The sequence below is a fragment of the Antennarius striatus genome, chromosome 13 (assembly GCF_040054535.1).
Source record: "Antennarius striatus isolate MH-2024 chromosome 13, ASM4005453v1, whole genome shotgun sequence".
NCBI lineage: Eukaryota > Metazoa > Chordata > Actinopteri > Lophiiformes > Antennariidae > Antennarius > Antennarius striatus.
In genome coordinates, this window is record NC_090788.1 from 6,601,100 (window position 1) to 6,672,426 (window position 71,327).

The window sequence follows — 71,327 nt, forward strand, 5'->3', positions numbered from 1 at the left end:
ACAGGTCCTTGTTGGTTTTTGGATGCCAAAATAACCCCACAGGATGATGAAATCCTGCAAATCTTTGAAGTGGCATAAGTCAACTTTTTCTTTAACCTGTTGGTCTATGAGAATGACCTGTTCCGCTAATGTAGTTAGGCACAATGCTATCACCTCACAGTGTGTATCGATGGTGTATACACTCAGCAGAGGAACCTGCAGGGATCTGCAGTAGCTACTATAACGCAGGACAATGCAGTTTGAGCAGTTTAATGCTTGTGCTGCAGAATGCAGCTCCGTGTCATTGTGAATAATAAGTATATACCTCACACAAGTGTTATTTCCTTTTTCTTTATGGTTGTGCCTTCTGCTATCATGGATCCAGACACCCCAAATGTTAATAGGGCTCCATCATCTTCAGCAGAATATATTTTGGTTTGCAATTACCTGCTGACAGCACCCTTTTTACCCCACCATGACCAATTATAAACTCTGAGTTCAAGCACTATGTTTCCAGTGCAAACAGTTCATTATCGACTGCACCACTTTTTTTTTGCAGCCATATACGGCTGCATACATTCGCTGACTTCATCAATGTAAAACCACAGACCATAGCAGTGTCAGTGGCTTTGACTTCAACATTACTGATGGCTAATAATGTTCATGATATAATGTGTGGAATTTGCTTTAAAGAGGTCTCAACATTCCTGAACATACACGAATGAATGGGCCAGTGGTTTCTGACACAGAGCTGATGAACTGAAAATTAATTTTTCACTTTCATTTACACAAGAGGGCAGTAACAGAATGAAAGCTGATATGATGAACACACAGCAACGGGTGTGAACGGCAGAAATGTAATTACCAAAATGTGCTGCACCGTTAAATATCCCTGTTAAATGCAAAAGACCCCTACATGTGTGATTTGTAGTCAAAGCTCTTTTCCCGGGTTAGTGGATTTACTGACGTTAATAAACCGCTGTCCACACATACATCTTTTCTAAAGCTACCTGGAAGAAATGCAGATCTGGAAACTAGCAGTAAATAACATGCACGCACAGAATCGCAGTTGGTGAATCACATAAAACCGAAATATAAAATGTGATGCATTAAACATTTAAGAGAAGACAAGTAGCAAAATTCTGCAATTCACTTCGCATTTTTTTTAAATTTTTTGCTCTTCTAGCCACACGCACTGAAGAGTGTCCAGCACCCATAAACTTAAATAGATTTACAAAGACCATTAGCATGCAAGAATTTTATATACCAAGCCCACAGAGGTGTGTGTGGTATCGGCAAAATGTCCCAGCAATACAAAGTCAGGCATCGATTACTGAACTGCTGCAGTGCTTTGAATCACTTTGAATGTACAGCTTGATTAAGCAGTAGACACAGTCAGGGTTCATCATATTAAACATTTGTGGGATTCTTTTACTTCCCAGGGGGAAAATTGTTAATTATATTTTATCTATACTTTTTTCTGTAGAATAACCACCACAGCTGCTTGCATGATGGACTTGAGGAGGTACCCTCTTGATGAACAGAACTGCACCCTGGAAATCGAAAGCTGTGAGTGATGCAAACAAGCCTGCCTCTATATATGTGTGTGTGTGTGTGTGTGTGTGTGTGTGTGTGTGTGTGTGTGTGTGTGTGTGTGTGTGTGTGTGTGTGTGTGTGTGTGTGTGTGTGTGTGTGTGTGTGTGTGTGTGTGTGTGTTTTAGCATTGTTACCTTAAAGTTGAATGAAGTTATGGGAAAGAGTAGTGGAAGCTAGACTAAGGGCAGAAGTGAACATTTGTGAGCAGCAGTATGGTTTCATGCCAACAAAGAGTACTGCAGATGCAGTATTTGCTTTGAGGATGTTGATAGAGAAGTACAGAGAAGGCCAGAGGGAGCTGCATTGTGTTTTTGTAGATCTGGAGAAAGCTTATGACAGGGTGAACAGAGAGGAACTGTGGTATTGTATGAGGAAGTCTGGAGTGGCAGGAAGTATGTTAGAGCGGTGCAGGACATGTATGAGGACTGTAAGACAGTGGTGAGGTGTGCTGTAGGTGTGACAGAGGAGTTCAAGATGGAGGTGGGACTGCATCAGGGATCAGCTCTGAGCCCCTTCTTGTTTGCTATGGTGATGGACAGGCTGACAGACGAGGTTAGACAGGAATCTCCATGGACTATAATGTTTGCAGATGACATTGTGATCTGCAGTGAGAGCAGGGAACAGGTGGAGGAGAAGCTAGAGAGGTGGAGGTTTGTCCTGGAAAGGAGAGGAATGAAGGTTAGCTGCAGTAAGACAGAGTACATGTGTGTGAATGAGAGGGACCCAAGTGGAAGAGTGAGGTTACAGGGAGAAGAGATCAAGAAGGTGGAGGATTTTAAGTACTTAGGGTCAACAGTCCAGAGCAATGGAGAGTGTGGAAAAGAGGTGAAGAAGCGTGTACAGGCAGGATGGAACGGGTGGAGGAAAGTGTCAGGTGTGATGTGTGATAGAAGAGTTTCAGCTAAAATGAAAGGAAAGGTGTACAAAACTGTGGTGAGACCAGCGATGTTGTTTGGTCTAGAGACAGTGTCACTGAGGAAAAGACAGGAGACAGAGCTGGAGGTAGCAGAGATGAAGATGCTGAGGTTCTCTCTGGGAGTGACCAGGAAGGATAGGATCAGGAATGAGTACATCAGAGGGACAGCACATGTTAGAGGTGTTGGAGATAAAGTCAGAGAGGCCAGACTGAGATGGTTTGGACATGTCCAGAGGAGAGATAGTGAATATATTGGTAGAAGGATGCTGAGTTTTGAACTGCCAGGCAGGAGGCCTAGAGGAAGACCAAAGAGGAGGTTTATGGATGCAGTGAAAGAGGACATGAAGGTAGTTGGTGTGAGAGAAGATGATGCAGAAGACAGGGTTAGATGGAGGACACTGATTTGCTGTGGTGACTCCTGAAGGGAAAAGCCGAAAGGAGAAGAGACCTTGAACTTACTATGCAAGAATGCTGTCAGTATCGCAGATCATTGCACATTACTCCTCACAAATCACACATAATGAAGTGACTTTATTTGGCAAATACGTACAATTAATTTAGAGGAGTTATGAGTGAAATATTGGTTGATGTGTCATTTTTTGGATGTTTTTCCTCAGCAGTTTATTGATGCCTGGAGAAATAGAGGAGAAATCACAGAGCTTGTTGATCCACATTGAATACTGTTACCTCAGCTAATGGATGGACTGGGCCACCAGCATTGAAGGCAAAACAACATTAATATTAGGGACCTCAGTTGACCCTCAATTCAACTTTTAAACTTGTAGTTACACTAGTGTTTTAAAATGCCTGTTTATTATAGTTTAGCAATAGTGCTGGACCAGCAGTACTCAGTTTAACCCACGGTGACACCGGTGTCACACGCGCAATGTCCATCTCTTCGTTATAAAGCTTTACGTCTGACTCGTTAAGTCCCTAAGCGACGTATACTCAACATCCTGGTATCATGACCATGTGAGTGTCATGTTTCTGTAACAGAAAGTGATCTCTCCAAAATAGTGATAAAATAAAAATGAAATAATAATAAAACTAAGTTTTATTGTACTGAAAAAAAAAACCCCTTCAGAAATGTATTCTATATGGTCCACATATGGTTTGTGGTATAACCCACATAATTTTCCTGTAAGGATAAATGGGTGTGGGTTCTCTAGGGTTAAGGACATTACGACTAACTACTATGTGATGAAGAGGTAATAATGACATACTAGTTTAGCTCCTCATTCAGTGGTTATCAGGAATGATTCATGAATAAAGTTGTCAGGATTCAGATAAATAAATAGTTGGTTCTATAAGAAACAATCTACAACAGCCAAATTCCTTATTTTATTATTACATTTGTGTTTGAAGAACAGTTGGACACATATCTTTCAAGCATATCTTTATGCTAAGACAGTTGTCCCCTGGTTGCTTGTGGAATCCTTTTTCCCACTGAGCTCAGCCAAACTGAGCTCAACCTGTTAATGGAACACGGTATCGTTCTTTGCATCAGCATGTGTATCTTTGATATTTAGGGATGGTATGCTCATACATATAGCATAAAAGATACATAATTTACATAATGATATAATTATTCTACATCTTTTTTTTAAGGTTCTTCTTTTAAATTAATCAATATTCAGGAGAAAAAATGTGCTAGTTGTGTAATTAAAAATTGTATTTGCTAGATCATTTTCATTGACCGTTTCATTTATCAAACCAGCTGCTCAATACGACATACAGTATATTTGTGGTTCTTGTTCAGGATAAAAGTCTAGAGTGTTTATCCTCAGGGACATCAGTAAGCAATGAAATATGGATGTGCTATGAATTAAAAAGTTACAAGAATATTTGTTGTTTACACTCAGGGAAAGCTGTGCGCCAGCGAGAGTCACGCGCGTTAACCATCAGTTTGATTGATCAGGCAGGTAGTTGCCTCAATCTCTTGGACAATGTCACATTTGCTACCTTATAACCTCAGAGGGAGATTTAATGGTAATGAATCCTGGTCCCTCTGTGAGTTTAATGCCATCAAGGTCTGGGTGTGGGGTAGTAGAATGTGAAAAGTAGTTACGCTTCCCGGACTGAGAAATTGTTTAGAAGTGAATGCATACTGGTCCTTTGACATAAATCCACTGCTGTGGTCGTTTTCAATTGCATTGCCAGATGAGAATGTTCTGGGTATGTCAAATCAAATGGCACATGCAACTTTATATTCATGCAGGTAGCGATGCATGCAGTGATATATCCTCAGAGGCTTTAGGTGCTTTGTTTCCAGTTTTTGCATGAACAGATTTTAAGCATCAAGTTAAATAGGGTCAAAATGTGTCTCTCCTACCAAAGTCTCCAAAATTAGGTCAGTTTTCACTTTCAAAGCAGGTGAAACATATAATTATTATTTTTGAAAAGCATTGGTGTACTTTTAAAAATTCGAAAAAATTTTCAAAAACATTGAAAATGTCACTCTAATTAGTGGATTCTATGAAACTTCTGCCCAAAAGAACATGTTGTTCATATCTATAGGACATACAATGCATCATGCTATATCTTTCTATATCTCGAAAATCTCTTGTAAGTCAAACAACATTTCCCCATCTAAAATAATTAAAATCATTCCAGTATTGAAAAAAGACAAAAAACTTTACTTATCAGTTGTAGACATGCATAGTTGTCTGTTGATGATCAATTACAGTATATATAAGTTACATAAACAATGATGAAATATGAAAAGATGCGCAAGTCCTTGTGCTCCCTATGTTTTTACTCTGCAAAGGAGAACACACACATAAACATAAATACATTTATAGTTAACTAAAAAAAAAACAAGTAAAATGTGTCCAAAATAAATAAAACATACAGTTGTCGTTCATTGTCACATTTACTCTCCTCTTTTCTTTTCCTTTAATTTGCCCTCACCTTAACACAGACGGATATACCACAGATGACATCGTGTTCTTCTGGCAAGGAGGTGACAACGCCGTGACGGGTGTAGACAAACTAGAGTTACCTCAGTTTTCCATTGTAGACATCCGCCTGGTGTCCAGAGAGGTCAGGTTTACTACAGGTAAGACCGGATAAATGTGCTTCCTATATACAGCAGGCTGTATTGCTTCTTCTTTGTAGATGATGATGCCTGTGTTGTACTGTCTGTTTTGTACTGCCTGTTGTACTGCCTGTTTACCGTGGGTCAGAGAGGACTGCAATTTCATCTGTGCTGTACGTAGTGTATATATGGCACACTTGACAATAAAGCTGACTTTGACTTTGACTTTGAATAATGAAAAAATAATAAAAATCAACGCATTTAAAAAAGTTATACTTGATATCCAATGCATGTGACCAGTCATTCCACCAAGAAGAGGTTTAACGTTCACATAAAATCCTGCTTACAACTCAAGTAGTCTTATTGCTAATTTTTTATTATATTGATTTTTCATAAATTTGAGGTTATGGCAAAATCACTTACCTTTATAGTTGAAATCTAGATGAGAAATCATTACAATTTTTAAGACTATATTAAATCTGAAGCTGCTGCAGACACGCTAGCTTACCTTAGCATCCAGACTGGAATCAATTGGAAATAACTACAGTGAAATATTTCAGTTACACGAATCTAACCTCTTAAAAAAAGATGAAGGAGAAATTTAAATGTAATCTTCATGTTTGACTTTAATGAAATGTGTGAAATGTGTTGCTACCATTAATCTAGAGAGTGCTTGGTTGATCTAAGGCATTTGTCTCAGGCTTGATGAAGTATGTATGCTAAGGTATTGATTCATTAAAAGATTTAGAGGAACCTGGAGATGATGAGGTCATTCATCATTGAGTGTTCCCCGTAGCAAATTGCCTTTTAAATTAAAAGCATCATGCATCTAAAGCTTTTATTTGGGTGAAATATTGGAAATAAATCTACAGATTTAATTGGATATTGCTAAATTTATACCAAATTGTATTTTATATTTTAATATCAGGTTGCCTTAAAGTTTATTTTGTTGTGTTTGTTGTGGTTGTTTAAAATGAAAGTGCTGTCAAAAGAGCCATTAATGTCACAGCACAATATAAGCTGAAATTATTCTAAAATGTGCAATGGAATGGCTTAGAGGCACCACCTTGCAGCCACATAGTGTATGAACTCTGTCTTCTTTCAGTCTAAAGGCATGAGTTGCAATTATGCACCTCTAAAATGTCCTTTTGGTAATGTTTAGAGGACAGAGAAAGTGCAAAAGAGAAGCAGAGCAGCTCTCTGTGACAATTCTCTGAGGGATGCTGGAGCTGCCTGCTGAGATAGGGGGTTGCAGAAAAATCTGCCGTGTTTGCGACTTTCTGCCATGTTTAATTGGAATCGAACTTGTCCCTGGACAGGAATCCATCGCTTTGGGGAAATTAAGTGCTCCATCTGAACAAATGGAGAAATGACTACCCTGTGCATTGTCAAACTGCAGACTTTGGAACTCTTAACTTGTGCCAATGCTTTCTCCCTTTCGCTCCTTTTTCAGTGATGGGTTTTCACTCTGTCCTGCTCTTTCCCAAACTAATAGTCCCTCCTTTCCTCTTATAGGTTCATATCCAAGGCTTTCGCTGAGTTTCAGGATTAAGAGGAACATTGGATATTTCATCCTGCAGACATATATGCCCTCTATCCTGATCACCATCCTCTCTTGGGTCTCCTTCTGGATCAATTATGATGCCTCTGCAGCTCGGGTGGCCCTGGGTAAGACACAGCCAGCGCTGCATTAATGATCTTCTACCTGTCTCCCTTAAGATCCAGTGATTATCACAGGATTAAAAGCACATTCAAAGCTGTGAACTGTCTGCATTTACAGACACAAAAAACTACAGTAATACTTTATTTTTATCCCATTACTGGGCCTTCATCTAAACTTTAGACTTGCTTCATATTTCTGCCAAGGTTAAAATGCCTACCTTTCGTCAAATGCCTAAAAAGCTGTAAAAAATGCTGGAAAATTAGATTGTCTTCTATTCTTTCCTGAGTTACATTTACTAATCCAAATATTTTGGGCAAGTCGTATCAGTATGATGTTTACTGAGGACTAATCACATAATTCATGGGTTTTATACTTGAGAATTTCAGCTAGTTGCTTGCTATTATGTTTTAAAGACAGACAGATTCTCCTTAAATTTAAGACATTTGTACAGTAAATGTTGAATGCTTTCCTTTCCCATATGCATTATTAGTAACGTTAAATTGAATCCAATCTTTTCTTCTGATAGTAATTTCTATGTGTGTGCTCCTGTGCTCAGGTGTGACCACGGTGCTCACCATGACCACGATTAACACCCACCTTAGGGAGACTCTCCCAAAGATCCCGTATGTGAAAGCCATCGATGTCTACCTCATGGGCTGTTTTGTGTTTGTGTTCCTGGCCCTGCTTGAATATGCCTTTGTAAATTACGTGTTCTTTGGCCGGGGCCCTGCGCAACAGAAGAAAATCAACGAGAGGCTGAACAAAGTCAACAACGAGCGCACAAGATACGAAGAGAAGCGTCTGAGGGAACAGGTTTGCATCCTCATCCGTTGCCTCTTTTTTCATTTACATCTCTGTCAGACAGAGTTCACACATAAAATAGTTATGATCTGCATAAAAGTACACATAAGTAGCATTTCTTGATGTAGTTTTTCCGGTGTTCATTCACCAACCATCATCCATTGCTTCTCCTTCAAACACCGACTGCTCTTTATTGAGCGAAGTCGTTTCCATCGAGATAGCGATCATTGAGCTCAACAGTGTTGTTAACATTCTCATTATTGTTTAGGATGTCATCTCTGTTAATGCTGTGGGCTTCATTCATTCTCCGTCCACTACCTTGTATTTTATTTATTATAAAATATGTTATATTACTTATATTATATTTTCTAGCTGAAGTGAGACAAAAAAAAAGACTTTAACAATTCGAAGCTGGTGGTCAGACTGAATGAAGCACCACCCTGTTTTTTGTGTGTGAAGTACTAAATACTTACTCAAAGTTGTTCCTGTTAAATCTATGTCTTAACACATTGTGTGACTTTTGAGAAAATATGCTTATTTGCCAGGATTTTATAGCCGTTTTAATGTTCTCTTCATTTTTCTTTCACATTGCAAGGACTCCATTTCCGTGCCGTATCAAACCAACACCTTCAGGTCATTTACACAGCGAAGAAATCTGTATCTCGAGGAACAAAGAAAAGTTGGGGTACATGTATTTAGAAATCATATCAGCCTTCACAATAAAGTCAAATGATTGAGGCTGTTTTTTGAAGTGAAAAACCAGTTCTATGTAAAAGAAACTTTTTGTTAACTATGTATGTTGCATGCAAGAAATTACGTTCCATATCATCCCTACATTTTGCTTTAGCTTGGGGGTTAATTTGATTAGATTATCAGGGGTATTTGGGGCTACTACTCCACATTCCAGCCCTCATTGATATCCAGTGTCTTTCTCCTCTCCTGCAGGTGGATGCATATGGAAACATCCTCCTCACCACACTGGAGATGAACAACGAAGTGATGCCTTCAGATGTGGGAAGCAGCGTCAGTGACTCTCGGAATTCAGTCATGTCCTATGAAAGCTCCGGGGTCCAATTCAGGAAGCCCATGGCCCCCCGAGATGGCTTCAGCCACCACTCGCTGGACCGGAGCGCCATGCGGAGCCGGGCTAACTGTCGGCTACGGCGACGCTCCTCCAAGCTCAAGTTGAAAATCCCAAACCTGTCAGATGTTAGCACCATTGACAAGTGGTCCCGGGTCATTTTTCCCATCACCTTTGGATTTTTCAACCTAATCTACTGGTTGTACTATGTGAATTGATGTGCACCCCACTAGGAATAATGGGCCATATTTTGAGAGCACATTGAATTGGCTTTGATACAGTTCCTAAATATGTATACACATATACAAGTTGAACATATGTATATGCATATTTCTATATATTATATTTATATATACACATGTGAAATCTGAAGGACCTTTCTGCTGTACAAAGTATTAATAGGATGACTTGAATGTTTAAGAATAATTGTGAGAAAAGAATTTCAAGGCTTTGAGTTTCTTTTTTCCTCCTGAAAGAAACAAATGAACGAACAAACAAACACAAGATCCCACCAGGGGCTTTTGGAACTAAAGACTGCATGATATTTTTGCTAAAAAAAAAACAAGAAAAAAGAGAAAGTGAAAGCTCTTGAGAGAGAAAAGATGTCTCAGAGTCCCATTGACTTTTTATTGATACTTACTGTCAAAAATCCTCTACTGCAGCTCATGAAATCATTGGTGGCTCGTCTGTTCAGGCATCAGCTGAGTGAGATCCTTGACACCCGCCGTCACCCAAAAAAAAAAAAAAAAAGCCCCACCTCCCACACTCCTTACCCTACAGCCCCCTCCCATTGCCCGTGGATAACGATCACGGAAATCTCTACTATGTACAGTATCCTTGTTTGGATTGTGTGTTGTTCCTTGGGTTTTTTGAGGTGATATTGTTCTCTTTATCGGACATCAGCTCTGGCCTCATGGTCTCCATTAGAGGGCCACATGGATGAGAGTCAACGCAAACTTGTGTTTCTTTCTCTTCTCATGTTATTTTTAGAAACACATCCTTGGGTAGGGGGGTGGGGGTCTTTTTCATTATGGTTGAAAACAAGTGCTGATTACTGTAGATATGATTTTTGTTCATGAAAAATACTGTGATTTCAAAGAGTGTCAGAACATGTTCTAGAGCTAGGGCATTATGAGTCAAAGAGTCAGAGGTATGCATTACTCAGTCTGATCGTGCGGAAAAAAAAGCATTCTCTACATTTTATCATGCAGATGATCATGAAAGTATACCTGTACTGTTTATTTTCTGCTGTTTATTGATTCATATGCTTTTTAGAGTCCATTGACGCCATACCACGCTTTATGTTTGCTTCAAGGAAATGGGGGATTGCTTTTGTGATTATTCCACAGTAAAGATGTGATGACATGTTTATTCAAAAGAAGTCAAAATATCCACACACAGTTTGACCAGTTGTCATTTAGTACTCGGTATTTTTTTTGTTTGTTGAGAGTTTATTCAGTGTTACAGTTACAGGCAAAAATATTTGATTGGGTTGGTAGCATGCAGAAGATGTTGTAGTAGGGAATCAAAACTTCACTTTTAAACTCACTCAGTGCCATTACAAAAAAAAAAATATATATATACAAGAAAAAACAGGATCGGGCACATCAGATCAGTCAGGAATAAGGCCTTGATTCTTTGGGGAGATTCTATGAGAAATAGCCATGAAGTGAAATGAAGACCAAAAGGCCTGTAATCCATATACAAAAACACTCACACACACTTCATTTACAGTGCTCAGGTTAATTTACAAAGGACAGAAATATTTCTCTTTTTTTTTTTTTTGTTCATGGGATTGAAAATTTGTGTCTGTATTGGTTGAGGAATCCAAGTCAGTCTCCAAATAAGAGTTCACTAAATGAAGACATAGAAGATGATGGATCAGCAACATAGACAGCAGATGCTTTAGGGAAGAGCAAACAAAAACTTAAAACAACCTCCCATGGCTATTTAATGTCATCTGAATTATAGATCATCATCTTCCCCAATGTCATCTTCATTTCAGTCTCCAAAACTTGAACAAAACCAAAACCACTATGAGCTCCTGTAGCATAAACAAAAACGAGGGTCTCATCAGAATCAGCACATGAAGTTCCCTGACAAAAATCACATGGAAAAGGAAGATAAAATTATTATACATGAACGAAGAGGAAAACTGAAGGGCTACAGAGTCATCAGTTGATCATCTTAAAAGAAATCTCCACTCCCGTCTGAAAAGCAGGGCGTAGTATGAACAGGGGAAAAAATTAAATAGGAACGATTTGTTGCTTTCATAGTGAAGTTTGTACAGTGACGTGGCCCAAGCTGTGATCCGAGTCCAGTGGTTGTTTATGTTAAAATTTTATGCATCATTGTCAGTGCCCTGCAGTAGCAAAAGAAAGAGAAGAGGATCTTCTTTTAATTATGAAATAATTCATAAAAATATAGGGCAAGTATCTAAAGTGGAAGGTTCATGTTTCTGCCTGCCGCTGAACAATCTGTTGTTTGTCTCTCAGCTAACTGTGAGGTCCAAAGGATTACCTGACCAAAACATAGTGATGACTCTTAAATGTGAAGAAGAAAGTGACTTTTGTTTTTATTTAGGAGATACATGACTACAAGTCAACAAGTGCCACTATGAACTGAAGTAGCAGCAACTATGAGAAAATGGGGTAAAAATATCTTTCTGAGTTGTGTTATATTTGTAGTACACTGTAGGTGACTGGCTAGAGTGATGGTTGAAAGGGTTTTTTTGTGTTTTAGTTCACAATTGCAAAGCTCAACAAAAGTTTATACTGAAATTCAAACTTGAATAGAGTAACACCAGTGTCTCAACGTTTAGCTTGTCTGGTACCATTACTCCACGTAGCTACCATCACACACATATGAAGCTTCTGCACTCACAATGGTCAGCTAATAAACAAAATCTTTTCTAACTACACATTTTACAAAATCTGTACCCACAATGCAACTCAACTGCAGTCAGTTTTAGCAGTTATCGATCAACGTGGACAGAAGCATCAGAGGCAGGAGTATTCAGGCACTTCTGAGGTTGTGATTACCGATTCAATTTTCAGGTTATTTCACCCTTTATCATTCTGTAGAAATAAAGCAAGTGGTTATAATAAGTACATAATGAAGAGAAGTTCATTTGGTACATTTAACAGAGGGGTTTCACATTGTTTCACACTTGACTGTACACTAACAGCTTGTCAAATTGTGAAAAGACGGTATGATGGATTTTTCTAGTCAGACAGTGAGGCTAGAGGATGCTATTCTGTCAAGTGCAAGAAGAGCACATAATTGATACAATGTGGAACTTAAGTCAGCCATAAGTGTTGTATTAACCAAATTAATGGAACATATTTGACCAGAAATAGGCCTAATCCATTTACTCTGTAGTTTCCAATGTAATGCACTTACATTTTGTAATGCAAAACTGACTCAGTCAACAAATTCTCATTCAGGTTGGCATATTCCCAGAAATGCATACAAAGATGCCTCTTCAGGTATTCATTCTCTTCAGACAGTCGATGCATAACTTCAGCTGACTCCAAACACATACAGGGAGAAACATCAGCAGCCCTTGCATGCTTGTAGGTAATATCACTCATTTCACTCAAAATACGTATCACTCGCTTTCTAACATGAAATCAGCACATTCATCCTAAAAGCTGTGAGGACCTTCTGTTCTTTTACTGTAGGACATTTTACTTAAATGAAGCAGAAAATACATTTCTTTTGACACATATGTTTAGGGAGCAGAGGAGGAGAAAAAAAGTGTTGAACTGATTTCAATGTGAATTTTCTTGCCTCTAGTGTATATGTGTAATTACATGTGAATTGTACTGTAAATATGATATCTTTCACTTAATAGTTCTTAATGCATGAACAAAAACATGGCAGTTCGTAATACCAGCTAGCCTCACTGCTAATGGCATGGACAGCTTCTCTAGCATTGGCTTACTTCTGCAAACGAAACCTAAAAAAAAGGAAACACAAGAAATACATGGTGCAAACAAAATAATGGAGAAATCAACAGAAAGTCCTCCTACAGTGAAGGAGTCTGATCCTGTGCTGGTTCACCTGTTTCCTTAAGAACAAGGCTAATACAAATGCAGTTCAAGGTTCATGGAAATTGCAGCATGCCTTGGTCCCGTGAATGGTGAAATTCTCTTAATGTGTATTCCCCATGTATCATATCAAATGTCAACAGTTTAGCCTCCAAATTTGTCTCATCTATCATCTATCAATCTGCTAGACAAAGGGCACAATCATCTTGCCATCATATAGATGCTAGAGGACCAGGATAACCTTCTGTTTCTGCACAAGTAAATTGTAGCCATGCATTAGTGTATTTGAACTCATGGATACATTTTTTGTTGACCCCGTCTTCATGTTAGGGTATTTTCAATCTAAAATTACAGTGTATCCCAGCATTACCACATGAACACAAAACTGCTTGTCGAGATACGAATCTAATAAAAGATTGAACTACAAGCATGCAAGATAATTTCACCCACCTGAACAAAGCAGACAGACTCCTCACTGTTGGAACAACTTCTGCTGGCACTTTCATTATTTTGTATGTACCCTGTCGGTTTTGTTTTGCATGACCTGAGATTTGAAAGGTTTATTTTCATATACTTTTATTCCCACTGCCATTGAATTCATCTCCACAGCCAAGAAAAGAAAGATCTAGTGTTTACATGCTTAAATTGCACTTGTTTTACAGCCAGCTCTATAAATCTTGTGAAACAAACTGTTCATAAAACTAGAGGAAAAAAAATGTAAACATAGAATGTACATGGCGTGGTTTGTGCCAATCATGATTATGTACTTCTGTGTAATGTATTTACTGTAAATCACGCAATTTGGAATAGATGCACCAGGTGCATGCTGTAGTTTTATCAGGTTCAGCATTAGCATTAGCATCAATCGCCCTTCAACTACAACGGATGTAAAGGATGCTCACCAGTAGTATCTGAACGTAAGCCATGTGATTGCACACTGAGTGGGTTTTCCCTGTACTTTCTCTTTAATAAGTTGCCTCTGGTTATGGTCTGTTGTTTGTATGATGATACTCGCAAGAGGCTGATTCCCAGTTACCCATCAGTATACCTCCCTCCTTGGAGGAGCATACCAGGGAGATTACATTTAACCAGAAGGTATTCAAAAAAAAAAAAAAAAAGACTTTCCCACAATTTGCAAAATTTGGCAACAGACAGAAAGAAACCCACAAATAGCCCATTTTTTTTCAGTATTTTATTAATTCCTGTGTTCATTTCTGATTTATTGTATTTGTTGCATTTGTTATGGATTGTTATTCTTACTGTTGTTGTTGTTTTATCATAAGAAGGAAATGTAATTCATCTGGTATACTGGCACTGGAAGAAAAATGCATTTGGTTTTTGTACTGTAATTGTTTTGTTCACATTGGGCGCTTATTTGATTCAATTGTTTAATAAGGTGTTTGATTTCATTTGGAGTATCAGTACCCATGGAATCAACATTTGTGTAGTATGAAGTTGTATTTTTTTTGTCAGTGCAAATTAATGTTATAGTGTCAATCAGCTTTTTTAGGTGTTTGAACAAAATGTGTTTTTTTTACAAATACAAGGTGTTCAAGTATGTGGTATAAAAAGGGTTAACATTCAAACAGACTTTTTACAAATAAAGGCTTATACAGTAAAGAAAGCTAACGTCTTTTCATTTGCCCTTTGAGGACTAATATGCAACATTGTTTCATTTATTTTATTAATTTATTATCAGATGTTAGTCCCCAAAAGGTAAATAGCATATACTGCTGCAAAATAAGAGGACAAAATCAGGTATTTACCATTGCTATTCTAGGTTGTTGTCAGAGCTGTCACCTCTAAGTTGGTGTCTTGCTTTTGATATGGACTGTTTGATATGAAGACAGTCTGCAAACAAAATTTAAGAAAACTCGAGTATCTCCTTTTAATTTGATTTAAAAACTTTCCGCGTTTATGAGAATATACCTCCTTTCATACCCTATTTCCTGAATAAAGACGCAAAGTGACTCCAGCTGACAAGTGTAATATTTGGCCCTTTTTGAATTCAGGAATCTTTTTTTCACTGTTGGCAAATGCAAATAAAATAAAAATTACAGTACAGTACAGGCTGGATGCGGCAGGTTTCTGGCATGTCTGGGGCAATTTCACTTCTGCATCTATAAAGATCTACGTAATTAATTTGTTTTGTCACAAGGACGAATGAAGTTCAGTCTCTTTGCTGAGACTTGATGTCCTCTGGTCACAGACATGATATATGTCTATACAGAGTTGTACTGTACTTTTGTATTTTTCTCTTTTTGTCCCACCTATGGCCTTGAACTACATCATATGTTTTGGTGGTGAAGGTGAAGAGAACATCCTCTAATTATGGCTGCACCAGCAACACACAGAAGAGTAATGATCCAATGAAGCATTCGAAATATTACGTTCCACACACACCTCTAAGCAGTAGGAAACAATAAGTTGCTGTCCAAATCAGCCCATTCATTTTAATAGATTAATAGCAGAAGTGGTTCCCAGGGCACTCATCCTCCTATTTGAGTTCCTTAAGAAGCAACAACCTGATATTAAGAGCGCTGAATGGTCTCAAAAGTTACAAAAAAATGTGTTCCCAAATCGCCAAAATGTAAAACCCAGGACAGGAATCTGCCCTCACTTCAGATTGTGCTGATTCTGTTTTCAATACATGGAAAAAATATTTTTATCAATATCATCTCATTTTAAATCTGTTTACATCAGCAATGGAACAATCATCTTCCACACACTCTGCTCTATGGATGGCTGACATGTTCGCTCGACGTCTGTGTATGTCCATTGTGGGGCCCCAGTGGGCAAGACATAAAGGTTAGGTCCATTTGAAGTCAATATTGTCTGTAGGTGCGAATGTAAGTGTGTCTGTTACCAGGCATACTAGGAATATGTCCATGTCTTCACCTCGTGCCTGCTGGGATGGATTCCAGACCCCGGTGAACCCTCAACAGGATAAGCAGTTTACAGAATAGATGGATGGTTAGACTTGACATGTCAAGTTGAATACATACTAGTGTGGATGGTGAATCATACACCAACGTCTTTGAACAGTCATCAGTTCCAGTCTCCATTAATGATTTTTGAGTGGCGACATCCCCAGTCACTAATGGTTCACTGTCTTCATGCGCAGGACCTGGGGTTTCCTGTGAATGTTGCACATGCATACAAATGATATGTATGTGGTGGGGTTTGCCACATTTATGATTTACAGAATAAGAAGGTATATTTTATAAATCATTTGCATTTGCATTAGGTGTTGGATGTGGTTACACATAGCCATCCTATTTTACAACAGTGCAAAGTTCATAGGCATTTACTATTACCTATGAATACAAATTAATGCACAGTCCAAGTCAGGCAAAATCACCATGGATGTCTCAAATGGCCATGCATTCATTTAAGAACAATCATTATTGACTTTGGTGCATGGTTTACTTGCAAGTGTACCAATCAGGGCGGCCTCTTTGTTTATTAAGTCTTAGCATTGATAACCTGAGGCTACTTTGCGTACTACTTGATCTTTTAGCTGAGCAGAGTTATCTTCCCTGACAGCTAATAACCATTTGTATCTGACACAGTAGGAGGAACACAGGTGTTAATAATGACATCAATGGTGGCTCTGTTCTCTATGGGCGTCCTAGTCGGTTATGACAGTGGAACAGTGAGCCAACATCCATAAAAACAGGGCCCTGAAACTCATGCATTTGACTAGAACATTAATAATTTTATCAATTACCCCAATTCTTTTCCCACTGTGATGTGAAAAATGTCCACACAGTAAAACTTAGCAGAAGAATCGAAACGAAATGTGGACATTATTCAACTGTATTACTGTAATGCCAGAATGTGAATATCTGCAATCTGGGAGAATTGACATATTATAACAGCATGGATGCCAGAACTACTGCTCTGCTTTTTGAAACATGGTAGTGCTCTAGTATTTGTCGGCCTTTGGTATTGCTGGTTGGAGCTTTGTTGAGAAACACTCTTAGAAACAACTTTGCACTTTATGTTTCTTTGGGCCTCAACAACTGACCTGACCTGACTGCATTGTCTAGCAATGCCAGAATCAATGCAGCATTGGTGCAAATTCAGACTGCAAGTGTGAAGTAGAGAATCAGTATTTGTATTTCACTTTTGACATTTATATTGGATTTATGTCGTAACTGAAGTATGCAATTTAATTAAAGACTGACAAATATGCATACCTTTATGCGGTAAAGAAAAAAAGATAAATGTTCAACAGACTTTAATAACAGTCTAAGCCATTTCCATTTTGTATATTTCCCTTATATTAAACAAAAAATATAAAATGATACCATAAACCACAGCGTTGGATCTGTCTTTAAACTACTCCCCTCTTCACAGTTGAGGCCTTTGACTTACTGATGATGAACAACTGCCAAATTTTAATCATTCATTACAACAACTAGAAACACATTCCACATGTTAAAAACACAAACAGGCTTTAGGCTGCTCTCTGTCTTTCTTCTGCCTTGACAAAGCACTCAAATATTCTAAAACATATTAATATTGAGCATATCATATTAATTGAACCGCAGTAGGCAATGAATTTCCCAGTTTGTGATCATTAAAGTATACAGTGTGCCCTCGCAAATTTGCACGAGGCGCACTATATACTTCACCTCATCGTGGATTTTTGGTAGGCAGTCACGTGATACTGGACACGCATTCTATTGGCTGATGGCATCTGGAAGTGCGCTCCCGTCTGTGAGTCTTGGACTTACGTGAGATACAAAAGTGCTTTAAACAGTCGATAAGAGTGTGGGAAAAGGTAATACAGATAGAAGGTGGTTTAATATCAGTATAGGGAGGGTCATAAACATTTAAATTACCATAAATAATAAGATAGTTTGTCGCTTTATTGCAGCATTTGTTCCTCGCGTGTGGTTCCTGGAACGCATTAGCCAAGAGTAACAAGGACGCACTGTATATCCATCTACCTTCCTTGGCAACTCACCAGCCAAGTTTAAGAAAGTAAGATTTAAGTTTTTGGGAGAGGAGACTTACAAAGATCCATGGCATTACAGTAAGGTACTGAAACTTCACCTTTAAACAGTGGACCATCATGGGAAGTAGAAAGAAAGGTAACTAAACTAACATAAAACCAGAAACCAACTAAAATTCTCAAAGGAAATACACACAACAACCTGCTCGGGCATTTAACACCCTTCAGAGGCATTGATCAGGCAGTCTTTGTTGAGTAATATAAGCCATTATTTTAATTACAATCCCACCAAAACATGAATTTGGGATAACCCTTATCCATCTATATATGGTTACGTTTTTATCTGTTTTATTTCTCCCTCACTGTGTCACAATTATAGAATATACAACACAATTATCCATGTCAAGCATTTTTACTTTGTAAAATTTTCAGTTGTGTTTTTGTTATTAGAATTGTCTGTCTTGGTTCTCCGGCTTCCTCCCACCGCCAGAAACAAGTAATTCGGGCATATTGATTGGTTCCGTTGGTCTGAGTTTGAATGAGTGGTGAGTGGTTGTCTTTTATGTGACTCCGCAATGCATCAGTGGCACGTCGCAAGGCTCCAGCAACCCCTGTGACCCCAGCGGAAATAGTGGTTGTACACAAGATGATTACAATTGTCTTGTGTACAAGAAAATGGATGGATGGATTATTGGCATTGTGATTATTGTCCACACTATTAGAAGAAGGTGAAGGAGTACACTTTAACGATCCACATAGGGAAATTATTATGTTTTTCACTCGTGGTTAATGTGTTAGTTAACCCATTAACCGTATGTTTTTGTACAGGCCCCTGAAACAAGCAAGCACACACACAAGGGGCCTGTAGGCATGCAGTAAATACCAGGAGACTGAGTGACGGGCAACCCCATCTTTTGAGCGCCCCAAACGAGCAGCTTGTGGAGGGGACGGTGCCTTGCTCAAGAGCACCTCAAGAGTGCTCGGTAGGTGACCTGGCACCTCCCATTGTCAGCTCACACTCCAAGAGTGAATGGTTGGGAACGGGAATCAAACTCAAATTTTAGTTAGTTTAGTTTTTACATTGTTTAAAAACTTAATCAGTACTGCACAGTTATTTGTTTCGTTAAACATAGGCAGACTATGGATACCAAACAACTTCTGCTATAACCAATCAAGCTTCACAGATAAAAAGAAAAGATGGGTTCACTACATTGGGCACAAGTTACAGATATCTCTACATTTAATTTAATATAAAATGCAAAACATGGTAAACTTTTTTGTGTTATAAAAATGTTCAGACATTCCCTGTGCAGTACAATAATTTACTACTTATTTCGAACATTTTAATGATTCTACCTCATAGTGTGCTGTGACAAAAAAGAGAAATGTTTGCTTTATCTTCTTTGCTGGGTCGGCCCAACTTCAAACAGGAAAACAGCCACGTAGCTGCTTTTACATAGCACCTTTCACCTGTGTGGCTCTTGTTTTTCCATGCGTCCACTTTTTTCTGCTCCATATCAGTTCTTTTTAAGACAGCAGTTTTATTTTAAATAATGCAGGGGCAAGGGAAGGCAGCAGCATGATAGTTAAAGGTAATAGACTCAAGAATTCAATCAATTTAATCATATTAAGCAATAAAGACTGCACATTTATTGCAATAAAATCTAGTTTATGATGTAGCATTATACCTGACACATCATTTAGTCATTCACAACACCTGAGAAAGTAGACAGTGCTCTTAGAGAACCGCAGGACGTCCATTCATTTCAATGAAGAAGAGGACATTAGATTATTATCAATTCTTTCACTCCATAAAAAAGTAAATTTTGCACAACTTTCAAAACCTGCAAATCATCTGATTTGACACTAGAATAGTATTTTTCAGAAGAATCAGAAGAAAATTTAAATTGTTTAAATTGTTTGATAAGTCTTAGCATCTCAGTTACCAGGAGATCTGGTATCTGTTCCAAAGATGATATATTTCATTAATATACTAAGCTAGCTGTAAAAAAGAAGCACTATTATGCAGAAGTGAAGTGATAACCCTACTAGTTTGCTGTAAGAAGGTTCCAGTGCCTTTATAATGTCTGCATGTTCTACTTATGTCTGCATGTCCTAAAAACATGCAACAAAACATACACGAAGAAAAACATTCAAATACAGCCCAAACTTTTAATGCATTGTACATCTAGTGTGCAAACTGATTGATTTAATTGATTGATCTAAGTCAAGTCAATTGTTGTTGTTTTCTTCTTTTTTCATATGATGCATATAATGTCATTTTCATTTTTAGAAATTTTGGAATTGTTAAAGCAAAATGCAGATCATACGTTTTTGGATATTCATGTGTCCACTGTTAAATTAGACGTTATAAAAAAATTTTTAACATATTTTTATTGACATGGGAAGGAAACAACAGCACATTTAGTGATACAAAATTGAAGGCAATAAACGATAAGTGATGGCTTTATGTCAATCACTCCCATGGGCACAACACATGTTTTGAAATGTTATTGGAAACTCTCTATTGTCAAACAGTTGATGAATTACTCCTCTTAACCTTTAGAGAGACCTCTTATTACCAGAATCTACTCATATTAACAAGAATGATTTAAGGGCTGAGGTCAAATATTGATTCAAAAGAATGAGAGAAGGATGACAGATAACAGGGGACCTTCATGCCTTGACATAATCAATGCTTCTAATATGCAAGAATGTCATTAAAAGCTGAGGTAGAACAGCTTGTTTGGAATATGAGATAGCATCAATAGAGAGCCATTAATGGATCCGGTGCTTAATCACTCGGCCCATCTGACAGACGATTCCATATCGAAGTTTTAAACTTGGTCTGATCGCAGTGCATTAGGGAACCCTGCTCGGATTGGTTAAACTGATACTAGAAGGAAGTTGAGATGAAGTCAATTAACCTGTATTTACTGTAAGTGGTTGATGGTTTTGGCCTATATGATCAAAAGCAATACTTTGTTTACAATAAAAAAAAACACCACTGTTAAATCAAACCACACTCGGATGCATTTTTTATGACTTATTTTCATCTTTTTGTCAAAAAAAGTGAGCTCTTCGTTACCTTTTACAGTAGGTGATGCTCTCAAAATCAGTTTGATTAATTGCTGAGTTCAAAATGATTACATGTAAACTCTTGTGTTGTTGTGTTATGTATTTATCATGTTTATTCTCCTCTCCGGCTTGTGCAATGATCCTCTCCTGACGCGTCAGCCTTCAGATACAAGTCAGATTTAATGCACACGTTTGTCTCACCTAATTGATTTCTTTTAATTTACTCTCGGCTGCCTCTACCAAGCTCTTCGACAGTTGATTATGCTGCTGAGAGAGTTCACCTTGAGAGGAGCTGAGGTACATAAATAATATGTGCTGCATGCAAGGATGTTCAGAGAACAACCTGTATTAAATCAAATTCAAATTATACCCATTGCAGCTCATCAAAAGTACTGTGCATAACACTTACTGAACAAGAATGCGTTCAAATTCTGCTGTTAGGTTTCCGAAATTATGTTTAGCATGAATAAAATGTTAAGTGTTCCATCTCTGCAGGTTTTGGTGTTGGTGAATTTGCCTACATTTTCATCTTCCTTTCATCCGATTCGCTCCCTCTGCTTTGGAGTGCATAAGTCTGTCGAGAAGATGGATAAAGAGCCAGGGAAGTAGCTTTGCAAAGTGTGCCTTCCATTTCTGTGTTCTATTGTCAGCACTCTATATAAAAACATAAAATATTGAAAGGGTCCATTAACATGGGTCAGAAATTGATGGCTGTTCCTCTGTGGGGGGGAAATGAAAGTGGTCAGAAGGCAAGGAACGCTTCAATGGCATGGCTTTGAATGTTTGCTTATGGTTTTGGTGATGTACTGTATGTGTTTTTAATTAAATCTTAACATATTTTAACCAATGAACTATAGTTACTTTCATTTTTTCTATAACATTTGGGATTCCTCAACACTATTTTTCATCAGTAAAAATACTTACATTTCAGTACTTGGCAATGTAGAATACAGATAAAAATACTTAATAATTCCAAAACGTACTTTATTTTTCTGAGGTTTTACTTGTTTCTAATGAAGGATGACTGCAGATTTAAATGCTCATCAATCCACCATGCAGATTAACCAATTGTATTGCAGGATGTTTATTAGCCTCAGAACTAAGCTTATATGGCAGATGCAATGCACAAAGAAGAGGAGTTATTCTGTATGGATACCACAACATTAGGCTGTCAAAATGAAAAGTTTGAAATGCTGCGCCGTGGGTAGCTCAGTTGATTTTTCTTGGACTTGTACTGCCTTGCGATAGCTAACACTCTAGTGCTCTGAGAGGATGAAGGAATCCAAAGTTATCCTCCACCTATAACAATGATCATAGGAGCAATTTACTAAGAGATAGCTTTTCTTTTTATCTACAATGGGTCTTGACTTTCTCCCACTTTGCCGGTGGTTGCAGCGAAGTTGACTGTATCAGTTAGTATGTTGCTACCATTAGAAAGCTCATTGAAATTGGTTCTGTGCTGGTTCTTCAGGGATTTTAATCAAATTGCTTGTATAAATGGAGCCCTTTGGAAAAAAATTTCTGTCACCACAACCCGTTTCACACTTCTGGTGTTGCCCCTTGTCTGCCTTCCTGCTCAAAAAAACAGAATAATTTTACTTTGATGTGATGCCATATCAGCATACGGTATCAGAGAAAATTTATGAGAACATAAGCATAGTAAAGGACAGATAACCAATGCATTCCCTAGTAAAATCAATCATGATTGGAAGCTAATTTGTTAGCGTTATTCACTATGGTAGTGCGAGGGAAAGTTTTCAAGATGTTGACTCTTCTTGGATTGACTGACTGGATGTCTATTTATATCTTCATTTATTCAGATATCGCTAATTCCTACAGCCTCTAAAACATGATGGGATTTGAAAGTACAATGTTATGATTGGTTTCGTTCTTAAAGGATGTTCATTGATGTTAACTTTTTGTTCTACTTTCGGGGGTAGGAAGAGAGTTACGACATGACAAAAAGTGGAAACGTAATGCACCTAATAAAATATTGACACACATGTCTTTTATGTGATGCGACTATGGATGAATGACTAAATTCAACCCCTGAGGCAATCATTTGGAAACCATATACGTAACGGACAAGTGGAAAGGTTGGTGGCAGAGTAGCAGTTTGAGGTGCGAATACGTTCACATGTACTTTATGTACCAGGAACAACCAAACCGCTGCTACATAAAATCCATACCAGCGTCAGTTTATGCAATTAGCTGATACTGTATAGTTAACACTGGTTGTGTTTGAGCTCGAGCATTTACATTATAACATGAATATTAATTAGAGCAAACCTATTCGAAGACATGGAAGTAGCTCTACAGTACAGTGGTATCTCTACTTACGAAATGAATTGGTTCTGGAAGAAATTTCGTAAGTACAAAATTTTGTAAGTAGACACAGGTTTTCCATGTAAATACCCTAATCCGTTCCAAGCCCCCCAAAATTCAGACATAAATGTTTTATAAAGCATAAAAATGCATCAAAACATGTAACAAATACATGTTACAATTAGATTATTACACAATCAATGAGAGTTGTGCATAATGTCAAAAATAAAGAATAAAAATGATGGTCATTTACCTTTTAACTGCTGTCCCCATTGTTTTTTTGCCCTCTTTGGTTCATGCGCTCTTGCCTCACCATACCGAACAACAGAGTGAATTCCAGTCCTCCTTTTGAACTTCTCCAACCACCCACGCATGCCTTAAACTCCTTAAACTTCCTTTTGTTTTAATAACGTGGCAATTGTAGATGCATTACGGCCATATTCTTTGGTGAGATCAACCAAACGCATCCCTTTCTCATGCTTTTCTATTATCTCTTGCTTTGTTTCTATGGACAAAAAAACTCTTTGTCTTTTCTTTTCCTCTTTTCTCCATCATTTTCTAGGGTCCATAGTGAATACTCAAATAGTTAATATATTTACGGAAAACTATCCAAACATGTCATGCGTCAAGGGGCGAATGACGAGGACGCTGCATAGACACCTATGAAGCGTCCTTAGCCAATGAGGGACCTCCTCATTGGCTAAGAGGAGGTCCCTCTTGGCCAATGGGATGCGAGGATGCTACGTAATAGCCAATGGCAGAGCAGCTATAAGAATGTTGCGTTCAGGAACCTTTGGGAACCTTTCAGCCCATACTGTATTTTTACCTTTCGTAACTCGAAATTTCTTTCGTAACTAGAGGCATTATTTTCCTGTTGAGGCGTTTCGTAAGTAGAAAATTTTGTATTTAGAGACATTCGTAAATAGAGGTACCACTGTATTTTAGAACCAAAGAGAGAGTATGTGAGTATATAAAACACTGATTCTTTATTCTTTGAAGAAAGCAAACCTCTTTAAAACATGTGAAATAACAAGTCAAACGCATAAAATAGTAATTTTTCCTAGCAAACGTCACCGGATGAGAGGTTTAACATGATCGAAATTGGCACCGGACCAAGCTGGTAAGTGATGATAATGAGATATAAGGAAGCATAATGTTTCTTTATGCCAGCACGACCAACTATGTGCCTTGCTGCCTTTTATTGATAGCACATTATGAAAGCTATAGGGGGTTCCAGCTCCTGAAACAAAGTCTCTGTACCTTGTGATCAGCCATATTCTCCAGTGAATTTCAGAGATTACAGAACCTACCAGGAGAGGTAGCCTTTGAGTGTCGGTGTCTCACTTTTTGTAGTTTTACTTACACAATTGTGCCAGTCTGTGTGTGTACCTGTGTGCGAGGCCAGTGTGAGATGATAGCTTGGCGTCACTGAGTTCGGCTTTAAGAGCGGAGATAAAATGTTTCGCTAACAAGACTTTTTCTCCTATGACTGAGGCAATGTCTCACACTCTTGTTTGCGGTTGTATGTCCTTGTTCTCACATTTAATTTGCTTCTATTTCATCACTGTTTCTGTAAGTGGTTGCTTGGTACATGCAGGGAGAATATGGGAAGTCATGCTATGTCTGGCCCACATTTTTTTTTTCCACAGCAGTGGAGAGCAGACAAGGCAGGTGAGAGAGGGAGTGAGGCCAGAGAGTGCTGCTCTTGGTGCTTGTTGCCAATGGCTGCCTGGCTCTCCCTGCACCTCTCTGCACGATTGTGCACACATGAAGAAAAAACAACATCTGACAGTCTGGTCTGTCATCTGCTGGTCTACATCTGAACTGCATTTCTGCCTTTAACAAAGCCAGCTGCGATTAGCGGTTAGCGACAGTAAGTCAAGCAGTTACATTAACAATTGCTATCAAATAAAGCGAATCAGATGCTTTAAAGTGATCATGACCTGATGAATACTTGTGAAGCAGGACAGAAGTCCTCAGGCATTCAATGTCATTCAGGGAAAGAAATCACCACGCCTCAGACGTGTACTCACTTTTTTTGAGACAAAGCTCTGACTCACACCTCTCTGGCAGTCTGACAGGGAAACACTGGTCATCAGTGTGGAGACACACACACCGAAAGCTTCCGGATGTTTGAGTAGAACAGAGTACAAGGGCATTTTTTTAGCCTGTTATTTGAGTACCATTCAAATTGTGAGTAATATGTAATTAACAGGGCGGCACAGCAGCGCAGCGGGTAGCGCTGTCACTTCACAGCTAGACGGTTCCTGGTTCGAATCCTTTCTCTGGGAAGTTTGCATGTTCTCCCCGTGTCTGTGTGAGTTCCCTCCAGGTTCTCTGGCTTCTTCCCATACAGCTTAGGTGAATTGATGTTCCAAAATTACCTGTATGTGTGTGTGTGTGTGTGTGCGTGAGTGGTTTTTATGTTTATCATGTGGCTCCACAGTGCACCGGTTTCACGCTCAGAGTGTCCCCCACCCCTCGCCCATAAGTCTGCTGGGATAGGCTCCAGCAACCCCTGTGACCCACAAAATTGGAAGAAGCGGATAAGAAAATGAATATAATTAACGTTAACAAAGTATTGTGTGTGCAAAAACAACAACAAAAAGGCTAATCCTGTTAATGTGATCATAATAAACACATTCATTTATATCTTTGCATGTATGCATACCTTCAGTGTGGAGTTTGTTCTCCCTAGGCCTGCATGGCTTCTCTCCAAGAACTCCGATTTCCACCACCCCATCCAAAGACATGTGATATAGGTTAACTAGTGATGCTATATTGTTAGAGGTCAATCCATGCGGCTTTAGTCGTCCCTCTATGTTTTCAAGTCAAATCCTCACATCTACTTGTGATCAAATATTTGCTAGACAACAACACTTTGTTCTTCTAAACACACAGTTTAGCGAAACATCCCATAACAAATCCAGTTTCACACTGATTGTTTGATTCTATTGATATATAACTATGCATTGTAAATTTCCATTTTCTATTGTTTGAGCTACAGTTGGCTCAAAATTCTATATACATTTTAAATATTTTTTTGTCCACACAAAATACAACAATGCACTGACCCAAAGTACATTGTATACTTTTTTTTTCTTTTCGTATAGTTAAATATTAAAAAGGCTATTTCACACAGCATTTACTGTCATGAATTCTGAGCTAATAAAGAAATGAATGTGATTCACCAATATTTTAAACAATTAACTTTTTTGATTTTTTTTGGAGTTTCCTACTTAACTTTATGAAGTCAGAGTGAACTGCCTCATTTTTTTTAATCCTCGTCTTATTAATTATTTATTTGGTTACTTTGTATTTCATCAACATTTCCTAAATTCTGATGGGTTGGTAATGAGTCACAAATCATCCACTTGGTTTTCATTTATTTTAGAAATGACTGTCCCGTACGGTTATGCCCAAAGTGCCACCATATGTTCTGTCCGGGCTAGTCCTGAGGAGACACTGACATCATCTCACTTCCCAATCAATCATATAAGCATCCTGTGGATAATTAGCTCTACACGCTTCGCCGTACTTCCCACATTAACAGCTCTCCCCCTTCCACTCACCTCGTCACCCCTGATCAACACTTTTCACATTGTTAATCACTCATGTCAGCTTCTGATAATTACAGACAGTTAATCATGTGTGATTCACCATTTCCCTCACTGCGCAGGCATCTGCATGAGTGACAATGACAAAGGTGAGACTGTTTTTATTGAGCATGCGACACCAGGGAGTGAACTCCCTAATGATAAGTAGTATGTTGCAGCGCTTTGGTTTACGCTTCCTTGAGGCAAGCAGTAAAGGCCAGGTGAGGATTAAATTAAATTAATTCCACAGCCAGACGCCCTGACCCAGAATGACTTACAAGACAAAGAGGATGGAGTGATGCGCTGTCGTGAAAATGCTGCCAAAGTACTATAAAATGTATTAAACATCGGTGTCACAACACACTGTGGACCTTACCCTGCCACCTCAAGTCAACAACCTCAAATACACATAAGTCTTCTCAGACTAACTTTATTTGGTGCAACTTAAAATGCACATATTTATTCATACAAGTACAAAAAGGTGAATTTTTCTGCCCCACCCAAAAATTGTAAACGGCTAAATCATTTTTTTAAAAAGAAAAAGCAGTGTACACACCCAGTCTGGCAAATATGGATATGCAAACATTGTGTTATCAACGCGAACAGTATCGGTAAGTCCATTACCAAGCATATTGTAACCTTGCCTGATACTGTAATGGGTTTGTCCTCTCCTGCCTGGCCTTTTTCAGCAGTTAGTGTTCGACACTTTGGGAAGTTCACTTCTTGAGCAGCTCTGCATTTGTAGGCTTTTATTGTGTGAAGATGTGCATCACGTTGCGCCTGTTTGTCCTCATAAATGCAATAGGTGACAGTATTCCAGCTTCTTCTCCTTACAATGTTATTTTGAGGATTACAGAAGTTTAATTTTTTTTTTTTAACTAAAAATGTGGTTTTTGTTTTGTAGGATTTGTTGAGCTCATCACTGTCAAGACTCCAGAAAAAAATGTCAATGTCACAAAAGGTGGAAGCCTCCTACTCCAGTGTACGTTTGAGACTATTGAGCAGACTACTGGCCTTATCATCGAGTGGAATTTTATTTCATTGACCTCCTTGAAACCACAGCAGGTAGTAACAAACGCACAATGCTTTAGCTTTACTCAAATGTCATAATGTGTCTTATCAATTTGAATGGATAGATTTGTGTCCGACAACTAGGTGTTCTGACTTACCTCTGTGGTAAAAAGGAAGATGCATTCAAAATGTTTCCAATTAAATGCAATGGGCTTAAGCTTTGTTTCTTTATTTCTTTATAAGCTAAAGGTCTATTTTTTCTCTCTCTTACACGTTTCCATGTACACAGAAAAGTTGTTTTTTTCAATTTAACGACCAAAAAAAGCAGTTCGGCAACTGGACTCACATTGATCAGCTAAATGCACTGAAAAGACAGCGACATTAAACATTCATTTAAAAAAATCACTCAAATGTTCCCTCCTTTTTATCCTGTTAGGAAACACACCTAACTGAGTCAACAACGCCTGGGACTGAGTGCTCTGGTCAATGAAGTTTTACTGGGAAAAAACCCCTACTCGGACTGACCCTAATTATTTATAATAATTCTATTTTTTTAGTTTCAACTGAATTGTGGTGATTAACATTAAATTAACTACTACAGGGAACCAAATTAATATTGGAGTAAAATGTTTCCATCCACTTGATGCAATTAAATTGAAAGTTGTTAATTTTAACCACGAGGACCACATGTGAGTTTTTCTTTTTTTAATTTAAGGACAAAGGCATTATTTCTTCCTCATACTATTTATTTAGTAATTACAAAATTTTTTCTAGCTATGCTGAAATGTGTTTCTGTAGAAGTGTATTTATTTGAGAAAGTAGGGATCGTGTAAAATGTGTCTGACAATGACACAATTATGTGTGTAACAATATCTAAAAATTGTGATAATGTTGATTTATCACTTTATTTGTTGGAGTATCATTGCTTTCATGTATTGCAATTGATGTATTGTAATTGTCATTGTTTGTGTGTGTGTCCGTTCGTTCCTCCATTCATTCATCCGTTCATCCTTTAGTATTTCCACCAAATATCTTCGCGACCATTGCAGATAGAAAGATGAAACAAAAAGCACATTACTCGGATGAAAAGGGGATGAAAATGAGATGATGACCTTGACCTTGAGAAAAGTAGGTCAAGGTCAAATTTCAACTTTTGTACACTCAGGAACCAGATAAGATAGAGAGACGAGGGAGAAGGCCAGTGTGAGTAAGATCACAGATCAAAGCCACTGCTTTGATCATTCACAGTAGGTCAGAGCACTAACTTTGATCTTTGACCTATGCAAGTAGGTCAGGGTAAAATTTTGAATTCAGGGGTGTCGCTTGATGTCGCAGTCAGTGACTGCGCTGTTTATAATTTGGGGGGTGTTAGTCAAGTCAACAACAATGAGGGTTTCTTAAAAATAACAACATCCAGCGAAATGTGTGTCACTGGAACACATGGCCTAACCTCCATGCATTTTCTTTTCAGCTGTATTACTATCAATCAGGAAAAGCCGTCTTGGGAAAAGATTACAAGGACAGGCTTCATCCCCCTTCTTCTCCTGCCACCACCAGAAACGCCTCAATAATAATCAGTGACATGCAAATGTCAGATTCAGGAGTCTACACCTGTGATGTTCACAACTTTCCTGATGTGGACGGCAAGTCTGAGGCCAGCATTGTTGTCAACGTTCTGGGTAAGTTAACTGGAAGACAAGAGCTTGTCGTACATGATAAGCTGCTGACAGACTGACTAATACAGAGAAGTAAAACTGTGATCTTTTAGTTTGCTTCCCGGCCGTTTCTCCCGCATGTCAGGGCGTGGCTGTGACAGCGGGAGATTTTTTGCTCTCAGGTTTTGTTTTCATTGTAACATTTTCATCCACAATGTTTGCTGCCTTTTCTCTTAATATGTTTCATTATAAAACAATGCTGGTCCTCACTTTTATATTTTTGTTTTCAACATTTTTAAAAAAACGTGTAATTTTCTGCATCTAGATTTGAATCAAAGTAAGACTCTTATTGAATTTCAATACAGTATTTCAGATCTCTTTCCACAGCTGAGTTCCAATACCTGTGATCAGTGTTGCAGCATCAGCACATCTATTAAAACATCAACTTTGAACAGCTTGATTAGGACATTACATTCACTTTGAATACCCTGCTTCACGACCTATGCAGGAACAACCTTGCAGGCTACCATTTCCTTCTGAATAGTTTCTATGGTTACTACAGTGATCTCCTCATTGTCAGCAGTGAAAATTAGAGTAGGGCTGTAACTGCATCCTTACATTGCCAACAGCATATATATCAGCATTTGCTGCATGTTAAGCACACATTTACAATCACCTCTATGAAAAATGCTTGCAAAACACTTTCAATGTGTTAGTGATCCACAAAAATATACTGAACATGTAAAGTACAAACACATAGGCCTACATATTGACCTGTGAACTAGGTGACATTGATTCATTGACATTCTTCACGTTTTTTCCACACTTGTGAGATAGTGGTAACAATTCACCTCTGCTTTCATCAATATATGACAGCCATGTTGGAAAATGAATGAGGTGTCCTTGAGCAAAAAAAGGAGGGAAGGAAACATGACAGTTTCTCATGAGACTTTTATAATTCAAAATGAGGTTTTATTTTAAGCATTGAACAAAAGCAGGTGCTTTCACAACTGATTTTCAGCATATCACCATACATTTATGTGACAAAAACTGTGTAGCCAGAATTTTGTGCAGTAATAGTCTCAATGCACTCATATTTGTGTTTTTATAGTGTTGGAATTTAAATTTTTCTGCTTGTTCTGACAAATTCCGCTTCCACACCTCTGCAGAAATTTGATAAATTAAAGATGAAACTGAAATAATAAGAAAACATGAACTATTCCTGTCTGAAAATGTGTTTTGTCAAAAGTCAAATGGATTGAGAAGACTAAATATAAATCCATCTGATCAACTCATTCATCCTTCTTGTGGTCTGGCAGAGAAACCCTCTTCTCCTTATTGCGCTGTACATGGTGATGTGGAGTCAGGTCACCTGGTCACTCTGACCTGCCACAGTGAGTATGGAAGCCCAACCCCAACTTACAGCTGGACCAATCTGGATCAGACCAAGATGAGGAGGCCTGCAATGGGACGAAGTGGGTACTACGTGCACATTCTTATTAAAAAAAAAATTTGTTCAGTCATTCTTTTGCAATAAGTGTGCACTCGTTTCCTCAGCAACCCAAACTGGAATACTGAAAATCAGAAACATAACCGAGTTTCAGTTTGGAGAGTACCAGTGCAATGCCTCAAACATCGTGGGATTTTCAGTTTGCACTGTTGAGCTGAGTCCTGGTAGGATTACAATGTGTTAACAAGAATGCACGCAAAAATTAACTGTTTACCAAATGAATTGCAACAAGCCTTCATTAATGGATGCAAACAATGTGTGCTTATGCAGAAGTGGGAGACGGAGTGGTTGCAGGTGCAGTGATTGGGGCGTTGCTCGGGTGTGTCCTGATCGTTTTGGTTGTGTGGTTTATAATTCACACTGTGAAGAAACACACATATAAGCCAGTCAAAGTCGGTGAGGCCACCGAGATGAGGTGAGATTTGAAACTCTTTCATCCTAGCACAGCATCACGTCATTTCTGGTATCAGCATGAAGCGTCAATTCTCCTTCTGTCCACTAGGGTGAGCTCTTCCAACAAACAGGAAGTTGCAGAAAACGCCCCCACAGCAGCCCCACGCAGCAGCCTGCCTGAGGGAGAGGCCCCACAGGTCTAAGATCCAGCACTGTTTAATTCTGATGTTAACTGAACCTTCTAAATATGAGGGTTACCACACCTTTTAAACAATGATCTGTTTGAGGGTTGAGATGATATTTTATTCTCCTGTTATTTTTTCATTTCCTGGTTGGTTTGAAATCCATATTGATGAGTACTGCCTTGTGTACATAATCCACTGATGTTAAAACAAATATATGAAATGACTATGAAATGTTTCATAACATATCCATTTTTAATGCATGCTGTAAAGCAGCTGTAGTTGTGTGATAAAATTTAGAGATCCTGAATGGAAAAAAATACAGCAGTGTCTTCTTGTAGGCTAACTTAAAATGACAATTCAAATGTCACCCAGGTCTATCAAATGTAAACTTTCACTTGCTGATGGGAGGATTCACTGTGATTTGAAATGTTTTAAGCAGGCAGAGAATGATTAAAATGTTGAAACAGTAAAAGTGTCTCAATACTTTGAAAATGCTATGGACTAACTGATAAGACACAGAAGGGACTGCAGGAAAGATCAGGCCTGCAGACCAAAGCAGCGTGCAGAGCTGAGGACGTCGTCTCTGGTCAGGTAGCATCCACAGAGCTCCCTCTGTCCAGTGAAAGACTCCCTCCCATGCATGACACGCCAGTTATCTACGAAAATCACCTGATGAAGACAAGTGAAGAGACAAATCCTTAGTTTACACTGAATTATATTTGTATTTTATATGATATATTTTCATCTCTCCTAATTACGTAAAATGACAGATCACTTTAAAGAGACATTCACAGGTGAAGCTTTTTACCTTGCCTGGAGTCAGTTTAATCCACAGTTCATTTTCTGGTCGTCTCAGTTCTGTCGTCAGGTCTCGATGTGCCACATACCATTGCTGAATAAGGTTGTATGGGATAGTGTTTAACACCGATCGATCAAAGTTGTTGTACCTGTTTTAAAAAAAGAACAGTCTGTTAAAGATTTGATGTTTAAAACATTGTGCCGTCTGTTTAAATCTACAAAGTATAGTAGCAGAAATACACATATTTGTCTTTCCACAAATATGTGTATTGATTGTCAACTATTGTACAGTGCGCCCTCGTTTCTCGTGGTTAATGCGTTCCAGGAACCACACGCAATTAACGAATTCCGCGATAGAGCGACAAACTATTTATCTTATTATTTACAGTAATTTAAACATTTATGAATCCTACCATACTGATATTAAACCACTTTCTATCTGTATTACCTTTTCTCACACTCCTATCGACTGTTAAAGCACTTTTGTGTCTCACGTAAGTCCGAGACTCATGGAACGGAGAGCACTTCCGGATGCTCATCTAAAACACAAACACGTCATCAGGGACAGTTTTACTATGTGTTCCCAGATTCAGAATCGAAAATGTGGAGCAAACTTCCTGAACACCCAATATCTGCTCAAACTGTCTGCTCTTTTAAATCCGGCCTGAAAATCATATTGTTTCTCTTAGACACTCAATTTCTTGATCTTTGAAATACTTTTATTGCTTGAACTTTGTTTGATATCTATGGTTTTAATGTCTACCTTTAAATCATCTTCATAATTAATGTTAAAGTCCTGTATTTCTTTGCCGTTGTAAAGCACTTTAAATTTGCCTTGTGTATGAATTATGCTATATAAAAAAAACTTGCCTTGACTTAACAATAAAACCCAGATTTACCGGATCAGGTAAAGTTCATTGTTCCAAGGATAGACGTTGAGCAGAGGCCCGCTGCCTTCAAAGTGGATTCTGTGGGAGCTGCTGTTTTCTATGAACTTGTGCCAGATGGACAGACGGGTGAGCAGCTCAAAGTTTTCAGGAGACCTCTCTTGTACTTTTTCAGCAGCATAGAAGCCATCCACCAGAAGCGTCCTACCCCCAGTTCCTTCATGTTTGAAGCAGTGGAAAACCTGGATTCTGTGACAACAATGAATGGATGTATTTTTTAGGCAGACACATTATATCAACATATTACAAGTTGATTGTTGGGAGTCAGTCCCAGATAAATTTGGGCAGGTCAGGTTCATCCTAAACAGTCACTCTTTCATCGCCGAGCAACAGAAAGAAAGATGTTTTGTCATGTGAAACCATTCTAAAACTACTGCAGGTTTTAATGGAGCGTGCTTGTGCTACTGGTTATTTGCCCCTAGAGCTGGATACAGAGCTACAAACTGATCCAGTCTCACAACCACACAATCTGGTTAATCACACTCATCAAGCTGAGGCAACAGTTCCCCAGCCTAACCTTGACCCTGGCCCTTCCCCCACACTACGCTCCCCCACCCCCATCATAAAAAACGATCAAACAAAAAACAGACAAGCAATGGGTAGGGGTTCAACACAACAGGTGGTCATCCACTATGACTTAGGGTCAGCTCAAGGTTTCTGCCTGTTCAAAGGCAGTTTTTTCTTGTCACTGTCACCATCTGTTTATTGGGAACGTGTTGGGTCTCTGTAGAATACACTACAGCATGTTCTAGCTTTTTCTTTTTACAACATGCTTTGACTTATGTTTGACTCTGAATAAAATGACTTTATACTGTTGTGCATTGCTTCTTAATTTCCCTTCGGGGATCAAACCAGTATATAAAATTAAAAATTAAAATTAAAATTCATCTGCCAACATTATCTTTTGTGTATCATGATAGCTAACAGCCACGAACTGAGGTCCAGCATGCATTAATCTTTCACATCCATTGAGGGTGGATGAGGGATACTGTATCATTCCTTCTTTCCCGTACCTACCCACACGGTTCCTGAAAGTATGTGTTGTCTGTGTGACGATCTAGAGCCACCTGGCTGTAGGCCGTGTCAGCTCTGGAAAAATCTGAAGTCAAATGCCACATTTTTCCGTATGTAGTCTCCCTTTTAAAGAGTAAACACAAAACAAAAGGATTAGAGTGGAGTGGCCACGGACAAACATCTGTGTTGTTTCCAAATGTTGCTATTGAGTACCAACTGATAATAAAACACAAACAGATAATCAATAATATTTGCATGAGAATATCATTCATGTGAGTCTTTAGGTCAATGCAGTTCAAGAAAAAAAAAACTACCTGATCAGACTGACCCTCTTGACAACAGCCTCTGTGTCCTTTACTGTAGCTGGGACATTGTCTACAAAAGCGATCCCATACAGAAGATAGTTCTGAAGAAACGTCTTTAACTCTTCATCGCTGCTCATGAATGTGTCCCATTTGGCAGAGGGTATGTTTGCTTTTTTATAAATGTCTGCATTCCAAAGGATACGTGGCTGAACCAAGTTCTGCTTCTTTGTCTCATAACTGTTCTCAGCCAGCCAGTTAAGGCTGTACTTTGACTCGTGACCACCAGGCCCTGGGAGACAAAAAACACAAAATGTGGTTATAGTAAACTTAAGGTGAAGAATGAGATAAAATATGATGCGTGACATGATGGTGACCTTTCTTCATCACTTTGGAAATGCACGTGCTGTTTAGCGTAGCTAGCTACCAAAGCTGATACAACAGGTGCCTAAAGTTATCAACTGCTCCAGAGCACCAGACACACTATAAGTCTTTTATGAACTTCTATGAAAAAGACTGTCACTTCAACCAGCCCTGTGTCCACACCTTCAGGATTTATTAGATTAGATAAGGTTTATGTATAGTCATTAAATATAGTACACTGTAAAGGAAAGAAAATTCATTTTGGCATCAATCCAGAAGTTCAGAAACAATTAACAGTAGCATGCAACTATACGTATGCACTGTAGATGCGTGCTTACAGTTTGAAATAAATGCATGTTTAATTAACTAAGCACAGTGAAGTTAAACTTATAGTAAAATGTCACAAAGTAATGCTGGATAGACTGAGAAGCAATTTGATAGATTACTAACGTAAAGCATTATTGACCCATATAAAACATTTTATCTCAGTTATACACTGTGTCCATTAACAGACACACAAAAAAAAGAAACATTAACCTTTGTACTGGAGTGCATCAGAAACTACTGCTTAGTTACAGTACTGTTACTCGATGTCCCATTTATGTTAAAATTTAAACAGGGAACATTAACATAAAAACTTAATGTGCACTTCAAGTCCAAGACATAATTTATTAATAAAATAAATCTACTTCTATTGATGACTTAATCTGACACTAATGTTCCAAAAACATTTTCCAATGAAAATGTAATTTTCCTAATTATAAGACTTAAACATAGACGTGAGTTCTTCCTCCAGTTTTGAATTTCCAGTTGTCCAAAGACTGAACTGATGCCTGACTTACATGTGAGAATGAGATGGTCATCCTGCACAGCTGTGTCCACAGGGCGGATGGAGAGGTCTATGCTCCCGGTGTCAATGGTTCTCTGGTGGGTGTTGGAGTTGTATGAAGCGGCGGAGCGGCAATGATCCCGCAGCCACACGTAGTTAAAGCGCATTGACGTCCCTCCATAGTCAAGAACTGGTGATTTCATCAACAGTGAGCATGATCTACAAATACTTCAAAAGTTATGCGTTACCACTGAACTCACCCAGACAGTCTTCAAGTGTCTGACAAGTCGCAGAAGTGTATGGACAGCTCTGTCTGCGGTGTCCCCCGGCGAGGTGACGCAGCTTCTGCGGGCTCAACGCCCGAGAAAGAGTCCTCAACACGGACAGCATAACGGACCGCAGGACAAGCTTGGATCAATAAACCAACACGAACACACAATGTGTAATCATAATCCCGTGTTACCGGATCAATGTGTTGACGTCGAGGTTTCACGTCACGATAATCGATTCGAACGACGTTGTTAGTTTCCACGCACGTCTTCCGACGTGTTGTTTGCCTCCACCATCCGAAAGGTGGCGCCAGAGAGTGGATGTGGCGATGGTTGAAAGTGGTTCGACCACTGGTTCTTAGCCTGGGTTCGAGACGGAGGTCAAGACAGAACACCCGACACGATGCTTTGTCTTGACACAGTGATTCGTGTTTGTTCGGCAACACACACGACTCACTGCGTACGTTTGACACGTTTGTCAATTCGTGATGACACGCTCCCCTTAGCCGTCACCGGCGGTTCGTTCAACCGTCCACCAAATATCTTTGCAACCGTTGCAGATAGAAAGACGGAACAAAAAGCACATTACTCGGGCGGCAAAGGGAATGAAAATGAGATAATGACCTTCACTTAGGTCAGAGTCAAATTTCAACTTTTGTACACGCAGGAACCAGATAAGACAGAAAGATGAGGGAGAAGGCCGTAGACCATAGATCAAAGTGAGTGCTTTGATCTACCTATGCACTAGTGATCTATGGTCTTACTCACACTGACGTTCTCCATATGCACTAGTCAGGTACTACTTTCAGGGTACCCTGACCTACTTACCCTGAAAGTAAGTCAGGGTAAGTCGCAGGATGTTGCAGTGTATATATATATATATATGTGTGTGTGTGTGTGTGTGTGTTAATCAAAGTCATCTTAATCTTGCCATGTGTGCTGGAGTTGTTATTTAAGTCCATAAAAGAATTGCCACTTTCTTGTTTGTGTTTTGACAGTTTTTCATTGGGAAGTTATACTGGTTTGCGATAGTACCACCCATACACAAACCAGCATGCACACACACACACACACATACACACACACACATGGGCGTGCACACACACGCACACAAACACAGATTTTAAAATAATGATTTATTTTTCTAACTTTTGTGACATACACAAAAGTGTAGTCACATTTTTGTTATTCTTATTATATTATATACTTTTCTTGTACTCTGAATAGCCTTTATGTGCATTGAGAATGAATAGGGATCCACAGTACATTCTATGAATACACCTATTCCACATTCCGCCACCACGTGGCCACTACGTCTCCAGAGACAGGTTAGATAGGTGCCCACGTGACGTTCTTCGTCAGACGAACAAGGTAGAGAGAACAACGAACACCGAAACTGACTCTGTCTCGTGTTTTTCCCTGTTTATTCAGGTCTACCTGGAAGAGCAGTTTAAAATATAATCTGTTTACTAGCCACACCCCTGGGGCGTGTAACACTTTGATCAAATAATGTCCCATCAAACATCCTTGTGTGATTTTTACTGTCAAGATATTTATTATGTTACACATATTATAACTCTGCTTTGAAAGGTTCATCAACTGTTAAGACAGAAAATCAGAACAATCCTGCCAGATCATTTACTTTCACTAGGCAGTTCCGGGTTCGCATCCCTGTTAAGCCGCATAACAGTGCATTTTGTAATGAATAGTCCAAAATGTAATAAATTTTTCATTTCATTTTGTAATAAACTCCCCCAACGCATTTTGTAATAAATTTTGCCGCATTATGTATGGATCTTGTGTTTTCATGTGTTTAAAACTATTGTCCAGTCCTTTAGGCAGTCATTCAGTAAGTCAGTCAGTCAGTCAGTCGGTCAGTCAGTCAGTCGGTCAGTCTGCCTGTCCTATAATTTCATATAGCCTCTTCAATAAATCTTGTAATTGGCTTGAATCTGGAATAATTTATAATAATTACACAATTCATAATAATTACAGAATTTCCCTCAGAAGTACTACAGTTATGTCTTGTCTTACTTTGTTTCGTGTTCTTTCTGGGTTCAAGGAGTGCATTGTCGAGGAATAAAATGTCAAAAATTAATAGTATTTTATTACATTGAAAATGATATATGTTAATTAATAAAGCACAGATGGGAACAGAGTCAGGATCAGGCCTGCAGACCAAAGCAGCGTGCAGAGCTGAGGACGTCGTCTCTGGTCAGGTGGTATCCCCAGAGCTCCCTATGTCCAGTGAAAGACTCCCTCCCATGCAAGACACGCTAGTTATCCAAGAAAAACATCTGATGAAGGCAAGTGATGACAAAAATCATTAGTTTGCTTTAAATTCCACTCACACTGATATTTTTCTGTCATCTTTTTAACTCTCCTAAAGAAGTAAAATGACATTTTTTTTGAAGAGATATTCACACTTGAAGGTTTAGCCTACTTACCTTTCCTGGAGTTAGTTCCACCAACAGTTGATTCTCTGGTCGCCTCAGTTCTGTTGTCAGGTCTCCATGAACCACATACCATCGCTGAAGAAGGTAATGGGGGATGATGTTTATCATTTTTCTGGAGTTATTGTTCCTGTTGAAAAAATACATATACAGGTGATCCTCAATCTACGAGCACAGTTGGTTCTGAGAGGTTGCTTGTAAACTCCATTGTTTGTAAATCATTATTTATTAAATTCCTTTTTATAATTGCCATTTAAGATCATTTAAATGGCAGTACTACTCTAAATATGAAATACTATTCCCTAAGACTTACTATAAACAATTACAGAGCAAAAAAACAACACATAAATGGAAAAAAAAAAGTGGCCCGGTACTCCTCAATAGCAGGCTGACAAAGTAAATTCCCCATGGAGAACAAAAAAAAGTATTATCTCTAGTCAACTCTAAAAAGAGTTGTGGACAGTTTAAGAAAAACTAGTCTATGATTAAATGTGTAACAGACAAATAAGATCTTATGAACAATATAACTTATCCAGCTTGGGGGAACTGTAGCCACGATTACCAGATATTCACAATAACCTTAATGTAGCACATCATCTCCACATAGAATGTACTCATAAATGTCTGAATTAAGTACTATATTTACATCCATGTGTTTGAATAACAGTTTAGCTTTGAGATGAAGCCAAACTAAGATGGGCACTTTCGTGTTTTCATTCAAATTTTTACTCTATTCACTTACTTAGTTTGAGTTTTCTTCTGTTTCATTCACTGGATTTGGATGAAAGACTATATTTTTAAATGTGTTAATTATTTTTTATATTATTGTAGTATAAACTGGAGTAAATGTACTCATGCCGGATGGACAGACGGGTGAGCAGCTCAAAGTTTTCAGGTGACCTCTCTCGTACTTTTTCAGCAGCATAGAAGCCATCCACCAGAATCGTCCTACCCCCAGTTCCGTCACGCTTGAGGCAGTGAAAGACCTGGATTCTGTAACAGCAATGTATGTATTTTTCAGACATATTGTTTTAACATATTACATAGGACTGGTGTTGAAACGCTCATTACTAAATAATGAAGAAGAAGAAGGTTTTTTATATATTACAAAAACCCTTTAATCAGATGCAATTTATTTACTTAAGTCCTTCAAAAAAAATCATGAATAAAAATACATGTGATTTAAAAAGATACATCAATACAGTATACTGTATATTCCATCAGAAAATTAGTAAATGTAAGTTGATCTTCAACAAAAGTGCAGACAACATTTTTATTGCACCAAGATTTTTTTAAAACTGTCTACAACTTTTGTCATTTTATCAAAACCAAACTACTTTTAGATGATATCTGGTGTTGCAACAAGAACTGCAGCTGCTTCTTGAATTGTATTGTTTTCGATTTTCTTCTTTCTGGTCACACTAATTGTGAGTATAGCTTCACCAGAAATGATCTTTATAAGCTGTTTTCGATTCATGTTTATGTACCAAGCACCGTGAATAAAATTTCTAATATTCAAATTTTCACTGAACAAATTAAAAGCATTCATTAAAAGATTGAAGAGTCTTTTAAACTAAAAAAAACAACAACATAAAAACTATCTCACAATCGCAACTGAAAGGACACTGGTGTACCACAGTAGGGTTAAAAACATTGAGATAAAAGCATTGGAAGTGGCATCATGTAAATCTCTCCACTGAAGGTCAGCTGTTTTTTTCCTAAGGTCAGGTTGGCATAAAAGTCTACAAGGTGGGTCTGGTGCATTTCCCTTAATTTTGCTGGTTCAGGCAGTAGGTCTGTTGCCTGCCTATTTAAGGCGTGTCTTTTCTGTTCAGTGCTGTCACAGTGTTTTTCAGTAATCCCTTGTAGCAGAGTATCGTGTATGCCAATTGTTTACTGTTTTACCTGACCACCTTCTGTACGACCCCGAGTTTAGCTTTGCCTTGTCTGTTCTTGTTTCGGTTTTGACCTCTTGCCTGTTTGACGACGATTTTTGGATATCCCACTGGTATTGTACGCTCCAAGTTTTTCCTGGCATTTGAATTTGGACTGATTAAATGATTTGGATTTTGACTTTTGAACTCTCGTACCTGGTTCCTTGTGCAACCGTAACAGGTCACTCTTACATCAGGCGCCACAAAGAGATAAGAATTCTATCAGGTGACGCCACGCCAAAGATCTTGCAGGTTGTAAGGCAGCATTCCAGTGTAAACATTCTGCTTACCCATCTGAGCTGACAGAAACAAACACACAGAACCAGTCTAATCATAGTAGTCAAGCTGAAGTAAGTGTCCCAGCCAGGCTTTGCTGAGCGGGACTAAAAGGGAGACCAGACTTAAGTAACAGAGTTTAAACTAACTAAATCAAAGTGTTATCTTAAATTGAAGTCCACTGCAAGCTGGGATATTAAAAACCCTCTGCTGTATCGCGGTTACCACAGTGGACACCTACTGAACATCTTTTTTTTTTTAAATTCATTGGTTTCTAGGGTGGAACCTTATATCAGCCTCTAGAGTGCTATCTGCTGTCAGAGTCTATTGAGGTCAATTCAGTGGAGAGTCTGTGTAACTGAGAGTAAATTTTCTCTGAATCCAAGACTGCTGTTAATCAGCTCCACCTGCTGCCCACTGCTAGCATATCATGTCAATCCTCCCATGGTAAAAAAAAAGAAAAATAAGATGATATACAGTAACATCTAGGGAAGGCTATTATCTGTTTGAAATATGACATTTTTATGTCTAATATGAAGAAAATTACAATCAACTGTGTGTCCATGGAAGTGGACATCATGCATCACCCAGTATATTTTTTTAGTATCTCATTTAATTGCGTCACTGTCTCTTGTGACGGTTTTGGTTGTAAGTCAGTGTATACATATCATATTTATTAGTTATTCATTTAAAATGTACATTTTTGAGATTATCTGTAGTTTGAGTTACCATAATAGTTACTTTATCAGAGCATTTATGGTACAGGTAAATGCAGAGCAAACAGGCTGAAGTGAGCGAATCAGAAACTCAAGAGTGAGAAACAACTGAAAGAAATCGGCAGAGGAGATTCCTGTGCTGTCATCAATAACGCAATCATTACTGTCACATGTTAGCTTAACAGTCCAGCCAGGTCCTCTCCTGTGCTTGGCCACTCCCCTGAACATGTTGCCAACAGATGGGTCAAGAAAGAAAAAATGATGCTGATGGTCCTAAAACCCTTCTCTGTGGCCATTTACTATCAACACGTGGGTGGGGTTGGTTTTGTTGACCATTATCAGGCAATGTACCCCCACAGACGTGGTACATCTCAGTATCTTTTTAATTTTTTGGATGTCACCATTGTTAATGCCTGGTGCCTCTTCTTGATGTCTGGTCTGGAAATAATGAGACTCCTCTTCAAAGCCCAATGCACTGATAAATAATGGCACCCCCCAAGAAAGCAAAGGATGAAGACCCAGTAGGACCCCACACTGCTGAAGTGTACAGCAGTCACCAAAGTAGCTTGTGAGGTCAGGTTTGGCACCGGATATCACTGGCCCCAACTGTCTGAGGTGAAAAATGCCAACAGATGCAATGACGCTGCATGCAAACAGGAGACCAAATACATCTGCATGCAATGTTGTGTGCCACTTTGTGCCCTGGACGCTTTACAAACTTTCATACAGTGTAGGTGTGTTGAACATAGAAGTGTACGGACATGCAGAGATTAAAATATCAGTGTTGAAATTTCCCAAGAATTGTTCATGTTCTTTTTAAAGTAAAAACAAACAAAGGTTTGTATATTTACAATAGAACATAAGTTAGTTCACTTTCACAAAGCTTTATGTTGAGTGCTCAGGTAGTCCACTGGATTGCATGGACATGTCTGTACCTTTATGAAAAAAGTCATATTTTTGAGGAAAAAAAATCGTTGAATTTTGTTTTTTTATGTCCTAAGGACACTATTCTCTGATTACGTTCTGCTACAGCGACTTATTAATAAATCGATAATTTGAATATATATGTGTTAATTAAAGTCATCTTAATTTCACCATGTGCAATGGAGCTGTTATTTAAGTCCTCAAAAGAACTGTCACTTTCCTTTTTGTGTTTTGAGAGTTATTTTTTATTTTCTTTTTCTTTTTTTTACCAACAATGCCCTCCAGAGCAAGCATAAGCGACGGGCATTGTTGGTTTTCTATCTGTAAAGTGCTTTGAAATGTCTTCAGATATGATTAAGCACTATATAAATAAAAGTTCATTGATTGATCAATTATCCATCAGCCAGTTATATTGTTTTGATATGCGATAGAAGCGCACACACACACGACCACAGATGTTAAGATTTATTTTTCTAACTTTCACTTGAACATCAAATAGTGTCCCATTAAGCAAAATTGAGTGACTGCTACTGTCAAGATATTTATTCATGGGGAAATTTAATAGCACAATCTAGTGTTAGTAATTCACACATGCATATATATAATAATGTGTACAGGCCCTGAACACACAAACACACACGGGCCTGTACGCATGCTGTGGTAGGAGGTAGAGTGAGGGGCAGCTCCTGCTTGGTGCGCACAAATGAGCAACTTGTAAGAGGGGACGGCGCCTTGCTCAAGGGCATCTCGGCAGTGCTCCGGGGGTGAGCTGACACCTCTCAATGTCAACTCACACTCTGGGTGTTTTTGGGCAGGAGCGGGAATCAAATCGTCGATCTTGGAACACTGGACGACCCGTTATTCCACGTGCTCTACCGCTGCGCCCCAAGGGAAAGTTATTTAATAATATTATACATGTTATAACTCTGATTTAAAGGTTCATTTTATCTTAATTTGTTTTGTGCAATTTATGGATTCAAGGAGTGCATTGTCTAGGAATAAAATGTCAAAAAATTAAAGGTACTTGATTACAATGAAATTGCTATATGTTAATTAATAAAGCACAGAAGTGAACGCAGTCAGGATCAGGCCTGCAGACCAAAGCAGCGTGCAGAGCTGAGGACGTCGTCTCTGGTCAGGTAGCATCCCCAGAGCTCCCTCTGTCCAGTGAAAGACTCCCTCCCATGCAAGACACGCCAGTTATCCAAGAAAACCATCTGATGAAGGCAAGCGAGGACGCAAATCCTTAGTTTGTATTCAATTCCACTCACACTGATATTTTTCTGTTATCTTTTTAAGTCTCTTACAGATGTAAAATGATAAACTGCTTTGAAGAGATATTCTGCTTTGAAGAGATCTTAATTCCTTTTAACAAGCACATCTATCTTTCTTACCCTTCCTGGAGTTAGTTTCAACAACAGTTGATTCTCTGGTCGCCTCAGTTCTGTTGATAGGTCATTAACAGCCACATACCATTGCTGAAGAAGGTAATGGGGGACTGTGTTTATCAGTTTTCTGGAGTTATTGTACCTGTTGGGGGAAAAAAAAAAATTATACACACACACACACACACACACACACACACACACACACACACACACACACACACACACTGTCACTCAGATTAATTCTGAATTCTATTTCATTGCATGTTTAAAATGACAATACTCCTTCAAAAGTATTGCGAGATTTCGAAAAACTTTTGCGAGATCTCGTAAAAAGATGGATCTTTTTTTTCCTCTCCATGTCACCTAAGAGGCTCCGTATATTCTAGTAGAAACTGGAGTAAATGACAATTCCGTTAAAATGTCAACATACCGGATCAGGTAAAGTTCCTTGTTCCAAGGATAGACATTAAGAACCGGTCCGATGCCTTCAAAGTGGACTTTGTGGGAGCTGTTGTTATCAATGTACTCATGCCGGATGGACAGACGGGTGAGCAGCTCAAAGTTTTCAGGAGACCTCTCTCGTACTTTTTCAGCAGCATAGAAGCCATCGACCAGGATCGTCCTACCCCCAGTTCCATCACGCTTGAGGCAGTGAAAGACCTGGATTCTGCAACAGCAATGTATGTATTTTTCAGACATATTGTTTTAACATATTACATAGGACTAGTGTTGAAACTCAAAGCTCAAGAGGAATAAGGAGATGAAGATAATTATTAATCCCTTTTTGCAGGTTCCCTCAGGGAAATTGTAAATCCAGTATATGCTGGATGTGAACTGACACATCACCAACCAGTTCAACTCTGTATCGTTGTCCACCCTGGACCTGTTCCCAAGCAAAGTCTCTGTGGATTTGGGACATTCTTCCTGGTTCAGTGTCGAGACTTGCTAATTGTCTGACGAATATATACAGTAGTTATTCTTATTACGTGCAATTATATTTTGAAAATGAAATGTTGTGGGTGACTGCTGAGAATGAATTCAAGGTTTTTCGCACCCTGGGTATCAAACATTCTTTTCTCAAAGCCAAGCGTGGTTTGGTAGCAATCATTATGTTGATTTTCATTTAAACGTTGTGCAAAGACCTTTTATCAGGTTATGAGTTCATAATTTAATATTGCTGATACTAAATTCCACCATCGGTGACCAGAATGGCCATGTAGGGAGTCATTCTGATTGTCTGCAGTCAGATGTTCATTCTTTCATTTTCATTAATTCATGTAGGGTCACTGGGGGCCGGAGCCCATCCTAGGTAAATTTAGACAGAGGGTCAGGATCCACCACACCACCCCACCAACCTCCAAAATAAAATAAAAAAGACAACCAAGTGGTTGTTGATCTTAAGACAGAGACAAAGTAAATGTACTCTAAGGAAACAAGCCTAAAATAAACTAGCACCACCCCTACCCAGTTGGTTCTTGAAAATAGGTGCCGTCTGTGTGACTTGGTAGATCCCTATAGCCGTAGGCCAAGTCAGCTCCGGAAATATCTGAACTGACGCAGAACATTTTCCCAAATGTAGTCTCCCTTTTGAAGGATAAAAGACAAAACACAAGAGGATTAGAGTGGAGTGGACTCTGACAAACATCTTCTGCATTGTTTGCTAAATCCAAATTGATAATAAAACACACATAGATAATCAAGAATATTTGCATGAGAATATCACTCATGTGAGTCTATAAGTAAACTCAGTTCAAGATTAAAAAAGTACCTGATCAGACTGACCCTCTTGACAACAGCCTCTGTGTCTTCAACTGTAGCTGGGACATTGTCTACAAAAGCGATCCCATACAGGAGATAGTTCTGAAGAAACTTCTTTAATTCTTCATCGCTGCTCATGAATGTGTCCCATTTGGCAGAGGATATGTTTGCTTTTTTATAGATGTCTGCATTCCAAAGGATACGTGGCTGAACCAAGCTCTGCTTCTTTGTCTCATAACTGTTCTCAGCCAGCCAGTTAAGGCTGTACTTTGACTCGTGACCACCAGGCCCTGGGAGACAGACACACAAAATGTGGTTATAGTAAACTTAAGGTGAAGAATGAGATAAAAAATATGATGCATGACATGATGGCGACCTTTCTTCATCACTTTGGAAATGCACGTGCTGTTTAGCGTAGCTAGCTACCAAAGCTGATACAACAGGCGCATAAAGTCAACAACTGCTCCAGAGCCCCTGACATACTATAAGTCCTTCATGAATTTATTTAAAGGAGACTGTCACCTCAACCAGCCCTGTGTCCACACTTTTTCTTAGGATTTGGTCAGGTTAGATGAGATTTATGATTTATGGTAATTACAAAGAGTAAAAGGCAAGAAAATCCAGTTTGGCATCTAAGCAAATAGATATGTGTACACCAGGAAAGGGGGAGGGGGATGCAGCTCAGTGGTAGAGCTTCGCATGTATGCTGCCCTGAGTTCAATCCCCAGCATCTGCAGCCCTAGGGGGGCACAAGCCAGTGCCAACTGTAGGCTGGTCCCAAGCCCGGACATCAAAATTACTCAAGTTACATGATAAAATAAGCTATCAGGCCATTCATGTCATGTGTAAGGCGGCCACAACTGTTTACCACAAAATTTACAGGTACGCTTCCAGAACAGCGAGTCCACATTTCATTTGAGAGGAAACACAGCATTTGTAAAGAAAAAAAGCAAAAACTTCATTAAAAACATTTTTGATTTCCTTTACTAGTGTCAAACTGTGGGACAACTTGGACAAGGAAGTTAGGAGTGTAGGAACCCTATCTGCCTTAAAGAACTGACATTTCATGGATGTAGAATGGATGTTAATGTTAGTTAAATCTTGGCCAAAAAAAAAAATAGTACTGTATATATAAAAATTCAAAAGTCTGTTGTTGTCACATAGATGGATGTGTGGAAGACAGACAGAGAGAGAGAGAGAGAGAGAGAGAGAGAGAGAGAGAGAGAGAGAGAGAGAGAGAGAGAGAGAGAGAGAGAGACAGAGACAGAGACAGAGACAGAGACAGAGAGAGAGGCTGAAGACAAGATGATTGTGGTCATCTTGTCTCCCACGAAATGGGTGAATGGAATAATTGTCACGGTTCGGCGTGGCAGTGTTGTTGTGTGGCAGGGAGAGGCCAAGCCGGTGGGTGGAGCCACGGCTCCACACCTGAGACTCATCCACACACCGTGGTGATCATCTCACCTGAACTTGTTTTGAGCTAATGACTCTAAGGCTTTTTAAGCCTGGCTCAATGAGAGGTCAGTGCTGGTTCATTGCTCATGTTTGGTTCCTGGTAACCTGTCTTGTTTTTTTCTAATTCTTGTCTGTTTGGTTCAATTTTGAGTGTCTGATTAAATCATGGATGACAGTTTTGCCTTTGGTGTCCTGCATTTGGGTCCATACCCCGACATACTTGACAAAAATTGATAGACAAAAAGAAAATACAGGATTAACCTTTGTACTTGGGCCTATCAGGTTAATCTTCTGCCTGTAATTATTGAACCAATTGATTAAGCTTTAACCCAAGAGGACTCACTGTGAAACCAATGTCACACGTGCTTTGAATATCCGTCTTTTCGTTATGAAGCTGTATGTCTGATTTTAACTCGTTAAGTCCCGAAGCGACATATACTCAACATCCTGGTATCATGACCATGTGACAATCATGTGACTGTGACACAAAGTGAACTCTCAAAAATGGCAATAAAATAATAATAAAACTAAGTTTTATTGTTCTGAAAAAAACAAACTCCAGAAATATGTTCTCTGTGGTCCACTTGGTCTGTGGTATAACCCACATCATTTTTCTGTAAGGATAAATGGGTGTGGGTTCTCTAGGGTTAACTACAGTTACAGCACAGTTTATCAATGTCCCATTTACTGTACATTCAAACCATTTCCCTAATAATAATTTCATATTTTTGTAGTCTTGTAACAAATACAAGAGTTATGCTATATTTAATAAAATAAAACGGCTGTTCAGTAAACGCATCATTTTTTTTATTTCAAAAACACAAGAAGTGTTCAATTGCTGGAATAAAGAAAACAATCACACATGTCTAGGACATGTCTAGCTCACCCCCAGAGCACTACCGAGGCCCCCTTGAGCAAGGCGCCGTCCCCCTTACAAGTTGCTCATATGGACACACCACAAAGGAGCTGGCCGCCACTCTACCTCCCCTGTGTGTGTGTTTGTTTGTGTGTTCAGGTCCTGTACACTAATATATGCATGTCAACTAACACTACAGTGTGCTATTAATTTCCCCTAGGAGATCAATAGTGTTTAAAATTAAAGTAAAAAAAAAATTAAATCCATAAACCATGTTGTGCAGAAAACCACAGTGATGGTGCTGACATACAGACCACATGCACAACAATGTATTTTCCTACAATACAAAATCTGAATTAATTTAAAATACAAGCAGCACCTCTGAATTGCAGCCTTTGTAATATTAATTAAACAGACACCTATTTTTCCAGTTGTCCAAAGACTGAATTGATGCCGGACTTACATGTGAGAATGAGATGGTCATCCTGCACAGCTGTGTCCACAGGGCGGATGGAGAGGTCTATACTCCCGGTGTCAATGGTTCTCTGGTGGGTGTTGGAGTTGTATGAAGCGGCAGAGCGGCAATGATCCCGCAGCCACACGTAGTTAAAGCGCATCGATGTCCCTCCACAGTCGAGCACTGGTGATTTCATCAACATTGAGCATGATCTACAAATACTTCAAAAGTTTTGCGATGTCACTGAACTCACCCAGACAGTCTTCAAGTGACTGACAAGTCACAGAAGTATATGCACAGCTCTGTCTCCTGTGTCCCCCGGCTAGATGACGCAGCTTCTGCGGGCTCAACGCCCGAGAAAGAGTCCTCAACACGGACAACATAACGGCCCGCAATACCAGCTTGGATCAATTCCAAAAATGAACACAGATGTGTAACCATGACTCCGTTTTATTAGATCACTGCACTGACGTCAAAGTCCCCATCAGACTCCACCCATACATGGAGTTCATAACAAAATGTGTAACACATTTTTTAAGAACAAGAAGAAGAAGACGAACAACAAGAACAACAAGAAGAAATTCACTTTACTTATCTCCATGAAATTATCTATTACAAATTATCTATTATGTGTGTACAGGCCCCGGAAACAAACAAACACACACACACACACACACACACACACACACACACACACACACACACACACACACACACACACACACACACACACACACACACACACACACACACACACACACACACACACACACACAAGAGGCATGTAAGAGTGCAAATTAATACAGTGGGAGGCAGAGTGACTGGCAGTACATTTGTGGTGCACCCAGGGTGGGCGCCTTGTGGGGGCTATGCTCAGGCCCCCGAATTAGCAACTTCTGCTCCTCAGTCAAAGACCTAGTGAAGTGAGCTAGTGCCGCCCCATATTATATTTTCTCGAGCTGAACATCAAGTACAGTCCCGTAATTGCTACCTAAACATTGTCACCACCATTTGTGTGTCTGACACACGCGAACTGACACATATTCACACACATTTATTTAATCCACTCGTGAATTTGTGAGTCAGATTGATTTCACATTAAACATTGTGTTAGAATAATGTATGTAATTTATCTCATATTTACTCTTTTATACTCCTTTAACCATATAATCTACTCTTTTATATCCCTTTAATCATATAACCTCATATTTACTCCATTGTATTCCTTTATTTTTTATCATACACAGCATAACCAAATAAATGCAAATGTCTGTGTAAGTGTATTGCTATGTATTTGAGTTCTCTTCCAGGGAGAAGAGATCAGCAGGGGGACCACCAGAGTGATAGTGAAGACCTGTTTAGCATGACTTTGTCTTTCTTGATTACATCATTCCAGGTGTTGAACAGTGTGAACCTCGAATTGCTAAATAAGGAATGACAATTGTTGTTATCAAGAAGACTTTGTCTTTCTTTGTTACATCATGCCAGGTGTTGATTACATCACTTTTTCGTCCCCCATCCCTTAGAGAATGAATGTAAATAGGGACAGCCCCAAATAAAAAGAGGGTTCGGCAGAGAGATGTTGGGAGCGGATAGACATCTGTAACTGGGCACATCTCTGTCCGTTTCCCCTCGCGAGTCTAACTGTTGTCTTCTCCTTTTTGAGGGTGTTTTGAATGTTTTAGGTTGCCTGAACCTGACACATTGATCCATCAATAGACTCAAGACTAAGCACCCAAGCGAGACCACATCCAGTCAGGAGTAGAGCTCCCTTCCTCTATTTGGTGATGACCCTACACTAAAACCTTACTTTTGTCAAGAAGAAGAAAGAAGAAAGTCCACTTTATTGTCCCCTACAGGGAACTTGTCTTTCTCACTCCACACTACACTTACATGCAGTTACATATGTGTTAAATCATGCACACATACATAGTTGTATAAAGGCCCCTGAAACACAACACACTAGGGGACTGTGGGCATGCAATTAGTAACATCAAACAGTAAGGGGAGGCAGAGTGATGGGATTGCGTCCTGAAGAGGAGTCCGACTTACTGGCTCCACAGCGCGTTCGTTAGATGATCAGAGACGATGTTTGGAAGTTCGTGGTACTTTACTTCCAGAGCTCCGGGTTGTTCGCCAATATTACAGAACAATGGTGAATGTGTTACACACTTCAATGAAGTCCTGAGTCCATAGAGGTGTGGTTGGATTTTGATTTTACTGGACAGTCTGCAACACAATTCGTACGCACACACCATGAGACACGTTCTGTCCAGCCATCTCACTCAATACAACTACCGCGCGTACTGACTTCTTCATTGAGTGACTGGCGGTAATCTGCTACTCACTGGGGGTATCGCCCTCTTGTGGCTCAACGGTGTTATAACGTTGTGTTCTTGGCAGGGAAGACATAAGAAATACTATTTGACTATAAAACATTACAAAAACAAAAACAAAAAGGAAATACACTTGCAAGAACTGTCATTCCTTTTAACTATTTTTAACTTGCAATCTCCTCGTGAACCTGAGCGGGACCAAACACAATGACCCAGAACAAATGACCAGAAAATAAACACACACAAAAATAGGGGGTGGCTTTGCCTTATCTTACAAATGTAGTATGAGAAAGACAAATTCTTATCTCAAGACAGTGGTATTTATACTGTTGAAGACAGGCATGATGTCACATGACTCTTTTACAGGGATGCAATTAATTTCTAAAGGGACAGTCTGAGAAAGAAATGGTGAAGGGACAGTGTTAGGCCCTGTCCACACCATGAAGGAACTTTTTATCTGTGGCATACTTCTCCATAGTCCTTGTCGATTAGGACAATCGCAAGCAAAATGACCTTCCTCCACACACATCCAAGAACTATGGCCACTGAAGGCAGTAAAACCACCCCAGTGACCACCACAACTCCAACCTGCACCCCAATGTCCCATAAACTGTTTGAAGATTACATGCTGATGACGGGTCTGAATGAAAAAGGAAAAGATGTGCAGGCAGCAACCCTGCGTCAGGTGATGGGAAGTGAGTGTCAACAAAACACAACTTGGGACATTCAGTGGAGCAGGCGAAGGACTCCACGGCCATTCTTGATGCTTTGAAGGCGCGCATTTCAAGCCAGCCAGGAATGTTATATTCGAGAGGTACATCTTCGGCAACTGCAAGCAAGACGAGGGGGAACCCTTTGACGCGTTCGTAACGCGTCTAAGAGAGAAGGCTGCGTCCTGTGAGTATGGAGAGCGTGGTCACTGGAGTCCCAGACAGACTGCGGTTCAAGCACCAGACAGCTAAGCTCTGGTATGACAAGTCAGCCAGAGACCTGCCCAAGCTGTGCATTGGACAGGACATTAGAATGAAGCCTCTGCCCGGGGACAGGACAGGCAGGTGGAGAAGAGGAGTTTGCATGCAGCAAGTGGGTCCCATATCATACCTGGTGGATGCTGAAGGGACATACTACCGGTGGAACCGAGTGGACCTGTGACCAGCAGAGGTGGGAGGACCAGGGTGCAACTCTGAGCAGCACTACAAGCAACAAAGCAGCCCGCCTATCGAGCAACCCAGTGGTTCACTTGGAGAGGCAGTGGATAAGGTTGTGGACTGTGGCACTAGTGCCCAGAAAACCAGGCCGCCAAGGCAGAGTGTTCATCACCAACCCATGGGTGATTCCCCGCCCACACCGGGGCACAGGACACCCAGCGGCAGGCTGGTGAAGGTGCCAAACAGACTGTATCTATAGAATGGTATTGATATGAGGTGTTGTTTAAAAAAAAAAAAAAAAGGAAAGAAAATAAAATAAAAAGAGATGTATTGTGTTTGGAAGTTATTTCACTTGAATTCATGATACAATACAGTTAAATTATCAGTTGCACTATGGGCTATGTTAAACTGCTGTTTAAAAAAAAAGGGGGAGATGTTATGGGAGAGTTCTATAGGTTAAACCCCCCCCAGTGTTTACACGTAAATGGTACAGCCCAGCAGAAAAAGGAGGAAGTGTATTTGTTGTTCTCGAGCGCCAGTTCTGAATACAGTCTGTGCACTGACATGCCTCACGTATCCTGTCCGTTTATTGCACACAAACAAGTACCTGTCCTGCAGTAAATTATGCAATTTCCTCCGGGATTAATAAAGTATCTATCTATCTATCTATCTATCTATCTATCTATCTATCTATCTATCTATCTATCTATCTATCTATCTATCTATCTATCTATCTATCTATCTATCTATCTATCTATCTATCTAATCTTATGCACTTCTCTCAACCACAAACGACCTCCTGATGAAAGGGGCGGTACTTGGGAAGCTATGTTCGAGGCATCTGAAAAAGACCAGGGCTTATGTTGCAAGACGCAGACACCACTACTGTCTGCGTCTTGACGCGCCAGTAGTGGTGCCATAAATCCTTTAGTTTGACTATGCATGTGGGGGGTGCACCGGAGACTGCAACTCCCCCCTCTGCTCTGGTATCTGCATGACTCTCTCTGACATCAGTAACACTGTCACACTCAGCACATTTAATCATCTCAGTCATTTTTCAAATTCAGCTCTTCCTCTATTTTTTTCTTTTCTTTTATTCCCTCTTCAAGTCCTTGCCAGGACACCGAATACAACAAACGGAGAGTGTCTTCTTCCTCTTCTGATGACTTACCATCAGATTTATCCTCAGAGTCGGTCTGTAACTGTCTAGTGTCACGTGACATGTCAGGGTCAGTTTTAGGTGTTAATTTAGTCTCTAAATTAGCAGTACGTATTGTATGTCGTCGTTCAAAGATTCTACTTTCCTGCTCTCATCCTTCCAGTACACGACACTCTAAATTCTTCAAATTACTTTTCAATCTATGTGTCAGACGCTCTCTCATGTCATTGTCAAAGGCATGTCGCTTATAGAGTTCCTTAAATTTTGCTCCAAGTTTCCGATTACCATTGCTATCACAACCATCTATCTCCTTTATATAACACCAAATTTGCAGCCAGACCAATTGGACGTATGACTGTTCTAAATTTATTAAAAGACTCAAGCAGTCAACGGGCGCGCCTCGCTGCAGTTGAGAGCCCCATCACAGACACCGACTTTATAGATTCAATCTTTGCCACAGATGATTTCTCTGCTTCAGCCATAAAATAAAACAAATCCTTCTTGGATTTCATCAATGGAAACATACCTTTTTCCTGATAAATTTGAAACACTTTTTTATTGCAGTTTTCTCAAAATTTTGTCTTTTACGGCTCATCCGACAAACCAGCATAATAAATCTTAAAAGCGGATTCCAGCTGGTCACCCAGTGTAACCCCCCTGGATGCTCCCACTCAATATCCAGGTCAAACCACTCGGTTTCTCTATGAAATTCAAACTCCATTCTTAACTATTTCTGATGCCAACAAAATTTCTCACGATGGAAAAAAATTACGCACACTGTATTCCTTGAACGGGCTTATTTTGCGCTCAGCCTTAAGAAGGAACAAATGAAACAAACAACAATCTCCCGCTGGCACTCTCACTCACTTTCAGTCTCACAGACACATACAAAACACACATCTGTTGGCCAACTCAGAACTACACACACAATAAAACAACAGTGATCACGTTTCTTTCCCCACACTATTGGGCAGTGCTTCTGACTCTGCTACTCTCTACTACATCTCTCATGTGCACTCCTGTCCCTCAACAACTATATTCTAACTTTCTCCTACACCAATTCTAAAAACAGCAGTAACTCCGACTCCGCTTTACTTCACTACGTGCACTCCTACACTGTCCCTAAGTTTACAACACTTCTCTTCATTTCTCTTTCATCTCTTTTCCTACACTAAGTCACCAGAACGACCAATCGTCAAAATTGAAAGAGTGGCAGTCTAACACAGGAAATGCAGAGCCCAGTATGAAGAACAGGTGTCTTCTTACCTTTTAAAGGTGGGGGGGCCCCAGACTCTGTATTTCTGAGCGGTAGAGACGTCTGCTCTACCGCTGAGCCACTGCCAACCCCAGTGCCGTCAAATTTATTCATTATTCATCTTTATTATATTATATGGCATGGCATCACACCCTGAGTGTACCCTGCCTCACGCCCCAAGTCCGCTGGGATAAGCTCCAGGAACCTCCCAACCCGCAACAGCAGATAGAGCGGGTAATGAAGATGAATGACTGAATAATCAACCATATGTCTGGAGATAAATTCAATAATCATTGGTTACAATATATAATTATATTTAAGGACCATTTTATTCAGTGTAGACTGGATGACGGCTTTAATCAAAAATGGCCTGTGATAAAAAAAAAATAAAAAAAATAGGATGATAGTGTGAAAGTGTGAAAGTAATAGTGTGAGCTCATGCCGGGGGCCCACCTCAGTCCACCCAAGTCTTGGACTGGGGACCAGAAGTCTCCATATTGAGACCCAAGGGGGTCAAAATACTTGGAGTGTGAGATGGCAGTGGAAGGTGTCAGCTCACCCCGAGCGCTGCCGAGGTACTGTACCCTCGAGCAAGGCAACCCCTCCCACCTCCCACAAACTGCCCACTGTGTATAAATTGCATGCCTAAAGCCCCATTGTGTGTGTGTGTTTGTTTGTGTGTGTGTGTGTGTGTGTGTGTGTGTGTTTTTCAGGGGCCTGTAAACACACATGGATACGTATGCATATCCAATATATATGTATTAAAAGACTGAAAAGATCATTTCCCCAAGCAGATTATTAGAGCATATTCTTCTTCTTCTTAAAAGCACAGACTGGGTGAAATGGTTCTCTGTACTCCTCAAAGTCAGAGTAACATTAGAGTCTGCTAAAGTTAAGCTAATTATCATTGTAACTTGATTTGGCACATCTGTCCTTTTACAACCCAATTAATAACTTTATATCAATGAAATGGAGAGGTCTACATTTGTAAAATACAAATCTAGCATATGTCAATAATTAGAAAAAACATGTAGGTTATATATAAGTATAGACTTTCCATTTTTACAATAAAAATTATGATTAAGATGAGATAAAATAAGATAATCCCTTATTCGTCCCATAGTGGGGAATTTTTCAATTTATTATATCTTTGAAATTGCCATTTGTGACTATAATGTACACAGTTCATTTTTAAGTTATATTTTCTAATTGTAAAAATTAAACTAGACAGGTTGTTCTACCAAGGACAGCTAATGTGCTGGAATCACCATCAAGACAACTGCCCTGCCTTATTTTGTTTTCATTTAGCCCAGTGCTCCCCCTTTGGACTCTGTGGTAATGCCATATTTACGGGTATTGGAAACTTAAAGGGAGCCTACTAAGTGGTTACATAGAATATATATAAATATATTCAAAAAACACATTTTTATTACAATGTAGATTAATTTGAGCTAGTTATGAATCATGGTTCTGTAATTGTTTGCATTATTAACGTATTTCTTCTTATCAACTCCACTTTTCTGAAAAGAAGATCAGAATCAAAATCAGAGTCTTTATTTGTCATGCTGACACACATTTTCACATGGGACAGTACAAAATACAGTAAGCCCGGTCGATAAATAAGATAAATAAGTTAAGCAAAACAAGAAAAAAGTTTAAAATGTAAGATAAATAAAGTGTAAAGTGTCTGAACAGCAATTTATTTACAATGTAGCAGCTTAAGTGTGTAGGCGCTCAGTCTATTGCATTTGAAGAAGCACCATATTGCACCAAGTCCCCATGTGTTCGTGGTGACATACAGGGCGCCGCGAGGGTGACTATAGAGCAGCACAGGAGTTCAGCTGTCTAACAGCCTCTGGAAAGAAGCTGTTTTTCAGCCTAGTGCTCCGTAGTCTCCTGCCTGAGGGGAGGGGTTGGAGTAGACTGTGTGCTGGGTGGGTGAGTTCTGCCATGATGTGGTTGGCCCTACTTCTACACCTATTCATGTGGATTTCTGTGGTGGTAGGTAGGCCACCCCCTACAGTCATCTGTGCAGCCTTCACAACCCTCCGCAGAGCTTTCCTGTCTGCTGCAGAGCAGCTGCCGTGCCACACAGGTGGTGAGGATGCTCTCCATCACACCTCTGCAGAAGGCCTTCTGGACGGGACTCCCCAATCCAGCACGCCTCAGCTTCCTGAGGAAGTAGAGCCACTGGTGGGCCTTCCTAAGCAGGTAGGAGGTGTTACAGCTCCAGGTGAGGTCCACAATCACAGTGTTATCGGAGTACTTCTGTATGTGGCATGTAACCGAGTTGTGCTTGAAGTCCGATGTGTAGAGAGTGAAGAGAATGGGCGAGAGCACGGTCCCCTGTGGCGCCCGTGTGCTGCTGGTCACCATAGAAGAAAAACAGTCCCCCATACGGACGTACTGGGGTCTATCCGTTAGGTAGTCCGTGATCCAGCTCACGAGGTAGGGGTCCGCAGCCATGGAGGTCAGTTTGTCCTGTAGGAGCTGGGGCTGGATGGTGTTGAAGGTGCTCGAAAAGTCAAAGAAGAGCACCCTGACGGCACAGCCCCCGGTGTCCAGGTAGGAGAGCACACGGTGGAGGAGGTAGAAGACAGCGTCATCAACCCCAACCTTGGCCTGATAGGCGAACTGGAGTGGGTCCATTGCACCCTGCACCTGTGGACGCATGAGCTCCAGGACCAGTCGCTCTAGGGTCTTCATTACGTGGGAGGTAAGAGCGACCGGTCGGTGGTCGTTGAGCTCAGTATGCCGTCTTTTCTTGGGTACCGGGACGATGCAGGAGGTCTTCCACAGTGACGGGACCCTCCCAAGCCGCACACTGAGGTTGAAAAATTGCTACAGAGGGTCTCCTAGTTCCGAAGCACAGGCTTGGAGGAGTCCTGGGGAGATCTTATCCGGTCCAGCCGCCTTATAGGAACGGAGCCTCCGCAGCATTGTCGTCACCAGGTCTGCAGTGATGACAGTCTCAGTCATGGTGGGAGCAGGAAGTCGTGGCAAGGTTGGAAGTCCAGTGGTTGAGGTGGGGCCGTTGAGCTTCGCAGCTCTTGGAGAGGGCTAGGGAGAAGTGGCAGGGGCAGGGATGGAAGGAGAAGTGGCAGGGGTGGAACGGAGAGGAAGCACAGGAGGAGGGAGCATCAGTGGAGCAGTCTGCAGGGCTGGGAGAGGCCTGGTTGCGTCTGCACCAGTGCACCAGGTGCTCCACCTCCTCTCTGTATTTGGACTCATCGTTGGTCTGGATGCGTCCCACCAATACTATGTCATTTGTAAACTTTACCATTTGACAGCTCGGGTGTTTGGCAGAGTAGTCATATGTCAGTAGGGTGAACAGGAGGGGACAGAGCACACAGCCCTGTGGGGAGCCGGTGCTGGGGGGGGGAGACGTGTTGTTTATCCTGACAGTCTGTGATCTGTCTGCCAGGAAGTCCAGGACCCAGTCCCCTGTGTTGACAGACGGTCCCAGCTCTGACAGTTTCTGCACCAGGGTCTGTGGGATGATGATGTTAAATGTAGAGGTGAAGTCCAGGAAGAACAGGCGGATGTATGAGTCCCTGCTCTCCAAATGGGTGAGGGAAGTGTGGACCACAGAGGAGATGGCGTCATCGGTGGAGCGGTTACTCCTGTAGGCATATTGGTGGGGGTCCACCGTAATGTCTATGGAGTCCTTGATGTGTGCCATGACCAGCTTCTCAAAGCACTTCATGACTATCGGGGTGAGGGCCACCGGCCTATAGTCATTCAGGTCCTTCACCAAATGGCCTTTGGGGACCGGGACGATGGTGGCAGGCTTCAGGCAGCTGGGGACCGTTGCTAGCTGCAGTGAAGTGTTAAAGGTGTCTATTAACACCTTTGCCAGCTGGTGGGAACAGTCCTTCAGCACTCTCCCTGGGATGCCGTCGGAGCCTGCAGCCTTGCGAGGTTTAATCCTTTGCAGGGTCCTCCTCACATCCTCTGTGGTCACACTGAGGGGCATGTCATCGGGGTGTGGTGGTAGTTTGGTGCTGGGGGGTTGTTGGGGTCCTCAAAGCGGGCATAAAACTTATTGAGGGCATCTGCTAGGGAGGGGTCTATCGGGTCCTGTGCATTCCTGGTGTTAAAGTTAGTGATGCACTTGATGCCCTTCCACATACTCCGTGGGTCCCATGAGGTCAGGTAACCCTGGATCTTTTGAGCATATGTGGATTTGGCCTCCTTTATGCTCTTATCCAGGGCCCTCCTCACTGCCCTTAGTGCCCCTGCCTCCCCGGCCCTGAACGCGAGATCCCTGGTCTTCAGCAGAGCTCTCACCTCTGCATTCAGCCAGGGTTTCTGGTTCGGGTAGACGGTGATTGTTCTGGTGTTAGTAACATTGTCCACACAAACTTTTTGAAACAGACAGATAAACAAGGCAGTGAGAGACTGCAACATCCCGCGATGCCCCTGAATTCAACATTTTACCCTGACATACACATTTTTGTGACTGTGGCTTCCTGAAAATGTTGCTATTTGTTCAGAGATGTGTACCTAAAAAGGTATACAGTGCGCCATCGTTCCTCGCAGTTAATATGTTCCAGGAACCACAGGCAATCAATGAATTCCGTTATAGGGCGAATAACTATTTATCTTACTATTTACAATAATTTAAACATTTATGAACCCGCCCCATACTGATATTAAACAACCTTCAATCAGTATTATCTTTTCCCACACTCTGACAGACTGTTTAAAGCTCTTTGTGTCTCAAGAAAGTCAAAGACCCACTTGGCTGGCCAGAAAGCCACACTGAATAGCTTTTATTAATTCCCTCTGTTCCAATACATATGAAAGTCTGTGTACAGGTATCCTTTCCATCCATTTACACAGGTGGGACGTGTGTGCTATTGGTCTATAGTTACTTGGGTTAGTGTGATCTTTCCCTGGCTTTTTAAATGACAAAATAATTGCCCTTTTACAACTACTTGGAACATCTCCATCTATCCAAATTTTATTAAAGAATTTCAACACTTTATTTAATGATACTTCAGGGAGCTGCCGGAACATGGCATAACAGAGCTGATCATCTCCTGTGTTCCCAGTACCTTTAAGCACTACGTTAAGTTCTTGCATCGTTAATTCCATGTCTAGTGTTGTTGTAAAGCTTTCTTTCTTCTTCCTTACCTCTCCAAGTTCTCTAAGTATCCTCTCCTTTTGCTGCCTATGCTTATCACCCTGGTGTTCACCACTATGCACAGCAGCAAATGTCTCACCTAACACATCTGCCTTTTCTTTGTTTGCTATAGCTACCCTCTAACCACTAACCAACGCTGGAATTTTAACAGAACTTTTCCCACTCATTTTCTTAAACATTGCCCAAACATTTTGTAGTTTTATTTCTCTTCCTATGGATGAACAATAGTTTTTCCATGTTTCCGTTTTTGCTTCCTTAATTATCCTTTGGGCTGCAGTCCTTTTCCTTTTGTAATCTACAAGGTTCTCTATTGACATGTTCTGTCTTAACATTCTGAGAGCCTTGTTTCTTTCTTTCATTGCTCTGCTGCATTCGTCATTCCACCAGGGGACTACTCTTACCTCACCTTTTGTTGTTCTTTTCGAATACAAAGATTTGCAGCATTTAAGATATGCTCTGTTATTTCACTAGCACACTCCTCAATATTTCCTTCAAGCATTACCATGTGTGCAGTCTCCTTACAACACAACCTAAAATGTTCCCAGTTAGTTTTACTAATGCACCATTTGGTGACTGTATACCCTTCTTGCTTACACACATTCTCATTTATTGTGGTATCAATTGGGAAATGATCACTTCCTAGTGTAGTGTCATCTTTAACATACCATTCACAAATACTCACCATTTTATCTGACACCAGAGTAAGATCTACTGATACTGCTCCTCTGTTATTCTAGTTCCTTTTCCGTCATTGTTACAAACCAGATTTCTCTCATCCATCATTTCTTCAACTACACTCCCGTTATTGTCTGTATGATTACTGCCCCATAAACTGTTATGAGCATTGAAATCACCACACCAAATTTCTCTCTTATAAACTGTACCTGCTATTTCTTTAAACATGTCATATGTTAAGTTCCTGTATGGATTGTAGAAGTTTATTATCTTCAAATTTCTTTCCTTCCGTGAGCTACAGAGCTCTACTACAACACATTCTATCTCTTTAGTTGAGGTGATCTCTCTGTAGGCCAACCCATCTTTGATAAACGTGGCACAACCTCCTCCACTATGATTATCATCTCTGTCATGTCTAACTGCGCTGAATCCAGGGATTCTAAAATCTACAGTATCTGTGGTCTCAACCAAGTTTCCTGAACACAAATAACATCTGGAACTACCTCCAGATCATAAATATATCTTTTAAGCTCCTGACCATTAGCTAACAAACTTCTGGCATTCCATTGAAGAATGTGTATAACCATACTTAGTGCATCAAGCCACATCTTTGGTGTTTTCTGCAGCTTCCGCTTCTGTCAATTGTATGTATCTGATCTGCTTTAATTTCTTTCATGTCAAGGAATTTTCCTGCTGCCTCTACAATTGTATTAATTTGATCACTTTTCTTCTTCATGTTCACTGCTACATTAATGGCATGGCAGATAAAAGCCACAAAGTTCTCTTTTTTCACTACCATGGTACTGTCATCCACTTTACATTTATGTGAGCATGTCCTTTGCTCTGGTACAGAGGGCATTACTGATATTAAACAACCTTCAATCAGTACAGTATTATCTTTTCACACACTCTGACAGACTGTTTAAAGCTCTTTGTGTCTCAAGAAAGTCTAAGACCCACTTACAGAGCATACAGCATTTGGGTCTGATTTCCTTGAGTGCTTGCCCTCTCCACTGTAACCCTCTGTCCCTTTCCACTGACATCCATACTGTGAGCCCCCTCCTTTCTTATTCTCTTTAGAGCCTCTGCATATGAGACATTCTCCATTATTTTGACTCTCTGAGCTTCCCTTACTTCTCTCTGAACTATACGTCCTCCGTATGCAGCACGATGATCTCCTCCACAGTTACAGCATTTCACTTGAGCATCTTTTCCACATTGTCCATACTCATGTTGCCCTCCACATCGTGCACACCGTAGTTTCCCTTTGCATTCTTTAGCAATATGTCCCATTCTTTGACATACAAAGCACCTGATTGGTTTAGGTATATACTCTCTCACTTTGTAATTCATGTACCCAATCTGCACTGATTTTGGGATGCTGTTCTCAAACTGTAGAATCACTGACAATGAGTCTTTCAGAATACCATCCCTGTTGCTCTTAATCCTGGTCGCATCAATCATTTTCCCTCTTTTAACCTCTTTTTTAATGTCATCCATAGACACACTCAGTGGGATCCCTGAGATTACTCCCCTCAACCTGGCAAATGCTCCAGGTACATAGGCCTTTATCTTTTCCCCTACTAGCAATGTCATTTTAATGATCTTATCCTGCTGTTGTTTGCTCACTACATGAATTGGCACTCTCTTTTTATTCAGCATCCTTGCTAACTTGATCTTACCAATTTCCTGTTCAATTGCCCTTGTTAGTTTGATCGGGTGGAAATGCCCCCCCTCCCGATCAAATGCAATCATTACTTTCATCTCATCAGTCTGTTTTTGCTCCTCATGTACTATTTTTATTGGAGAGGTCCGCATCTTCTTGTTAAGACTTTTCGAATTTTCACTTTCTTCTGACCAACTCCTCGCTCTTTCTTGCCTATTTCTTAGCGCCCTTTTCATTCTAGCAGATTTAGAGATCATCCACTCCATTTCATTCTCACTGTTTCCCCCTGAGGACGAGGACATGCCGCTACAGTCAAAGTACAGTTAATATGAAACCGCCACACAATTTTCAATCCTACCGCCAACCGAGTCTCCAACTTCTCCAACCAACCCACAGCCCATAGCGACTTCCGGATGCCGTCAGCCAATAGAATGCGTGTAGGGTATCATGAGACTGCTGTCCAAAAATCTGCGACAAGTACAAAAGTTGAAATTTGACCTTGACCTAATTTTCTCAAGGTCATCATCTCATTTTCGTCCCCTTTGCCGCCCAAGTAATGTTTTTTTTTTTCCTTTCATCTTTCTACCTGCAAGGCTTGTGAAGATATTTGGTGGACGGACGTCACACAAACACTGACAATTTACAAGACATCACAGCTTCGCGGGATGTAATAACCACACCTATTACAAGTTCTATTGGGCTTCGGCTATCATGTGAGAACAGAGCTGTGATTTGGGGGCGTGCTGGGAGTCCGTGAAGGCATCATTTATAGACGGCCCCTCTGAGCAGCAGTCACTTACATGTTTACTAGCTTCGTCAGCGGTGTCCCCGCTGCAGATACCTCATATCCCTCAACCGCAGTTTATCATCCAAACCTTGGACCTTCATTTCAGACACACTTATCAACCGGTCAGGTCTCCTTATCGGCTCTTTCTTCTCTTCTCTCTCAAGCCCTCACGGACTTTGAGCGAGGGCACGTCGGGTTCACAGGGTTATTTTTCTCTAGCTAGCTGGAAGGATGACGTTAAAGTCCAATAAAAACGAACCAGCCGTCAACCTCGAGTCGGTGAACAGCGTCCGGACAGCCCTCTCCGATCTCTACCTGGAACAGCTCCTTCAAAATAAACCAAAGTCTGACAAGGTAGGTTGTCGTTTTGTCCTTGTTTTTGCCTCCACAGTTTGGTGTAACGTTGGATTTTCTCTTCCGGTAAGCGGAGATGAAACACGTGACTGTTCTCGACATGTTTAAATGTAGCCTCGTTTGCGTTTCCAACTTACTGCAATGTATTGATCTATTTAAAAAAAAAAGAACGATACGTTCGGATTCCTGATCATTTTTAGTAACCACTGCATTCCTGATTAATGCTCAGTCAGCTGTAAGCTGTGGACATGACGTCAGCGATTTCACTTCTGCATTTCAACCAGAGCCGCTAATGGATCATTTATCAAATAGTGGAATATGTGTCTTTGTAAAGGTGTGATTAGGAAACAAATGGTGTACTAATGTGAAGGTAGCTATGAATCCCATAATTCTCATGTAATGAGGTGGTAGCAGGAAAGGCCCAGCGTTAGCAAAAAAAAAAAGCCATTTAAAATGTGAAAAATAAAACGTTGATGTCATCCTCATGTTCAGAAGTGTTGCGTAATGTCACATACAGCCACTGTTGTTGTTGTTGTTGTTGAGGATCCGGTGCTAACAGCAGCTTAAGACCGTGGGAGGTTGTTTATTACATCGTACTGTAACAGGATGGTTAAATAAAAATCAGGTGTTTATTTTGCCTTTAAGCCCAGCAGCAACCACTAAGTCATTAGAATGATTTAAAGTTCACTGGCCTCAGTTTGGCCACCTTTGTACATTGCAGGAACTGTTTGTACTGAACTTCTCCACTGAAACTGAACAGTCAGCACTGAGCTGCTGAGGCCAAGGAAATCTTGAAGTGAGGAAAGTCCTTATCTGACATCAGCAGTTTTGCTGTTCAGTAGCTACACGTTTATCAGGGTGCATTTGTTCTCTACAATGATTAGTGAGGTGATAGGGTCTCCAGACTGCTGTGTAATGTTGGTCCTATTGTGGTAGTGTTTAAAATGCCATCTAGCAGGCATTTAAGTGAAGTGTCTTGGTTTGTTAAGCTCTGTCGCTGAGGGTTGTTCCTCTCCTGAGACAAATACCTCCTCTGCACTGGCCCGGACATAACAGCCCTCCAAAGGTTAAAATGCAGTATCTGTAGTTTTTGCTAAATTAACTTTTTTTGCCCTGGTAAATGTGGATCTTATTCATGTTTTCCCATGATTACAGCTGGGAAAATAAAAATAAAAGCTATTTTTTTCTCAGTTTGGTATTTGTGCAGATACTGTACTGTGGCTCGGAAATGCAGTATATAACTGTTAGCCTCTGGATTTTTTTGTCACTATTAGATTGTTCAAAGTGAGTTATGAGAGATTGTAATCTGTGTTTATTGTTCCGGTCTGTATTCAGAGTAGTTATTCACTTTTATGTGTTTTTCTGATTACCATTTCCATTTCTTAATTTCATCTAGGGAGCTTGTATGCAGAAGGTCCACCCTAAATCCTACAGGTTGAACAGATTAATCATTAAAATTGTGTGTCTCATAGATAAATAATCTCAGGAGAAAGAGCAGATTAGAGGGAAATAGATTGAACTATAATGTAATCAATCATATGGGGTCATGGTGCAAAAAATCGGTGGTAACAGTAGGTGAAGATGAGTATTATGTCATCTGCTCGTCACGCTATTTAATCTTTTTCTAGCGGTCAAATGAGATTAGATATCTAAGTGTTCTGCTCTTATTTTGTTACTTATCCACACCCAGATGACAATCTGTATCGTCAGCATTTAAATCCCAGTCATTACCACATGTAATGATGTTAACTATGATTGCTTTATGTTGTAACAATCTGGATGACTACCTTCTGATCACAGGTGAATAGCTTTGTGGTTTTTCGGGATGAATGATAAGACCTGATGAAGAGACATGCTTAGTCGGAATACCTTTTTGTTTAAATCCAATCAAATGTTTTAACATTTAGTGATAAGATTCAACTCATCTATTGGTGAGTGGTCTGATTATATTTATCAGATTGCTCCAACTGTTTCAGAAGCAGATTATCAGGTTTTGACCTCTGCTTGTCTTTCCTGCACACCTGAGAGGGAATAAAAGACTATTAAAAAATAAAACACCAACCTTTTCCTGATCTTGCTTTTAAAGTGATAATGAACCCATGTAATATTGCCAAAAGTCCAGCTGATGAAATCACTGGTGCTTGAACACATCCATTAAGTTCATTGATACTAGAAGACAGTTATGTCATTTCACAATATGAACCTGGTGTTTTGACGCTCTAGAAATGCGACACCTTGGGTCAGAGACAGATCAGTTTGTGATGTTTCAATATGAACAAATATTAGCTGAATTCTAGCTGAAACACACATTCCTTTCGTCAGAGGATGTAATTTCATCTGTTAACCACCCTCCACATGCTGAAGATCAAAGCTGGTAAATAACTATCATCTTCCAGCAAAACAACTTGGTGACTTTCAAGTGTTGTGCACTTGGTTATTTTTAACTTAGTTTCAGAGGTTATGAACACAGGATCATTTTAACATTGTTATTGATTGAAATGAGACATAAATCAGAAATAATCTGAATACTTATCAGTAACATACCTGTATATCTGTGTCACACAACAGGCTGCTGTTCTGCAGAGTTGCAGGGCTGAGCGTATTGCTGAGGAGGAGGGCGATAATGACATTTATTGGTTTATTGTAGTGCTAATGCTGGAAGATAGATAAAAGATTTTTATGCTGAAGCAGTGCTGATGTGTCACTTTGATTTGGGGAGTTTGCGTTGATGTAGGCAGTATTTCTCTGATGCCATTCTAGAGGCCTTTTACATACTTTTTGTTATTGTGGATTTGATGTCACGAGTTACACATCAGTGCTATGAACTAATGCTAAATTACCATTTAGGGAAATAATAAAGGGTGGTTTATCTTGTGCTTTCTAACTTGTAATCTTACTCCCCAGCGATAGCATTGCTTCATCAGGGGGCCTTTGTCTTCTTTTTCATCCAGAGAGAGTTTCCATCGGGAGAGTTTCCTTCTGTTGCTGGATTCTGCTTTGGCTTCATTTAAGTTTTAGGGCACAGTATAAATACTATAGTCTGTCCTATTATCTAAGACGAATCATCTTCCCTTCGGTAATGCTATCCCTTGACGGGGGTCACCTGGTGAAGCTGGTGGTATCCATGACCACATGGACCAGATCACTGGATGTGGTTAATGAGGTATTATGATGCCGGGTTAATTTTCAACCTCGAACATATGTTGAAACTGCAAATGAAACGTAGCTGTTAGCACACGTTAGCAAAGAGCATTCACTGAACTTATTAGAAATGTCTCTTATCTGATTTGACAAATCCTTACAACATTGAGTTCAACCAAGGGCATAGAGGAAGGTTTTGAAAGGCAATTTTTTTTAGTGATACAAAACAATAAATATGATAATAAATATGTCTGGGGTTTTTTTTAACAGGAAACTATGCAAACCTATGAGAACAAGGGTGCCGAGGTCTACACCAATGGCAGTGCTGGACACATGAATGGAGCACAGCTGACGAGGATGAAAGAAGTAGCTTTTGAAAAGAATCCCTCGGAGCCAATGGTACAAACATCTGCCTTCACTCACTCATATTCGCTCACGTCTTACGTTCATTGTGTTGGAGTCCACCCCGCTGATTGTGCTTATTGTTCATAGGGGGTCACTCTGAAGCTGAATGACAAGCAGAGGTGCACCGTGGCCAGAATACTACACGGCGGCATGATCCACAGACAAGGTAATCAGTCGCTGACTTATACACAAACTCTGCAGTGCCAATTAAATTATGCAACTGTCCCTTCCTGTCTCCAGGGTCTTTACATGAAGGGGATGAAATAGCAGAAATTAATGGGAAAAGTGTTACAAACCAAACTGTGGATCAGCTACAGAAGATCTTGGTAAGTTGGTGCTCAAACTAAAACTTTGGTTGGTTGACTGTTCCTGTGTGATCATTGCCTTTGCTCGTGCAAGTCAAACTGAGTCATTTCTGCATACAGAAAGAAACCAACGGAGTGGTGACACTGAAGATCATTCCCAACCCGCAGAGTCGAACCAAAGCCTGTGAGGTAATAAGACACAGCCTGTTAGCTGACTTGATTTGCATGAGTAAACAAAGGGTATTTGCATTTCTTTTCAGATCCTTTGTTTAGTTCAACTGTGATCTAAAAACACCAGATTGCATTTCCTTTTCAACTTTTAACAAATTTGCTCATTATTAGGTGAATCTTCTATTAGTGAACGATGCAGGTAACTATACAATCAGTTTAAGTTTGTAGAACATTTTGTTTTTTCTAGGTTCACAGGAAACACTTAAGTAGTGTGTTTCCTTCTGCCATCTGTTGATCACATCACTTCACAATGGTCAGGCTGCCAGCTTGTCAACTTCAGTCGATTTAACCACTTAAACTGTATGTGTTTGACTACAACTCTCTGTATTCCCCTGATCTTCATTCAGTTTATCAATGCATAAAACGTCATGCTGTGCTGTGGTCAATGATGGCAGTGTGTAACAGCTTCTTGTTAACCTTCAACTGATGTTTTAATGCTAGGAGAACATAACTGTAGCTGTACCAGACCATCACAGTTTAACTGTTGGTAACTCTAAAATCTCTACATTTATTTTGCTCTTATTAAATTGTGACATCTGCTTACAATAGTGATAATTACCTCCACGGGTCATACCTCCCTGCGGTGATCTTTGACAGTTTGGTTGAAGGGTTGTGCACAAACTCATTGCACTCAAAAGTAAGATTGTACAGTTTACCAATTGTTTGTTAACTGTACAAAATTTTAGACTGGAGACAAACAATATTTAGGTTGAAATTTAGCTGCAGTTTACTTTAACTTTCTATAGATCAGCTGTGGAATTGAATTAAAACATATACCTTTGTCTGTGAGAAAAATGCTCAATTATATAATAGGAATAGAGCTGTTGAACATCATACTGTCATCTCAGTAATACCTTTTCATTAGAACTTCCCTTTTAACACGTACAGAAAGTAAGTGTGATTTCTAAATGTCTGTGAAAATGTCTCTATTCAGACCAGAGAAACTGTCGTTAGTGATTTAAAAAGCAAATATGTGCTGTATTCTCTTCACACAGATGTATATGAGGGCCCAGTTTGACTACGACCCCACCAAAGATGACCTTATTCCTTGCAAAGAGGCGGGTCTGAAGTTTCAAACCGGTGATATCATTAATATCATCAACAAGCAGGATCCCAACTGGTGGCAAGGCCGTGTGGAGAGTAGTGCTGCTGACTTTGCTGGACTGATACCCTCCCCGGAGCTCCAGGAATGGTAAACGGCTCTGTCCCAAACGCAGGATGAAATCACACATAACGTGACAAAACCAAACGTCGATACAGTGCTATGGGCTGCATCAGCATAAACCACACAGATGAGTCAATTCGAATTCTTTTTCTAGTCCTAAAACTTTTCTTTGTCTTGCTGGTCACCTGGTAAAAATTTTGTAGTTCTATACGATACCATTAACTCATAGGTGGCAGCGATTTGTAGAAATTGATCTCCTTCAGTGGACTTTCCGCTACGCTCTGGACGTTATTGATGTTTTCTTTCAGTTCTTGACTGATTGCAAAATGCTTTGCTCAGAGGAACTTTGCATTCGCTCGGGGGTATGCGCTGACATATGCAAACTTTGTTGCATCGTAAGCTGCCGCAACTTCTCCATCTTGCTCTGATTTGCCATAATTTGTTCCACAACTGGATCGGCCATCATTATGCTCAATTCCATGATTAGAAGCCTGGTTTTCACTGACGGGCACTGCCAGACCGTCCCCGTTGAATAATATAATTGAATTCTATAGGGGTCATTGGCAGCCAGTGAGTTAACAACTAATAACAACTCTGACCTCATTCACGAGACGGAACAAAAGAACAGGTGAAAATAACAAACTGCATGAAAAAAATACACATTTATTGTCTGACACTCCAAGAAATAAATAGATGATAGCAAGTAATAAGCAAAAGAGATGGGACACATCCCACTCTACACAGAAACACACGAACGAAAGGGTGTGGCTAAAGGGGGAACTGAGATCACCAGGTTGACTGAACGTCCTTCTCCTGCAGGAGGGTGGCGAGTAAAAGCAAAGCCAGAGAGGGCAGTCAGTCCTGCAGCCCATTTGGAAAGAAAAAGAAGTGCAAAGACAAGTACCTGGCCAAACACAGCTCTGGTGGGTGCATCACTGGAATCATTTCAACACGATAATTTCCCATGGTGCTTTTAGCCTCTAACTAAATCCGTTCTTTTGTAGTTTTTGACCAGCTGGATGTGATTTCTTACGAGGAAGTCGTTCGACTCCCTGCTTTCAAAAGGAAAACACTGGTGCTCATTGGTAAGCATCTTTACTTAAACTCTTAAGGTCATTTCTTATCAAACTAATCCACCTCTTCTCAATAAATCAGAGAACCACTTGAAATGACAAGAAATTTCAAAGTCGGTATCTTTTAATGTCTAAACTTTAGGCATGAAGTGTAATGTTTGGGACTTTTTTTAGGTGCTCCTGGTGTAGGAAGGAGCCACGTAAAGAATGCATTACTGACTAAATACCCTGACAAATTCTCCTATCCTGCACCACGTAAGTAGACTTGTAAGAATTTCCAGCAAGATAACGGATGATTGCCAAGTTGTTCCTCATCCAATTCTTGAAACCTCTTCAGACACCACCAGACCCCAACGCAAGGACGAGACCAACGGACAGGAGTATTATTTCATTTCCCACGAAGACATGACCAAGTCCATCTCTGAAAACAAGCTGCTGGAGTACGGCAGCTTCCAGGGAAACATGTTCGGCACCAAAATTGAGACCATCCAGAAGATCCACGAGCAAGGCAAAACCGCCGTACTGGATGTGGAACCGCAGGTTAGCTTCGTCCAGTTTTTCAGGAAACAAATCAGAATGCTAGAAACTTTCACTTCACTCCTACTTAAAATATCTTCATCTTTGGTTGGAAAGTAATTATCATTCAAAGGAGGAAACCACAATACCACATGTGAATGTTTCAGACACTTTCCTTCACAAACTTCATGTAATCCCTTTACCAGCTGATTATAAATCAGCCGTACAAATTTTTCATTGTTTTTTCACAGACCTTGAAAGTCTTGCGTACCGCTGACTTTGCACCTCTTGTGGTGTTCATCGCTCCGACCAACACAGTTCCACAGGTAAGCAATCTTTACCTGGATATGCTTGAGCACAAAGAAACACTACACCATCAAACAGCTGCTAATCTCCTGCATCTTCTCTCCTAGACCGAAAACCTGCAGATGATCCAGAAAGAGTCGGACGCCATTTTGGCCACATATAGACACTTCTTTGACGTGATTCTTGTCAACAATGATGTGGATGAAAGCGTGAAAGGCGTGGAGGAGGCCATGGAATATGCCACCTCCACCCCGCAGTGGGTGCCTGTGTCATGGGTGTACTAAATGATGTCTGGCACCACTGTAGCACCTTTTGTTGTAGAAAAGCAGTGCAATATCAGTTTTAAAAAAAGTTGACAGCATCCCAGGAATGTATGGGTTTACTTTTCCTAATTGTGGCTGAAATGTTTTTGCACAAATGCATAAAAAAAAAAAGCAATATGTAGGAAGGCTTGTTTAGAAACTTGAAAACCTCACCAGGGATGTTTCTTTTGGTTGTTATTGACATTTGTGCTTCTGGTGTTGGAGGGGGCTGAGGGTCACACACATTTATTCTTGTTGGATTGTGAGCAAATGCAAAAATAGGACCACAACTGTGAATGAAATCCTCACTTTAATAAAATGACAGAATTTTACAATCCATTTTCCTTCCTTTTAGTGGTCACCAGAGGGAGTCTTGAGGCATAGGTTCTGGAACTGGTCATTATGGACTGAACAGTTTGACTGTAGCTTTGTACAATCATAACATCCTGCACACAACACCTTTCTGTCATTGACAACCTCAATGTCTCATCTCATCAAAACTGTATACCTCATGGGTACTGTAGAGGCACTTTTAAAGAAATAATAAATTTCCCACCTTTGCTGCAGCGGGTTTATTCATTTTTTACACTTCAATTTATTTAATCATTTATGAGAGCAATATACCATAACTGTCCAACATTTCAGACTAAAGGAAAGAAGAAGAAAAATGTTTGGGAGGATATGTCTGTCAAGGCTTTGATTAGTAAGAGAAGAATATTTGTTTTTGTGGCTGTTCCTGCAATTCTTACCACATCCTTTAAAATGATGACAAAT

General features: G+C 40.0%; 5 protein-coding genes and 1 long non-coding RNA gene across 6 annotated transcripts in view; 3 read left to right on the plus strand and 3 right to left on the minus strand.

The window, feature by feature from the left end:
- The window catches only part of gabrb4 (gamma-aminobutyric acid type A receptor subunit beta4), a 42,696-nt gene extending 33,405 nt beyond the window's left edge, over window positions 1-9,291 (plus strand). Inside the window, exons 5-10 of the mRNA XM_068331170.1 lie at window positions 1,466-1,548; window positions 5,412-5,549; window positions 7,044-7,196; window positions 7,748-8,004; window positions 8,588-8,677; window positions 8,938-9,291. Coding sequence (XP_068187271.1) covers window positions 1,466-1,548; window positions 5,412-5,549; window positions 7,044-7,196; window positions 7,748-8,004; window positions 8,588-8,677; window positions 8,938-9,291 — 1,075 coding nt within the window. The remainder of the gene's footprint in view (window positions 1-1,465; window positions 1,549-5,411; window positions 5,550-7,043; window positions 7,197-7,747; window positions 8,005-8,587; window positions 8,678-8,937) is intronic.
- An 18,439-nt stretch (window positions 9,292-27,730) lies between these two features.
- On the plus strand, window positions 27,731-32,307 carry LOC137606192 (V-set and immunoglobulin domain-containing protein 1-like). The gene is made up of 7 exons (XM_068331329.1): window positions 27,731-27,892; window positions 27,992-28,152; window positions 29,570-29,777; window positions 31,073-31,228; window positions 31,311-31,427; window positions 31,534-31,678; window positions 31,766-32,307. The coding sequence occupies exons 1-7, from the start codon at window positions 27,850-27,852 to the stop codon at window positions 31,857-31,859; spliced, it is 924 nt and encodes a 307-aa protein (XP_068187430.1). The 5' UTR covers window positions 27,731-27,849; the 3' UTR covers window positions 31,860-32,307.
- Window positions 32,308-32,366: 59 nt separating this feature from the next.
- Window positions 32,367-36,623, minus strand: LOC137606191 (trimethyllysine dioxygenase, mitochondrial-like). Its single transcript, XM_068331327.1, has 7 exons — window positions 36,355-36,623; window positions 36,108-36,284; window positions 34,915-35,194; window positions 34,604-34,723; window positions 33,539-33,775; window positions 32,650-32,788; window positions 32,367-32,510 (listed from the first exon to the last, which is right to left on the minus strand). Exons 1-7 carry the CDS (start codon window positions 36,482-36,484, stop codon window positions 32,379-32,381), a joined length of 1,215 nt encoding a protein of 404 aa, XP_068187428.1. The 5' UTR covers window positions 36,485-36,623; the 3' UTR covers window positions 32,367-32,378.
- Window positions 36,624-38,535: 1,912 nt separating this feature from the next.
- On the minus strand, window positions 38,536-39,945 carry LOC137605759 (uncharacterized). The gene is made up of 3 exons (XR_011037777.1): window positions 39,728-39,945; window positions 38,811-38,946; window positions 38,536-38,660 (listed from the first exon to the last, which is right to left on the minus strand). It is a non-coding gene; the product is annotated as an uncharacterized lncRNA (long non-coding RNA).
- Window positions 39,946-43,172: 3,227 nt separating this feature from the next.
- Window positions 43,173-48,963, minus strand: LOC137606761 (trimethyllysine dioxygenase, mitochondrial-like). Its single transcript, XM_068332183.1, has 7 exons — window positions 48,834-48,963; window positions 48,587-48,763; window positions 45,823-46,102; window positions 45,519-45,638; window positions 44,485-44,721; window positions 44,061-44,196; window positions 43,173-43,883 (listed from the first exon to the last, which is right to left on the minus strand). Exons 1-7 carry the CDS (start codon window positions 48,961-48,963, stop codon window positions 43,752-43,754), a joined length of 1,212 nt encoding a protein of 403 aa, XP_068188284.1. The 3' UTR covers window positions 43,173-43,751.
- Window positions 48,964-62,770: 13,807 nt separating this feature from the next.
- Window positions 62,771-71,119, plus strand: mpp1 (MAGUK p55 scaffold protein 1). Its single transcript, XM_068332181.1, has 12 exons — window positions 62,771-63,109; window positions 66,521-66,649; window positions 66,743-66,821; window positions 66,896-66,981; window positions 67,081-67,149; window positions 68,187-68,383; window positions 69,176-69,279; window positions 69,361-69,441; window positions 69,604-69,684; window positions 69,767-69,969; window positions 70,197-70,271; window positions 70,359-71,119. The coding sequence occupies exons 1-12, from the start codon at window positions 62,987-62,989 to the stop codon at window positions 70,533-70,535; spliced, it is 1,404 nt and encodes a 467-aa protein (XP_068188282.1). The 5' UTR covers window positions 62,771-62,986; the 3' UTR covers window positions 70,536-71,119.
- Window positions 71,120-71,327: the final 208 nt, after the last annotated feature.

Excerpts from the sequence above, each read along its gene's own strand:
- LOC137606192 (XM_068331329.1), top strand. The coding sequence starts at position 27,850 with ATGTGCATCACGTTGCGCCTGTTTGTCCTCATAAATGCAATAG. Across the intron at positions 31,229-31,310 it reads GAGGCCTGCAATGGGACGAA|CAACCCAAACTGGAATACTG; the intron begins GTGGGTACTACG and ends TCGTTTCCTCAG. Across the intron at positions 31,679-31,765 it reads GGTGAGGCCACCGAGATGAG|GGTGAGCTCTTCCAACAAAC; the intron begins GTGAGATTTGAA and ends TCTGTCCACTAG.
- LOC137606191 (XM_068331327.1), bottom strand. The coding sequence starts at position 36,484 with ATGCTGTCCGTGTTGAGGACTCTTTCTCGGGCGTTGAGCCCGCAGAAG. Across the intron at positions 32,789-33,538 it reads AATGAACTTTACCTGATCCG|GTACAACAACTTTGATCGAT; the intron begins GTAAATCTGGGT and ends TTTTTAAAACAG. Across the intron at positions 32,511-32,649 it reads TTAAACTGACTCCAGGCAAG|GTGATTTTCGTAGATAACTG; the intron begins GTAAAAAGCTTC and ends TGTCTTCATCAG.
- LOC137606761 (XM_068332183.1), bottom strand. The coding sequence starts at position 48,963 with ATGTTGTCCGTGTTGAGGACTCTTTCTCGGGCGTTGAGCCCGCAGAAG. Across the intron at positions 48,764-48,833 it reads GTCACTTGAAGACTGTCTGG|TGCTCGACTGTGGAGGGACA; the intron begins GTGAGTTCAGTG and ends TGAAATCACCAG. Across the intron at positions 45,639-45,822 it reads AAGAGGGTCAGTCTGATCAG|GGAGACTACATTTGGGAAAA; the intron begins GTACTTTTTTAA and ends ATCCTTCAAAAG.
- mpp1 (XM_068332181.1), top strand. The coding sequence starts at position 62,987 with ATGACGTTAAAGTCCAATAAAAACGAACCAGCCGTCAACCTCGAGTCG. Across the intron at positions 63,110-66,520 it reads ATAAACCAAAGTCTGACAAG|GAAACTATGCAAACCTATGA; the intron begins GTAGGTTGTCGT and ends TTTTTTTAACAG. Across the intron at positions 69,685-69,766 it reads ATTCTCCTATCCTGCACCAC|ACACCACCAGACCCCAACGC; the intron begins GTAAGTAGACTT and ends AAACCTCTTCAG.